General features: G+C 36.7%; 1 protein-coding gene across 3 annotated transcripts; it reads right to left on the reverse strand.

Moving 5' to 3' along the window:
- Window positions 1-4,694: 4,694 nt before the first annotated feature.
- HEATR5A (HEAT repeat containing 5A) lies at window positions 4,695-60,588 on the reverse strand. 3 transcript variants are annotated; one of them, XM_009886940.1, is made up of 37 exons: window positions 60,463-60,588; window positions 59,202-59,413; window positions 54,543-54,651; window positions 53,864-54,013; window positions 53,430-53,601; window positions 51,626-51,786; window positions 48,909-49,164; window positions 47,623-47,778; window positions 46,551-46,801; window positions 43,244-43,355; window positions 42,217-42,369; window positions 40,756-40,855; window positions 39,884-39,993; window positions 35,487-35,650; window positions 35,193-35,368; window positions 33,613-33,718; window positions 32,442-32,632; window positions 31,826-31,985; window positions 30,554-30,743; window positions 29,814-29,983; window positions 24,444-24,587; window position 23,572; window positions 23,132-23,311; window positions 21,415-21,654; window positions 20,505-20,686; window positions 18,692-18,760; window positions 18,091-18,270; window positions 15,836-16,070; window positions 15,164-15,412; window positions 12,756-12,883; window positions 11,705-11,852; window positions 10,726-10,998; window positions 8,250-8,462; window positions 7,907-7,921; window positions 7,189-7,340; window positions 5,552-5,765; window positions 4,695-5,274 (listed from the first exon to the last, which is right to left on the reverse strand). In XM_009886940.1, the coding sequence occupies exons 1-37, from the start codon at window positions 60,586-60,588 to the stop codon at window positions 4,973-4,975; spliced, it is 6,150 nt and encodes a 2,049-aa protein (XP_009885242.1). In that variant the 3' UTR covers window positions 4,695-4,972. The 3 variants fall into 3 exon arrangements, with proteins under 3 accessions (XP_009885242.1, XP_009885244.1, XP_009885243.1); XM_009886942.1 differs by lacking the exons at window positions 7,907-7,921; window position 23,572 and having other exon boundaries at window positions 7,189-7,343; window positions 8,238-8,462; window positions 24,449-24,587; XM_009886941.1 differs by lacking the exons at window positions 7,907-7,921; window position 23,572 and having other exon boundaries at window positions 7,189-7,343; window positions 8,238-8,462; window positions 23,132-23,314; window positions 24,449-24,587.
- Between the last annotated feature and the right edge of the window lie 11,260 nt (window positions 60,589-71,848).

The following is a 71,848-nucleotide window of genomic DNA, read 5'->3' on the forward strand; positions in this document are numbered from 1 at the left end:
TGCATCAGAAGCAGCATGGCCAGCAGGTCGAGGGAGGTGATTCTGCCCCTCTGATCTGCTCTGATGACACCTCACCTGGAGTACTGCGCCCAGCTCTGGGGCCTCCAACATAGGAAAGACATGGACCTGTTGGAGCGAGTCCAGAGGAGGGCCACAAAGATGATCCGAGGGCTGGAGCACCTCTCCTATGAGGAGAGACTGACAGAGCTGGGGTTTGTTCAGCCTGGAGAAGAGAAGACTCCGGGGAGATCTTATAGCGGCCTTCTAGTACTAAAGGGGGCCTACAGGAGAGCTGGGGAAGGACTTTTTACAAGGGCATGTAGTGGTAGGATGAGGGGGAATGGCTTCAAACTGGAAGAAGGGAGATTTAGATTAAATATTAGCAAGAAATTTTTCACTCTGAGGGTGGTGAGGCACTGGAACAGGTTTCCCGGAGAAGCTGTGGAGGCCCCATCCCTGGAGGTGTTCAAGGCCAGGCTGGATGGGGCCTTGGGCAACCTGGTCTAGTGGGAGGTGTCCCTGCCCATGGCAGGGGGGGTGGAACTAGATGATCTTCAAGGTCCCTTCCAACTTCAACTGTTCTATGATTCTGTGATTCTTTTAAAATATGTTAGAGGCAGGTAAAGCGTCTGGCCAAATATGCTTTTTCAGTTTTATATCTTTGACGCTGTGGCCCACTGTCGTTGGATAGGTGGATATGTAAAAATGACCTGCTTGCTACATAGGTCAGCCAACTGAAATGGAGACCTGTGTGAAATGTCACCTCCAGCAACAGCCCCAATGCCACTCAGATGAGAGCGCTACGTACAAGTCTGAGCACTTATTTTAACACTTGGCTCCACAAAAGTACAGTTTGACTTTATTTGGTATTTTCAGGGCTCAGAGGTTGTAACTCAACGACTATTTCAGTACATCTGTATTTTAAGAGCAACTTTACTTGTCAGTGTGTGATTAGGCCACATGGGTTTCTCGTCCAGAAGGCAACGTCTAGGAATGCCCACAGGATCAGGGTTGGCCAAGTAGCACTACTTTCAAGACACAAGGGAGTGACTCTTCCTGTGGTTTTTGACATCAGAGTGCAGAGAAGTAGAAGAATAATCTACCTTGCTCTATGTTCTTTTATTTAAAAACTGAACCAAGAGTGTTAATGTTCTAAGGATTTTCCCCCTTGCTTCCTTGCCTCTCTTGAAGTATCACTGGCCAAGTTTTTCACTGGAAGAAAACAGGAGCAGTTCATTAGTGGACCACTATTGGTTAAGAAACAATATGCTCTTCTAGGAAACAGCTTCTGACTTGCTGTCTACTGATGAAATAAGAGTTACATTTCAGGAAGCTGAAAGCAAAAAATGTATACGTAGCAGTAAGATTAGGCATGAAGCTTTAGAGGAGACTGTCACAGTCACCCCTCATGCCTAACTTCATGCAAATTAAAACTGTATTGAAATTCCATTGAATTTGCTGCCCTATCCCTACTAAGCAGTATTACTATTACTTCTGATAAACTAGCAAACTATGTTAGATCACTCCACCCCTCCTGCAATTGCAACAACTCACATTGCTACTGCTATGCCAGTCTTGGGCGGGAAAAACTGCCTTTGGAAATTCCAATTATTAACCCACTTATATTAATAAAAAACCTGCTATGCTTCCTATGCATTTGGTAATCCTATTTTATGGTGATATGTGCAGCAGTTGACTGATGGTTCTCTCAGCCTGAAGGTGACTCCTGCACCTTGGAGCACACCAGATCAGTCTCAGATTTATTCTAGGCTAAGCAATACTATTAGAAATGCTGCTTATTCAGCTGGAGTGCTACAGACTTGCATCCCCTTAAAAACAACCACATCCCAACTGTGTGATGCTTTTGCACAGTTTTGACTAATTATGGTTTGTTGCAGTCAACAAAGTTGTCTGCAAATAATTTTTGCATAGCACTTCAATATTACATTCCATGAAGTACCCATGTTTTTATATATACGCTTAAGGTTAGGGACAGGCAGGACCTTTTGTCACACAAAACTATTAAACTTTTAAAATAAACAGTGTAAATATACAAAGTAAACATGCATGCAGGCCACATGCTTCATTGCAAAGATGATTAACTGGAAGAAAATATACTGGTGCTTGTAGAGAAATGGCAAGAAAAACAATCAGCAAGGAGGCGTGGGACAAAGGGAGCAGGAGTGGGAAAAGTGAGACTTGGGTTTATGGCTAAACATATGTTTGGCTAAACATAACAGCTGGAATGCCAAGCAGTGCCTAAAAAAGAAGAGTGGAATGAAAACCAAAACTGCTCTGTGGTCTTCCTTATTTCGTCGGGAAAAAAGGTTTATGCAAGTTCCTTGTAAATAAGCAAGACTGCATCAAAGATACCTGATATCTAAAAGCCAAATTCTTTCTCTAACCGAAACAAGGTTATATCTGTAAGATTCATTTATACAATCTTAAATGAGTAGATTTATTAACACGATCCAACTCATTTTAAGTGCACATAATAAAGCACAACTCGGGGCACAGGTATTTTTACTATGGGGATAAATTAATTATCTGGATAAATTAAGCTCACACATAAGTCCTAAATTACAGTAGACATAAAAGAGAACCATTGCTAATTCTTAATTGAATTGGTTTTGTTTCTGCATTTAGAATACACAGATATGTCGAAAATAGTGCTTTCCCACATGTGGCTACAAGACTTGACCAAGAAACATCAAATCACATAATTACCGCCCTTTTCAGTGACTCAGTTGTGAGTCACTACAATGAGACCCTCTAAGAAATCTAGGACTAAGCTCTTCTAAACTTCAATTTTTGGCTTTTAACAGCTTTGCTTGGTGCTCTCGCAACTTGAGCATACTTCTTGAAAGTTCTTGAGCAAAGTAGGATTTCATCAGATTGTGTTACCAACATTAAAAAAAGTTAGTGAAAAAAAGGTTAATGCTGTTATTACACATTACAGAAAATGAAAAAACTAGCCCCATATACCTATGTAGCAACTAACTTTCTCGGGGATATTTTTGGGCATTTTAATAGTAAACATAACATAGATTTCCTTTAGAAGTTTCAAGTCCTGTAAAATCTCTATGATTTTCCAGATGTGGCCTTGAAAGAACAAAAAAAAAAAGAAAAAAAAAAGACAAAAAAAAGACAAAAAAAGAATGTACCCAGTGCACTCTGAAGGGAAAATAATGAGATAAAAAATTACTAATGAGATAAAGATGAGTAACTGACAAATTTAATGTAACTCCCTTTCAACACAGCCAACAACTACAGATTTGACTGCAATAAAGGAGGTGGAACAAAGAACTTCTGGTTCTCCAGGGAAAGATGGAAGGCATCTCAACCATCTTCCCATCGTTCCCGCATTTCAGCATTTGGCACAGAACAGGTATTTACACCCATAAAGTCTGTCTCCCTGATCCTACTTATTTCCCCACTGTGCTATACAGAACAGAGCAGTGTCAACTCACAGACCTCGGTGCATCCAGCCCAAACATTTCTGACTAGTTTCCTTGTGGCAGCATACAAACATTTTCTTTCTGTTACGGAAGACCTTAATGCTCCTCTGCTGTTGGGTAAAATGATAGGACAAATCTTAAGTGAAGAAAATTAGCTTTATTTATGTAAATTAGAAAAATGAATTGTTAGAACTTTGGTCAAATGGTTAATTCTGTACAATTTACAATTATATTTATATACAAAACTTATAATAAAATACAGTACATCACACTTTTCCTGAGTCACGGTCTGTTTCTCAGTTCTGTAAATCTTTTTTTTTCCTTCTTTCTTTTAAAGTAATTAGATTCCAGAAGGAAAGACTATCCTCAGTTTCATAGTGTTTGGTTTAGATAATACTGGTATTAAGAAAGAAGTCAATACCCTATATGTAGAAAATACTTTATAGCCGTTGCAATTTTGATAGTTATTTTTCTATATTAAAATATGTTCCTTGATAAAAATGTTAATTAAATACTCCGTATCATGAGTCTGCTGCACTTTATTTGACACAAGACAAGCTGACTTCAAATATGTCCATCTCTCATTGCAGAGATACTTAAATTTAGGTGAGTTACATGTATATATAACCGATCACTTAAAGATCAGGAAAGATACATCCAGATAGAGCAGATGTCTGAATCGAGGCACAGTATATTAAAATTGCTATCCCATCCTGGACAAGATACGTAAGCTTCAATTGCCTGGCGAACACAATACAAAATTAACACAAGCGTACGTCCTGAAAAGTGAGACTCTGCCAAGCAGCAGGGCGCCAAGCCTGCAAATTGACATATGCATAAGAGTCCCACTGCGTAAAGCGCTACGGAGCCCTCGGTGAAGAAGCATTGTAGAGCTGTATTTAACAGCGTTTGTTAAATCTCGGCCAGCTCAAGAAGTTATTAGGATTAAAGCTATCAATATTACCTTTATTGACTTGAATTTTTTGAGATCAACAATAATCTATTGTAAGGCTTACAAGGATATTTAAGCTGTTTACGTAATGATGCAGTGTGTTAAATAAGTAATTAGGATAGATTACAACCCGCAAGTAAATTTATGTCCCAGTTAAATCCAAAAACCCAATAAAGGTAACTTATTTTTGACAAACATTGATTTAAGACAAAATTAACTTTACTTAATGGCTAAGTGTGGGCTGCTCCTAAATATACGGTAAAGTTCGCTGTACTTTTTTAATCTAGGCATGTGCATTTTTGGTATTTTAGTCCAAAATAATCCAAAAATACAGATTAGCTGACCTCTGATAGATTTATTCACAGTGTTTAGAGATGTTTAAGAAGTCTCACACTAACAGAAAGTTATCTAGAGATTTGCTTTCTCTTAAAAACTTCCTGTAATACTTCAGTGCAAACTGAAATATATGAGATCAACTTGTAGTGACCCTACTCTGATTAGAAATTAAAAGGGACAGTTTTTGCTGTTGATATCAAAGTGCATAAACTGACAATATGAGACTTTAAAGAAAATTAGTCTTTAGCTGAATGCTTGAACTTTTCCCAGGATTCTTTGCGTGTTTAGCGGTCTTCACTTTGATGCTTTCTTGATTGCCTTTCACAGCTGACTCAAGCCTGGCTTTCATAGTTGGAGAGGAAGCCATTAGTTTTTTAAAAACTGATGAGTACTGTGGACCAATCTGCATCAGATTTTGCAAAGCAAACTCATGTAGATTTTTTGCCGAGTTTGTAGCAGAAACCAGGGCATTTTCATCCAAAAGAAAGGAAATAAGGATGGGAAGAAGGCAGGCCACCAAATGAGCACCTATAAACATTGAAAACAAAACTTAAACATACACTTTTTAAAAACAGCTTCAAATTCTAACTAGACATATTTCTCTAAGTTAACATTTAGCACAAACTATAAGGCTGCAAATGTTATTTGAACTGTACAGTAAAAAGAACCAACGTTCTTGTTCGCAATTTTTTTAGCAATTATTATTCCGGACTGGATTCCCAGTGGTCGTTTTGTTTTAATTTGCTATGTATGGCAACTTTCAGCATGTCTAATGCTTTGGATACCAGTAATGGAAGTAACTCACGGTGCTCTTCCTCAGCAGCGGCCGTAAGAGCTGTAACCACCTTTATTCCCTCCTGAATGACTTGAAGTTCAGCAGCATTTTCAGGTTTTGCTTTTTCTGTTTCCTGCAGTTTTCCCACAATGGACGGTGCTAAAGAATGAATATAAGGATATGACACAGTTTTGTTTGGATGCTGAAAGATGGAGTGCAGCAGCTGGTAGCACTTATACTGTACCTAAAGGAAAAATCAAATTTGCAGTTACAAAGTGTAATACTTAAAAATACCTGTCAGAGTGCTTTAAAACTCGCAGCTTGTCAGATAAAATTTTAGGGAGGGAGAAAAATGTGCCTCACAGATTGAAAATTCACCAGGTTGCAGGCTGCTAATGGATAATACTTTATAGAAGCATTATAACTTGCATTATTAACATAAACTAGAACATGCTTCCTGTTTCTTTCCACCGAGTCCTACATCTTCCTACACTTTTGAGTTAAGGAAAAAATACTATTTTTGTGTGAAGATTATGTCTTAGTACTGTTTTGAAAATATACTCTCTTTTGCAAAACCACAGCTGACTAAAGATAGGTGCTTAAAATGTAAGCATTACCTCTGTCAAACTGTAGGCGCAGTATTTAAAAGCATGAAATGGTGCGGCAGCTTGTATGTCATTGGGAGTCAATAGGACTGAAACTGTCAAGTTCCTACCTAACTTCTGAAAGGCTCAGATGCCTAAACGTTTGCATAAAACTAGCAAATGCATACTACCATTTTCTTGCAGTCATATTTGGCATTCCCAGTTTCCAGCTTATCGGTGGAAACCAATGTTTATAATACTAGAAATGTGTTAATATATAAAATACTTTCTTATGGCTATTTCTCAAGTAAAGGTAATTTTGTTTAATTTTTTGTTACTACATGAATATATACAGAGAAGACACAAGAAAACCAGTTTACAGTGAATTCTCACAGTCATACATGAAATCTAATGTATGTTATGTTCAGAGTTGGATTTTCAGAGTAAGGAAGTCCAAACTCCTCGAAAAGCCATTTGTATTTGCAACGATAATAAATACAATATTTTTTGCCTAATGCATTGTTTTTTTAGATGAGGAATGGTAATGGATGAACTGTGGAACTACAATCTAAAGCAGCTACGTAAAAATATTTATACTAGGCTGGAACAAAGCATTCATCTAGTTCAATATGCTGTCTCTAGCAGTGGCCAGGAGCTGATGCTTACGGGACTGTAAAAGTTATGTAGCAGTACTTGCTTTAGCTCCCAAAGACCCACAACTGAGGGATTTCCTATGCAAAAGATAATATCTGTGTGTTGAAGATAAAATAAACAAATAAAATGAAACAGGTGACTGAAAAACTACACCACTGTATCATGTACTTATCAATGTATAAAGCCCTGAATCTGACGCAATAAAAAACCCCCGTAGCAATACAGAACTGTATACAGAGTAAAAAATGATAAAATGCACTGCTGGACACGTTCTTGCTAACTTGTTCAAACTGTACTTTAACATACAACAGATATGAGGAAAGAATTAACTGGAATCAACACACAGGACAAGTGAAACAACTGAACAGAAAATAAGCTAAAATCAATTTAATATGATACTGATATTCTTAACACTTCACCAATACTTACAAGAGGATCTTTTGAGTCAAGTGATATTTTAAACTTCTCAATACAACGCTTTTGAAGGCACTCTACGGTAGTAACTTCTGGACTGGTAGACATAACAAATACTGTAATAGCAGTAAGCAGGCTAACTTCATCAAGTTCTTGGAGAAGGCCATCTACTATCAATAAAGTAAGCAGTCTGTTAGATTTGCATTAAAGAGTAATTCTATGAATTCAAGTGTTACAAAGAGGCGGAATAGAAACATCAATGTCTACATTTCTTTAGGAATCTCTTTTGTCAAATACGTGACTTACTCTGATGCACTGATGGATTTTTACTGTAATAAAAGCCAAGGCCAAAATGGGAATTCAGGGGTGGTTATATGCCTATTTAGTAAGAACAGCATACTCCTATTCCATTTTTCCTCTGTATAAAGTACAATAAGTATCTTTGAAGAACTGCTATGGCATATTAGGGTACAATGTATTTTGAAAATAATATAAAATTTGCATTAAGAACATATATTCTTTTGGTGTGACTTAAAAAAACTGCACTATAAACAAAAGTTCCAACAAAATTACAACTTAGAGATTATATGTAAGGAATGAGAAAAGTACTACAAACTTGGGAAGCTGAAGAAGCAGCACAAAGAAAACTAACTTTAAGACAAAAATATTTTTCCTGGAACTACTGTTTTAATACCCTTTGCTTCAAAACACACACTAATTCTTAGTGGAGAACCTGCGTGCAGTACAGCTGTCTCTCATGCTCAACTGTACGCTGAAGCCATAACTCCTGTTTATTCCATTGTACAATGTAACTACATAATACAGAGGTCAGCCTGCAATCCCACATTTATACCTTTACAGATGACTTCTCATATGAACTGTAAGGACAAGACTGCACTATAGCTTCAACGGTACTTGGCAGCCAACTAATTCCCCAGTGACTAAGATATTAGTCTTTTTTTAAGACGTGCGTGAATTTATTTTAAATAAAACCAACCGACCTTTCACTCAAGCATTTTTTGTTTTGTTTTTTTTAAACACACAAACCCAAAATTTGTGCTTACCTTGATCCCAACAGTCAAGCACTGTGACCAAAGCACTGCGCAGAAGATCAGTCCAAGCAGTCCGACTCTTCTCTGCTCGAGCCATCGGAGAAGACAAGAGTCCTTTAAGAGCTTGTAAAGATGCAGCAACCGTCAAAGGTAACTGACCGTCTTGCAATTTCACAGCAGTTTCTTTAAGTACTCCAATAATTAGGTACAAAATAGTAGGAAGAACTGAAACACTTCCTGTAAAACAAAGCAAAATAATTTCACAGAAGTTAAAAAAATTCTGGTATCTTTTACATTAAAAAAAAATAATCTTGTTTTTATTTGTAACTTATCTTTTTGAATCACCTATGTGAATGGAGGCTCTGGTAATTTGAAGAAATATTTGAAATGTGAAATGACTTGCTATAGCAGTCAGACTGCTTAAGTGAAGTTAAACCTTTTCCTGTTTTAAATTAGCGCTGTATATCTTTTCCTTGATGATTTTATTATATGAGTGGGGAATTATGTCACGGTCAGAGAAAAGCGAGAGAAGCTATGGAAGCATACAAAGTACCAAATAGTAGAAAACAAATTATGAGCATCTAAGCATATTTTGCAACGCAGACAATACAATGAAGGAAATTAACAGATGGTAATTTCAAAACCTGTAAAAGGAAACACTGATGTGTAGTTAGCCAAGGATGCCATTGCTCCAAGAAATCACTAAAGTCAAGAATTTAGTAAGATTAATAAAAAGAGGATCTCAGATTAAAAAAAAGTACGAAAATTTCCTAGAATTATAATAAAAACACTAACAAATATTTTGGAAAAGAGGAGACCTAAGGAGAGAAGCAGATTATCCCACAGCCTACCTAACAAATCTTCATCTCTCCCTGAGAATCTGAAGTTTACCAGTCAGAATAAAAGATTATTAAAAAAAAAAAAATCACAGGAATAAACATAGCAGTTTTGCATATTCTAATTGAATCTAATAGTAAAACAGAATTCTGCACATATTGCAGACAATCCAGAAACCTGCATACTTATGTGTTGCTCCTGTCTTAAGTTCTGATTTAGCAAAGCACAGAGTTAAGCACATGGGTCAATATGCTCATGTGCTTCCCTAATCAGCAAAATGCTATGTTTTTAAGATTTTAATATACTGATGTTCATAAGAGACCTGCTGAATTATGAGGGTCTCTGACATATGCATAAGTATTTTCTGAACCTGAGGACATCTACCTTTGATTTTTCAAGTCAAGTCTCTGAAAATTGACTGCTGGAATTCAGTAGGAAATGCAGTTCATAAGTATCATCTATTTGAAAAGTTTATTATGCATACATATCATGACAGGTGCCTGAAGTAAGAGACACAGTAGTCACAGGACTATAACTTCAGTTACCTATTAAAGGGGAAAAAAATGATGCAACTCCACATAGGAATTCTTTTCTCTGATTATACGAGTTGACTTTTGGAGATGCTTCCTTATTCAACTGACTGTATACGCAAGCTTAAGCGCCTCAGTTTAGTCACCTGACTTAAATGCTTCTCTAGCATTTAAGTTCTCTAATGTAAACATCTGGTCTGGTCTGATCCTATGAGATGTTTGTGGAATAACTTGAACAGCTAAAGACAGAAAGAACTACAGGGAGACAAGAAAAATCACAGATTATTTTTCATACAAGATAGTTGCCCCCAGATCTAAGTGATGCTATGTTTGTTTCCTTTTGCTTTGAACTGATAAATAATCAGTGGCAGACGGAAAAGAGAAATCGTATCCTCATCCTACAACGACAGCAAGAATGGCCTACTATTCCTTTTGGAGTATGCTGTCCCCCAATGGAGGATCTTGCAATGGAGAGCAAATTAAGAAACAAGAAGACGTTTCCAGGGCTGGTAAGTGCAAAAATTTGCATAAGGTGTAATGCAAATACCTAAGGTGGGAACAGAGGAGTAGGGCAGAAATGGTTTATAGGTGTGGCTGTAACAGTACTGAAAGATTGTACATACGAGTATGATACTGGGGAGGGGGGCGACAGGACCATCCTAAAGACCAGAGTGAATCCAAAATGAATCATGAGTAAAAGTCAACAATCTGAGAAATCAACCTTAACTCCTTACCGTGGTTTCCTGATGTTCAAGTGATGGCTTCTAGTGAAAGGTAACATGATACATTTCCCTTTTAAATTTAATTTATGCCTGCATTACAAATTCCAGACTAGACAATTCAAGTACAATAGAATCATGTAGCTACTGTACACTTCCCTGTACAAAATAAATCTATTCATTGCACTGCTACATGTGGGAGGAAAAGAAAAACTACTCCTTTAATTGCTTCAGTTTTGTAACTTGTTTTGCAATCTGACAGTCAAAAACATAATTAGAAAAGGAAACTGTCACAAGCGAATCAACAAAACTTGCTGCCAGATTTAACCAGCTGAGAAAATTGGGTAATAACAAGGGGGCTCCGAACAGCCCAATATTCTTTCATTAATCTTTCCTTGTGATGAAACAGCGTACCTTCAGGAGAGCAGATTGCAGGAACATCAGAGAGAATAACTAATGCTGCTGCTACCAGTCGACTTCCATCTTCTGACAATAACAGATGTTTTCCAGATTGAACTGAAGGGCTACAAGTTAATTTAGGGTTGAGCTGGGGAAGCTGTCTGACAAGAATACAAACACATAACTCCAGCGTTGCAAAGACTAATGATTTCCCAGGCACCAGTCCTCCTGTATCTTTGCCTTCTCCAAATTCTGGTAACGTTTCCTTTTCTGCAGCACCATCATCCACTAAAACAAAAAGAAGAAATATGGCAGAAATCTGCAGGCTGTACCTTGTTTCCAAGAAGTTTACTTCCTAAGACTGTTTCATCACCAAGTGATAATCTTGATATAAATATATGTGCATGCGTATGTATTCAAAGTTCTACTGGCAAACATCCATTCTTCTGAATAAGCAAACTACGCACTGATTGTCAAAAGGCAAAAGTGCGTGCAATAGATTTAGACATACAACTTGCTGAGGCACCGTGCCAATGTTGTCACCTGATATAAGTGTTTTGTTTCTTCTCCCAGTATTTTTCTTTTAAAAAGAACTTTAGGAAGTTACAATCATAGTAACTAGTGGAGTCTGTCTTGTAACAGCTGTGTGTGCTGAATCTTTCTGTTGCTCTACTGCAGCTGATCCCAGCTTTTCACTAAGGCTCCTCCCTCCCTGACTCCTCACAAGACTATCTATGCCAACTGCAGTTTCTCCAGTTTTCCTCCTCACTTCATGCCCTCTAGTCACCACCAAAACTACCTGCTTTCTATCATCCCACCCCAATTTCTTATGTTAGGCACCTGGACTGACTTAAGCAGGATTAGTCACCAACTGTGCAACACTTCAACTAAGATGCATCTTGGAATACCACCTTCAAGAAAACAGTTTTCCAAGAAAGCATTGCTTTAACCCTGACCTGATAATACGTGTTCAACATCTCATACATTACTGTACCTTCTGCACTTCTCCGCTTTTCCTTCACGTGTTCCTGAGCTGCAAAAAGAATCAGCCGAACCACTTCAAGGGCAGCAAGCTGAATATCAGGTGATTCTCTGGTCAGTATCAATCGATGCAAAACATTCAGCAGCTCTACCCCCAACTCCTACAGTAAGAAAAATGTTTAATATATCCTCATTTTAATGCAAGAATTTTTGAAAATTGTTAATACTTGTTAAAGCCTACAGTATTACTCTTACTAATCTCAGTAAGGAACACAGTACAATCACAGGAGTTGGCACTTTCTTCAACATCTAGCTCCTAGCTACCAGCAGCAGAAGTCCTGCTCAATTCTCCCAACAAAACAGTAATCACGGTAATTTAGAGATTAGGCACTTAAAACTATTAAAAGAATCAAGTAATTTTTATCTTATGGCTTTTAAAGTCTTGAAGGTGTAGATACTACATTGTACCCCTCCTACAGTATATGTATTTCCTTGGAGAGAGCACCAATAGTAAGCAGAAGGTAGGCATGTCCCCAGGCTTTATCACTTCTGTTGTTAGACAATTGCATGGCACACAGCAAAGAACAAAGCCTAATTTAAAGAAAAAAAGGAATTTTGAAGTCACTACTTCTTTTAGGATCACCGATGTGTTGCGTTTTTTCTGGTTTTGCCTTTTTTTTTTTTTAAATGCCACTGCTTTTCTCCAGTTTCGTTTCATCATCTTCAATATTTACAACAGAATTAATTGAACTTCCCTTTGACAGAGAGAGTAAGAGAACTTTTTTTTCCTGGAATTCTGCCTTTACATGGCTCTCATCCTACTCATCTAATTACTCCTTCCTGACGAAATGTTCTCAAATTCTCTGCCCCTCACCGTCTTCTCACAGGTTCCATGTTGTGCTCTTATCCTCTCCTCCCTCTACAGTTTTGGATTTTGGTAAAGCATGTAATTCACCTACTACTTATGTGTTGAAGATTCCTGGATATACAATAGAGAGTAGAGATACTGTTCAAACTAAAATTATGCCTTAATTGTGGGGGGCTTTTGACCATTGAGACATTACCTGATCACCACCTATTTTAGACCTTGGCCATGGAATATCGAAGAGTGCCTGTAGGGCACGTAAGCAGGCAATAATATTCTCCATTGCTGCATCTGATCGAGGAGAGCAGAGAAATTCCACACTAATTCCTGTAACCATCAGAAGAAAAAACCCATATTTGCTTGAAATTTCAAGAAGTAATTTTGTCAGTTACTAAGTAACCTAACAGTAGGTTGAGAAGACACAGAAATAGCATTTGCATTTTATATTAAGTGAATTAATCTCCTATTGCTAATATCTTGGGGCAAGAACTCTTATTTCCCTCAAAACAATGAAAGAAGTTCAGCTTCTGGACAATATAAGACACAATTATAACTCGCTATGAATATAAAAAAATAGAGCAATTTGTGTAAAACACTGAACTCTGGTCCAATGAATAGAAAGAAAATTCATAATAAGTATATAGCAGAATATTTGCCTAATCACACTGATCTATGTAACAGAAGGAAATGATGGAGAAAGTAACAATAGTTCAGAAACTCAAAGGTTGAGGCTTTATCTTCCCATTTTACAACAATGCTAAAGATTGCAGTTACCACAACTGGATCACCAGCAGTAAGTAAATTACATGAAGTTTAAGCTTGCAAATCCTAGACCAGATAAAAGCAATCACATTTTTCTGAGCTTTCAGGACTCTTCAGATGACATTTGGTTACAGCGGCAGTGGACAAGGGAAAAATCAACTGATGTCATCTACCTGGACTTGTGCAAAGCGTTTGACACTGTCCCACACAATATACTGGTCTCTAAATTGAAGAGACATGGATTCGACAAATGGACCACTCAGTGGATAAAGAACTGGCTGGACAATCGCACTCAAAGAATTGCGGTCAATGGCTCAATGTCAAAGTAGAGAGCAGTGATGAGTGGCGTTCCTCAGGGGTCGGTACTGGGACCTGTACTCTTCAACATCTTTGTTGGCGACATGGACAGTGGGGTCGAGTGCACCCTCAGCAAGTTTGCCGATGATACCAAGATGTTTGGCGAGGTAGACACGCTGGAGGGGAGGGATGCCATCCAGAGGGACCTGGACAGGCTGGAGAGGTGGGCCCAAGCCAACCTCACGCAGTTCAACAAGGCCAAGTGCAAGGTCCTACATCTGGGTCAGGGCAATCCCAAGCACAAATACAGGCTCAGTGGGGAATGGCTGGAGAGCAGCCCTGAGGAGAAGGACCTGGGTGTGCTGATTTACGAGAAGTTCAACATGATCCAGCAATGTGCAATTGCAGCCCAGAAGGCCAACCAGATCCTGGGCTGCACCAAAAGAAGTATGGCCAGCAGATCAAGGGAGGTGATCCTGCCCCTCTACTCCACTCTCGTGAGAGAGTTGTGGCTGTTCAGCCTGGAGAAGAGAAGGCTCCGGGGAGATTTTATTGTGGCCTTCCAGTACCTAAAGGGGTCCTACAGGAGAGCTGGGGAAGGACTTTTTACAAGGGCATGTAGTGGTAGGATGAGGGGGAATGGCTTCAAACTGGAAGAGGGCAGGTTTAGATTAAACATTAGGAAAAAAATTTTTACTTTGAGGGTGGTAAGGCACTGGAACATGTTGCCCAGAGAGGTTGTTGAGGCCCCATCCCTGGAGGTGTTCAAGACCAGGCTGGATGGGGCTTTCAGTAACATGGTGGTTGCCGAAAGATGGATTCAAAAGAAGCCATATGTATCTGGGTCATACAAACCCATTCCAAAAAGGGATTACAAAAGAGAGACCAAAAAAAAAAAGAACAACCAGAAATGCCTAATTATGTAAATTTAGAGAACTGGGACTGAATTCAAGTGCCCGATTAGCCTCTGCAGTAGCAGAGGCTTAAAGACAGCTTTATGTGAACTTAAGGAAACACTATTTTACTGTGAGGGTGATCACTGGCATAGGTTGCCCAGCGATGTTGTGGAGTCACCCTCCTTGGAGATATTCAAAAGCTGTCTGGACATGGTCCTGGGCAACTGGCTTTAGGTGGCCCTGCCTGAGCAAGTGATGTTGGAAAAGATGACCTCAACCAGTCTCTTCCAGCCTACACACTATTCTGTGATGTAAAACTGTACTTCAGTGATGCTAAACCATACACTCTGTAATTGTAGTGCTACAACCAAGATAAAATTCACCCTTGAACTTGCATGTTATGAGCAGAGCAGTAAGCTCTTGCTTAGGTCTTGTTCAGCTCACACAGAGTGTTTTTTCTACCAGATTTGGGAGAATGCTCTACAATTTTCTCACTAGGACTTAAAATTCTTCTGACTATATTTTTCTAAGAGATGCAATATTCAACGATGCTGTTAAATGTGAATAATTAAATATTTGTTTGCTATCAGTTTTATCTATTAAAAATTACATTTTGGGTTACAACATCTAGACAGATTATGCACTCACTAACCCAAGATAAGATGAAATCTGTCAGTATTCACATCCTCGGGAGATTTCACCAAAGGCCTGGTAGAAGAATCTTGACACATTGTCGTTGGGGTCACAGGTCTGGAGAGATTATTAATTCCTTCATCTGGATCAACAACGATGAAACCTGTGCTAGTAAGCCATAATGCTGTAGCATAAAGTATCAGTGCCCAGGAGTTGTAGTAATGAGGTCTGGCATTTTCAATTGTCTCTGCTGTATAAAATGTACCACCTACAAGAAGAGAAGTTACAGTTTTAAGGATGCCATTTATTTTCAACTACCTTGTTTTCTCATTCTTATAAAAAAGGATTCTTCTTTTTATTGAAATTATATTTACCGTATTTTATGTATGACTATTATTTTTAAATGCACAATATTAAAATTCAGGCTAATGAGAGCACTTCACTTAGATTTATTTGGATAGAATCCAATACAATTACATTTTTCTTCTTTCAACCATAAAATTACCCAACAAACAAGAATACCAAACAAACCTTTGTTCTCAAAAGCAGTGTTTATCTTCAGATAGGTACACAAGTATGCATATTCTCTATACAATTTAATCTTACTGTGATCTTAACACATGTCAGCTAGGACACTAATGATATGTACTTACAAGTGACCTATGAAAATACAATTGATTTGCCTTCTTACCTTCAGCAGGTAGTTGTGATGCATATTCTGAAGGCAAAGTTAAGAGAGCAAAATCCTGAAGCGCAGCAAGCCAGAGTTTGCTTAGTGTTCCAAGGTCTGCCTGTACTAAGTCCAGAAGTCCACTGGCTGAAGCTGTTACATCTCTGTAGCTTTCTTCTGCAGAGTTTTCAATTTTTAAACAGTGATTGTGTGCATCACTTTGATTTTTCTGCTTTTCAACTGCAACTATGTAAACCTGTTTATATATTTGGAGACAGATTTACAAATATTAACACTTGGAAAACTACTGCGTTCATTAGCATGACTGCCTGTTGAACGGGCACGAGGTTTCCTAGAATATATTCCTTCTTCAAGTCCAGTAGGCATGGGCGAACAAGCACTTATTTTCTAAACCTTCTGAATCCACTCCCCCAGCTACTCTTGATGCAAGAGTCCCAATAAAGGGAAACCTACTAAAATTCCTAAACATAGCTGCAGTTAACTTCCCTGCTCTTAAAAATCAATATACTACTTGTCCAGCTTCAGCTTCCAACCATCAAACCCTGTTATAGTTGTAGCTACAAGATTGAAGAATTTATTATCAAATAACATACCTATAATCATGATCTTGAAACCACAGTCAAATAATTCCTAAATCTACTTTTAACTGAAATGACATACTACATTTGCAACCAACTTCTCAAAACTATATATTACTCTGTGTTAGCAGTAAAGAACGAACAGTACAGTCCTGCATCCTTTGCAGACTTTGGGTGTAACCATCAATAGGTTAACTTCAATGCGAGAAGGTTCAATTTCCCTAGATGCCCCTCTAGTTATCGAAAAAGATAAGCCTGAGAATGTTTCAGGCCAGCAGCCCTCCCCAAAATGTCCCTGGAGAAAAGCTCTTAACTTTAAAGGAGGCATAGGAGACCTTTCAACCAATCTAAAGTTAGCTTTTGTGAGTATCCATCTCCTGCAATTATAATTTCTGTATCTTTTTCAAGATTGCTAGCTGTAGTGGGTTGACCCAGGCCAGCAGCTAAGTGCCCACCAAGCTCCTCTTTCACTCCTCCCTGCAATAGGATTGGGGAATTCTTTCAAATTCTGGAAACAAGAACTGGGTAAAATTCTAAGTGAGAAGGAACTGTCTAGGGCTTAAGTCAAATATTCATAAATTACAGGTCACCAAAGCTTATCCCCAGCTTACTGTCATAGTTTCAAGATCCAGTGGAAAGTTATACAGAGTTTGCTTTGAAGACTTCTAGTGATCTTAATTATAGACTGGAACAATCTACAGGTCTTCACTTTTTACAGCTGAGCCTCACATCTAGTCCGAATTTTGTCTCAGCTTCTGGTTATTGTTATATGCCATTAAAAACCTTTTGTCCATATAGTAATTCTAAATTGATCACAGCATCTTGTCTTTTCTTGAATAGATGAAATAGACTGATCTACTTAGGTATCTCGGTGTAAGCATGTTTTCAAGATTTTTATTCCCGCTTGCTAGCTTTACTCCAATGGCTTTCCTATTTTGCCAATATCCTTTCCCAAGTACGGACAACAGAGGTTGGTATATTTGTCTATAAATGTTCACATAAAAGCTACCTATTGCCTGCTTTCTGCTTCAAAATAGCTCCCTGCTTATAGACAGAAATATCATATTAACTACATAACATGCTCATATTTAGCTGGTTATCAACTGTCAGCATCTAAGGTCATTATCAGTGCTTTCTAAAAAACATCTTCTAGAGATGACGAACATTGTTCACATTTTTGATTTTTAAATATCTAACCTTGCATTTACATGTATTAAAACAGGCATTCACACGAGCTGACTTTAAGGCAGTTAGCCAATGTAGTACTGAATTGACATTGTTAACTTATAAGAACTACCTGTAAGAAATTAAATGCCAACAGGTGTCATTTTACTCATTGTCTATTTAAAATGGTACATTCAGTGGGCCATCACCATAGCCATTTATACCATGCCAATTTAAAATGAATATTGAAATATTAGAACATGTTAAGAAATTCATATTTCTTAAGTACTAGACATATTTCTTAATGTATAGTATAATACAGACCGTTTAACTAGTAGTGCTTTTGTCAAGTTTACGAAGTTCATGTACTGTTTAGAAGTACCAAAGCAAAGCAAAGGACTAGCAAATTGTGTTTAAAGCAGCACCAAAGAAATTTCTGAAGCCATTCTGTCCAAAGGGTTCCAACCCACCTACCAGATATCAAGACTACCATCACAGAGCTGTTACACTAACCTCTGCCCAAGCCTTAAGCACAGCCAGCATCTCCATAGTTGAGGTGCTTTCGTTATATTGTTGACTTTGTGCTTCTTTCCCAGCCTGCACTTTGACCAAAGAGGACACGAGCAACTGGTGAACCCTTCGAAGATCATTAAGATCACTTACTACACCACTTGCTATCCAGGCGCTGCACACCTAGTGTGGTAAAACAGAACGAGTGAGAAACAAGAGTCAAACACCACTGGATACTCTTTTTTCCATCTGTAAAATTACGAAAGCCAGATTTAATTTCTACTGAGACACAGTTACTCTCAGATAATAATCAATGTTAAATGTTGTTACAGTTCAGTATACAGAGGTAAGGAAAGCCCAAAACATTTGAAGGATGTCATAAATAACAGCCAAAATTATCAACTGCTACAAAGTTTCTCAAAAGATTTTCAAGTGTATAAAATCTTTGGGTTGTTACAATATAGAGGTAACATGGGCGACATTATTTTGTGTGCATTGAGGATTTGAGGCCAGAAGATTTATTTCCTTTTTCTTGTGTGGGGTATCAAGTAAAAAGAAAATTTCAGAGGTCTATTACCTAAAACTTCTGACTTTCAACACTTGCCTGACATGCTTTTGCTGTGACATCAGGAGGAGTTTCAGGAGCAAAGGCAGGCCTAAGTGCTGCTCCAACCTAAAAAGAAGTTAATACATTTAATACATAGTGAGCAATTAACTAAATAATTGCTTTTCACGAGCAGGCTTTGTTGCAGTTTTCCTTTATAAAACATAGTTTCTTTTTCATTTTTCCACAGACTGTTTCAGTGAGGTGAAAAAGCAGGGACAGAGTTGCAGTCATACTTCTGTTGTTTTGTTTTGCTTAAACTGAAGACATGGTTCTCTGAGAGGGGTCTTCACAGATGATTCTATTTTTTGCACAGTCTAAAACTGAAACAGAAACCTCTTCCTTCCTGAGCTCTTGACTTGATGAGTAGCCCTCAAAAGAAAAAACAATGTTCCAAATCATGAAAGACTTGCAAGACACCTAATGAGTGACATTTCCTCACTCAGAAATAATACAGATTTAAGGAAACCAAGAGCTGAAGCTGGTCAACTCTGCAAAGTGAAAGAAGGGGACAGCACAAACCCCATTTGCCTAATAAAGAACACACAAACAGATACTTACCAGGATGCAGAGATTTCACCTGTTCTCATTGTTGAAAGCTATTTCACTAAAGGTAATGAAAATTTCCCTTGCTGCTGTAGCTGATATCCAAAAACTCAGACTTAAGTCTAATGCTCTTTGGGGTGAAAGTACGAATTGTAGTACAAGTACTACAAATACAAGTTTGTGAAAAGTGAAAAGGAGTTGTTTTTAATGACAATTAATGACAGTTTCTTAAGTTGGAAGAAAGCTCAGACTTCACTTAAGGAACTTCTGAACAAAGTTTCAGGAAACCATTACTTAGGTCTGGAAAATCTCTATCCATTTATTTCTGGTTATTGTTCCAGAAAAAAAATGACAAGACTAGATATTTAACTGCTTCACATCTCTTCAACTTCTCTGAAACAGCTGATGAAAAGATCTATGCACAGTATTAGCAGAAACATTTCTAAAGTAGTGAAGGTTAAAAGGAGAGTTGTTAGCTCTACTTGTGACCTTCTTGATGGTTTTGGACAGCAAGGACAGATAGCATATTTTTTTCCCTTGGTAGTTCCAGACTAGATGAAGGCACTTCTACTTTCCCACAAAGAAGTGCCAGTAGAATAGAATTCTAACAGCAAAAGCAGGATCAAAGTGGTTCAGGATATTTTCAGTGTCAGGATCTCTCCATTTCTATAGGAGACAGTGATCCGACTTACTCAATACCTGCTAGAAATTGAGGAATGGGAGCCAGATGAGGCTTAACACAGCTGCCTGTCATATTTAATACAAGTGCAGTCTGGAATGCAAAATGATCAGGACATCCTTTCTGTAAGTCTCAAACAAGAGTTAACTGAAATAGTTCTTGTGAATATAATCCATGCTTTTACCTCCTCTAGATTATTTATTGATCAAGATCTTCTAGTGTGATCTCTGGTGTGCAAAGACTGCTTACTTATAAGCAGAGTTTTAAGTGATAGTTGTTCCTAATATTTCTTGCAAGACTTCCACACTTTCAAACCCATGGTTTCCAACAAACACCCCCAATGTTCTAGTTTCTTTTTGCTGTATTCAAATAGGGAAGAGGGAAAAATGCTGAAACTTGAAAAGCTTTGGGGCTAAAACATTATATGCCAACTGAAAAGATGCTTTCTAAGTCCGAAGAAATTAATAGTAGTTTCTGTAACAAACTAACTGAAACCTGACACTGGCACTATGCACTGCAAATAGCAAATTTCTTTTAGCAATTAACTGTATCTCTAAACCTTTCTAAGCCATTAGCAATGGTGCTTACATTGGCTTGATATTGCTCCAGAATTACATGACCTGGAAACTCCGGTTCTGGAACAGCTGCAAATTTCCGAACAACAATTAGCAATGTTTGAAGCCCAGAAAGACGAAGTTGATCACTGTGATCTGTGGCAGCCATAAAAGCCATGCGGATCAAGTCAGCTAAATGCAATACCAAAAAGTCATCTGAAGAGAAAACAGAAATTAACAAAGAAAATAGTTTTATTAAATTTAGATTTAGACACAATATATTTTATAAGACTGCTCCCAACATTTTCAAAGTGTGTATTTTACATATTACCTTACCACATATCAAGGATTCACTTAAGGCAGCTTACACATACAACAATCTTACTTGGACATCTTGTGTTAGCTGATCTAGGCTTCTTTCCATTTGAATGCAAAAAAAGAAAAGTACTTAGAATAAAGCATAAACATCTTTATGTAAGAGGCAGATTTTCTAAAAAAGAGTTTTGAGGAGAAGACCACCACATAAACATAGAGAAGTACTGAAAATTGGGACTGCATTTCTACTGGTAATTATGCAAATTATGGAAAGAAAAAAAGCAGAGTTTTTTAGTCATACTCCCAGATACCAAACTGTGATGTTGTAGGCTGGTGCCAGCTATCACTTCTGATTGCCAATGCTTATGCAGAAACAATGGCATCCTACGCACATGCCATGGTACTATAACCAGGAAAGTGAGTGTAAATATTGCAGTGATATGCCAATATTTTGGCAAATAAAAATTGCTCTACACCTTAATAAATATAACCTTCTAATTAGAGTAATTAAAGGTTTCAACGATTACAAACAACAAATTTATGATGAATTTCATTAAGATGCAAACAGCTAACATTTATTTTAAGCATACTTTGCATTCTGTGAAATTCTTTCAGTGCTTAACACATACCTCTTGAATCACGTTGTTTTCTTTCCTGAGCCAAAGTTATGTCAAAATGTGCACTGCCTGCATTCTCACACTGGCTTATAATTTTACAAACACATTCTGCAGCAAAAACTCTGGTAGGCCATCGTGGATTACTGAAAGGATGGAACCTCTCATCGCTGTCAGACGTTAATACAGATGCATCATCCACTTTGGCAGTTTCCTCTTCTTGAGTGGTATCTACTGAAGCTACTGTATTGAAATCTGAAAATATTGAAAAAAGAAGAAATCATAGAATCATAGGATTGTCTAGGTTGGAAGAGACCCTTGGGATCATCAAGTCCAACCGTCTACCCTACTCTACAAAGTTCTCCCCTACAGCATATCCCCCAACACCACATCTAAACGTAATATTCTTTCACAGTGTAACTGAAAACTACAGAAGGACTCATCAGAAAATCTCTTTAAAGTCTATCTCTAGCCTCCAACTCACTATCACTCCCTTCAACCCTGGTGTCTTAAAGAAAATGCTAGAATTAAAAATAAAATGTAACAAAACTGTCTGCATTTGGTTGATATTACTTGCCGGAGACAAGATCAATACCACAAAAGTAAATGAAGATCAGCAGTGAAAAAAGTGAACGAAAAACCACTCTTTTAAAATAACACGTTAGCAGCTAGTATTTTCCCAAATCAAAAAATCTAAATCCAAAAGTTTTCCTCTTGCACTGCAGATAATTTCCCTCCCCCAATAATCAGCACAGTAATTCATTTTATATGCTCAAGGGTTTAATTATGATATAGTAGGTCTGCATCATTCCTATTACTAAGAGAAGAGGTCTGAATATTTTTCTTGTGGGTACTTGCACAGGACCCACAAGGTCAAATGTATTCTGCATTTCCATTTCTGATATGGAAATAAGTTAACATTAAGTTAACGTGTGCTGGTTTTGGCTGGGGTAGAGTTAATTTTCTTCATGGTGGCTAGTATGGGGCTATGTTTTGGATTTGTGCTGAAAACAGAGTTGATAACACAGGAATGTTTTAGTTACTGCTGGGCAGCGCTTGCACAGAGTAGGGCCCTTTTCTGCTCCTCACGCCGCCCGCCAGCGAGTAGGCTGGGAGGGCACGAAAAGTTGTGAGGAGACACAGCTGGGACAGCTCACCCCAAATGACCAAAGGGATATTCCATACCATGGGACGTCATGCTCAGTACGTAAAGCTGGGGAAGAAGAAGGAATGGGAGGACATGTTTGGAGTGATGGTGTTTGCCTTCCCAAGTAACCATTATGCGTGATGGAGCCCTGCTTGTGTGTGTGGCTTTTGCTTTACTTATTAAACTGTCTTTGTCTCAACCCACGAGTTTTCTCACTTGTACTCTTCCTAGTCTCTCCCCTATCCCAAACAGGAGGTGGGGAGGAGTGAGCAAGTGGCTGTGTGGTGCTTGCCAGCTGGGGTTAAATCATGACAATTACCAATCAACAAGAATATGAACAGGCAAGAAATAATAAAATGTTTACAAAAAACTTGTTTAATAGGGAAAAGGCAATCAGAAGGGAGAAAGCCATATTCCTTCTGAAAGAACTAAGTTAAAGGGTCCAACCTTTCAGTATGTAGGACGATGATACATTTAATAAATGTCAAACATGCAACAAATAAGAGTACTTTCCCTCAGTGACACACTGTACTGCTGCAGGCCTTATTTTCATTGTGTTCTCAAATACAGTGTATTAGGACTTACCAGCTGAGGCTGCAAGAACATCTTTACAAAGCTTCAGCCAAAAAGAGAGCTTTTCAACTGCCATTGAAGTAAGCATATGAGTCAGAGTCTCTTTGATATCTTGGCACAATCTTTGATCCAATTCTTTGTCCAGCAAGCCCAGCAATGCCCCCTCCAGGCCTATTTCTCTGATGTTAACATCTGCTAAGAACAAAGTCTGTGAGCTGAATGCCGTACATCACAAAACTGCAGTAATGACCACAAAAACCCCACTGAAGGTTGCACTGACTGTCTTGCAAACAACAGGTATCTAGCCCTGAAATACTTTTGAAATAATAGTATTAATTGCTTTAATACCATGTCCAAATAATCTGAGTACAAAACAACTTTTGAACTTTCACAGAAACATACTAAAAACACGAAGAAAGTTATGCCAGGAGAAAAAAGAAAAGAATCCTAACTCTGAATTTCACAGCATTACCATCACCATAGCATCTGCACTCCTGAAAAAAATTATCTTTGGCCACCTGATTCTTCACACTGACTCATAAGATAATTCTAGAACAACATTTTAATTTGAAAGGGATGTTAAAATTTTTCTCCAAAGCAGCTAAAAAACAGACACAAGAAAATAATTTGTTAAATGAATATGACCAATTTTCATTTGCTCAATATTACCGATTTTAAAAAGCAGCATTATTGCAAAATGGCTATAGTCTATCTTTTCTGAAAATTTGCAAATGAACTTGAACTGAAATCCAAAGTGAAATCATTTATTACCACCGTCCCGTCACAGGAAAGCCCATAGAGGATGAACTAGTGATCATTCTCAGGCCTTTTGGCAAAAAAACCAAACCTTTTGGAAGTTAAAAATTCTAGGGGCCCCAGCTGATTGTTACTAAACTAGTTCTCCAAAGAGATCAACAGAAACTTTCAACTTTGTACAGCTTCCCTCAATGACGGATTTTTAATTTAAGAAGAGATTTATGTGGGAAAATAAAATTATGAATATGCATGTAACATGCAGGACTATGAAGCAGTAACTACAACAGCTACTGGCTAGATAGGCTTCGGTTTCTCTGGAACTCCGCTTGCATTTTCTCAATTTAGTGACCCTGGCTATCTACAGTATATGAAAAGCAATAGTATCTTAATTTTATCCCCAAGAAAGGGTTTGGATGCTTCCATAGTTTGGTTCTATATAGAGAACTGAAGCAGAAAACCTTTTTGAGTTAAAGATTTCAGAACATAGCAAAGTTTTCATACCCATAGTAGAGTGTGTTTAAAATTCATTATCGATGTGTCATGCCCTTTGATCTCAAAACTTCAATACATTACCTGGTGTAAAATCTTCTCTGCTCTCTTTAACTAATGCAACAGCATATTCTGATACCTCAGCAGCTTCTCTTTGCACAAGCTGACGTAAGCAAGCTACCACTGCACGTCTCAATAGTAAGTATGAGCTACAGAGATTCACCTGAAACATGCAAGAAGAAACAGTAAGATGGCTAACAAACCTTTATAGTAATACCTCAATAAGGTCATTATTTTCTGAACAACTGCAGTTATGACAAATCTGCAAAGTCAGTAAGCATGTAATTGATGCTATTTTTGCTCAGTTTGGGGTTTTTTTAACCCCCAAATGAAAGGTTTTGCAACTCCTGTAGTCAATTTTAACATATCAGTACTTTCAAAATTTTCTCTCCAAAAGGTAACTCATAAGACTGGTTTGGGGTCGGATCGAGGTCCCACCAATATTGGTAGAAAGACCCCCATTAACTTCAATGACAGCTGAATTGTGGTCTCAATGAACAATTAATACTATTCTTTGCCTACAGGGTATAAATAATGGGCTTGAAAGCTCAGTGCAAGAGACAATTACTCAAATCATCTTCAGATATAACTAGAGAAATGCCAGTGTAACCAAGGGTGAGACAGTCAACCAGGCTTTAGTTAATCTGAACTCCATGCGTGAAGGGAAGTTTATAAAAAAGAGCAAAGAGAACACTGCTGCAATTTGATCTTAAAAAATATTATATACTCAGATTACATTAAATTACTTTTTATAGAAGGTGAGAGGAAGGGTGAGAGTTACTGGTGAATGTATCACATTGAGACAAGTCAGCTCTCCTGAGCAGTTTCTAGCAAAAAAGTTTATAGCATCGCCATATTTTAACACCACCAAGCCAGTGTTTGGTTTTTATACTGAAAAATACACGATAACAGATTCGTTATTACAGGAACAAGGAAAAGCACTTTAAAAACCCAAGACATAGCCTCAAGGGTTTTTTTTGTTTGTTTGGGGTTTTTTTTTGTTAGAGTGGAGCTTTCTGATTTTTATTTGCTTGCTTTCAATTTAAAGAACATTCTGAAGAGAATCCTAAATATACAGTGAACCAGCTGTATGGCCAGGCAAGATGGCTACACCAATATTTATGCAGCTGCTTTTAAATTAAGTGTAGGCTATCATAAAAAAAAAAGATTGTGTACCCTTAGCTGTAACCATCCTTAAAATAGACAGAGCTGAACGTCTGCTGCAGGGAAACCTTGCAGTAAGGTCATGCTCCTCATTTGTCAGCAACAGGTCAATATATGTTAGTCAAAATGACTAATATATATTAGTTAACATACAGTTAAAAAGAATAACTTAAGGATAAAAAGAGTAAGTGATACACAATTTCAGCCTTGTCACATTAACGGAACTAAGCTTCGTCTTCTGCGTTTCTATGCATGCACATGAATCTACAATACTCAGAATTACATATTTAATACAAAGATACACTCTCTGCATAATTCTTCTAAAAGAAAAGAAACCTGACTCAGTAAGTATGTCTGCAAGATACTTTAACTGAAACTTTAAAAAGCAAGCAAGGCTTTTAATGCAACATTTATGCAAGCAGGCTACACACTCTACTGCAAGTTGGACATGCATAAATTGCGTGCTCGTTTTTAATAGGGAAAAAACAGGAGGATCCAATTGAGGCTACTGAATAACGCAAGATGCACATTTTTCATCTCTCTCATTCTCCCACATTCTAAGCAGGGCACAGGACAAAGCAGACACAAAATGCAAGCATCACATACAAACTTAAATGAATAAACAGTTCCCTTTCTGTGCTTAACATGTTAAAACCAAGATTATGCCTCACTAAGCACAAAATGAAATGTATGTCTGCCACCTGCAGAAAGTTAGGAAGGGTCTGGTTAGGAAGACATATGTCATTTGACATGCTAAAAGAAATTACATTAAAATGGTTAAACGCAAAAGATAAAAGATGAAATAAAAAACACCACTGCAAACTGCAAAAGTTTAGGATTAACAAGGCACAGGGACCTACCAACACAGAATTATCCAACAAGATTTCCTGCACAAAAACAAATGACAAACCAGTCATGACAAAACCAAAATATAGATATCACAGTGATACCAACCACACATGGAGACCATTACATGTAAATTCAGCATACGTTAAAATTCAGAATCTTATCTCAAACATACCAAAACCCTAATTTGCTTAGTTCATTTATATTGTATTTGATGTTGAACACACTTAAATTGCAAGCCAGCTGCCCCTAAAATTAGTACTTAAAGAGTACCAAGACAACAGCGTAGCATAGTTATTGACATTGTCTACTTATTGTGTTCCAAAATATCTTCAGTGTCTTGCAGCCGAAAACTGGTGTTCACTATATCATAAGCTCACACAGATAAGCTCGTTAGAAGTCTGTGCTCACATAAGTTAGCTTTAGAGCTAATGTTAGACGAGATTAAAAGCATATGATTTCTATTCTGCTGGAGCCAAGAATTTAACTGACAGGATAAGCATGACACTGTTAGATGCAAAACCCCGTGAAAAAAGATCCAATGGGCAAACAAGGAGTACTTTCAGAAGCTGAAGAAGGGAAGCTAGATAAGGACAGGCACATTTACAGAATTTAAAAACAAACAAACAAATGAAAAACACGCCAGTGAAGCTGTGCATCCATTGCCCAAGTCATGTTTTGTTAGTGCTAGCATAGTCACAAACTGAGCCGCCTAAGTACTTCAGGGCCCTGAACCATCTCATGCTCTAGGCGTTGGGAAGACAGGTGGAGGAGGCAGCTTGCAGCTGCTCACAGCAATTGTGGTGGTGTGCCTAATGCTACATCTATTTGAAAAAGAAGAAAGGGAAAAAAGGCGAAAGAGGAAAGGGAAAAAGGGCGAAAGAGGAAAGGGAAAAAGGGCGAAAGAGGAAAGGGAAAAAGGGCGAAAGAGGAAAGGGAAAAAAGCGAAAGAGGAAAGGGAAAAAAAGCGAAAGAGGAAAGGGAAAAAAAGCGAAAGAGGAAAGGGAAAAAAGCGAAAGAGGAAAGGGAAAAAAGAGAAAGGAAAAAAGAAGAGAGCGGAGGGGAGGAGAGGAAAGGGGAATAAAGAAAGTCTATTTCAGAATTTCAAAAAGGCAGTTTGAAGACAGAAATTTTCTGGAAACCTTGGGAAAAAAGGTGGAGAGGGGAGTTGGTTCAAACATTACTAAAAAAAAATTCTTTGCACATTTGTTTTCAAGATTTTATGAGTAAGAATTCATGTTTCTGTGGACAGAAGGGGAAAAGATCATTTAACTGACCACAGATTCTTTGCATCTCCTGTTTTTCTGCCTTATATTAAGAATGCAGTGGTGAATATCCACCGTATCTGGGGCCCAGCTTTTATACTACTTCCCTTTAAGACTTCAAAATGCATTACAATGGAGGACAGTCACACCTTGTTCTCCACTTGCAGAAATTTAAACTCATGCCGAATAACTTGCTAAGAGTCACTTTGCAAGCCAACAACAGAGTAAAGAGCAGATTTCTGGTCCAGTCCAATAGTTTATACTGGTTCCCTAGCGAGATAGTGATTCAGTGGGTGGCAACCACATGGATAGATGGTGAGTTTTACTAATGCAGGAGTCTGCTTGTGCAATGATCTTCTCACAGACCTGTGAAGCACACACTCAAACCTTCTTTGTTTATGACACTTGAGAGACATATTGACATTTACTGACTTGTTAGCATCAGCAACATTGGTAGTAGTTCTGTAACAAATTCATGAGAATGAGAGAAGGTCATCCATGTAAAGCCACTGACTTTGGTGAACTCCTCCCCTGTGAAGCTCACAATCATTTCTGGAGTAGAGGTGAACACGCACATGCGTACGGATGCACGCATACACACAAGCCATGAACCATGCTTGTTCTTAACCGAGTAATTTAATTATTATTATAAAGTTCATAAACTACTGTATGAAGTACTTTAAGACAGTTTGTAAAAATAATAAAAATCAGTAATAGCGTATGCACAAGACAACTTTATCATGACATCCTCTTTTTTAGTAGGTACTTGCTATTAGTTAGAAAGATAGTACTGTACACGTAAGCAGACTATACATGGAATTAACATATGATCCCAAATCCTAAAACATCCTCTGAGCAAGACTGTCTTAAACGATTTGTTGTGATTTTCTCAATGTAAGAAAAACTGCGTTTTACCCAGAGAAGAGAAAACCATTGCTGGTATACGTTAAACGAAATAACACTTCAGTTCCAGTTCTTTTGCAACTAGTATATCCATGCCTAACACAATGTGAGCTTCTCCTTTAATTTTTCCTGGCTCCCACAATCATGTTTCTAGTCCAACTGAATAAAGTTGTCCAACTGAATAAATGGAAGGAATCTAAACTTTATACAAAAATCAATATATGGTTACTACTGATATACAAGTGTGACCCGGGAAAGATGTGAATAAGAACTGTGTTTAGGTAAGAGAGATTAAAAAAGCCCCCAACATACTTTATTGTCTGGCAGTTGTTTGGTTTTTTTTTCCTATCTGATTTACAGGGAGACTAGAGGGTCTTATGTAAAAAAAAAAACCACAACAAAAACCCCAAACAAAACACAAAAAAACCAACCAAAAAACCCCACCCTAGCCAGCCCCTGAAAACCCACCAAGGCTAGTAACTACCAAAAAATTATTTTTGCTTTCTTCATAGAACTAAGTGCTTGGGAACAGCAGCTATTCAAAGACAGAGAGACTTTAGGGGAAAAAAACCCAACAAACAAAACCCCAGCAAACAACTCCCCACACCTCTTTGCCAAATACGCCTGGAGAAGAGTTTTGCTTATTTTTTCCAAAGACTTAGTTTGACTATTACTTATGTAAGTGTCAGAAATTTCTATACTGACTGTCAAAAAGTCAGTATGCTGAAGCATTAGTGCTACATAAATTACAAAATAGAAAATCTACATTTTTTTCACCATCATGAAAAAACAAAACAATTCTCAGTAATTGGTACACACAACTTTTTTTTAATCAATCCTTCACCTAAGACATAAAAGCAGCAGAGTTAAAATACTGGCTGACATAAAATAGCTGGTAACAGTCCCGCAGAAAGTTGTAATGGATGGTATATCCTGCCAGACAACTGGCCTTAATAAGAGCAGCAGAACGCACTTGCAAGCAGTTCAGAAGGCAAAGATTTCTATAGAATGTGCTCATCTTATAAAGAGGAAGCAGAAACTGAGGAAAAAAATTAAAAAAATAGAGAATACTTGCCCGTAAGAGGATATGAAACACTTCACCCCTACATAACGATCAGTTCCTCTGGTTAAAGACACATTTGTATTTTTTAAGTGTTTCTGAACTAAACGTTTTAAAATACAAGGAGGCAGACTAGTAAACGTATACTCACACATAAACAGCTTACAAGGCTGGATAAGTTGACATGTCGAGGAGCAAACATGTGAAGCTGCTGAAGGCAAGAGATGGCTTGAGCCTGAACAAGGCAGTCAGGATTATCCTGCATCACCGCACAGCCCAGGAGACAGGAAGTTCTTAAGGCTGAAACTGTCATACTGCTGCCTATATTCAGAAGAAAGAAGGTTTTTGTTTTTAAAACATCAACTTCTTTTTTTTTTTTTCCCCTCAAAATATAACCTGTCTTTTTCTGAAGCCACCCATAACTCTCATCCTCTGGAAGGATACGTTTTATATCTGTGTTATACTCCGATATCAATGAATAATGGTCACCTTGCTTTATGGAAATTTCAGGGTTTATGGTTCCTAAAAGTTTATTTAGATGCAAATTTTAAACATCTGCATCATAACTAAGACACAGACTGGCTCCTAACTCTTGAAATATGAATACCTTCTATTTGCATGCTAAATGTAAGAATTTTCAGCCCAAGGCAAAGCTTGGAGAACCAGTTCAAACAAAGGAAAAGTTGTCAAAAAGAGACACTAGTTTTGGAAAACTAGCAGTCATGACATCTTGATTGCATAAACTCGTGGCCTGTGAAATACTGTTTTACAACAAGGAAAAAATCTTAGCATGCATTTATTTGTTGATAAAATTTGAATTACACATTCAAACAATGCTTAGCAATTTTGTTGCTAAACCAGGTAAAGCTGACACTATTGTACATTGCCTACCTTGCAACTCAGGGCCCAGCGTGGTAATAAGTGCATTTAAACAGCGACCAAGGCTTTGGTGAACTTCAGCGTAAGCGGGAGGCACAGTCAACAACAACATGAGAACAAGAGATAAGGTAGGTTCCACATGCACGTGATACAAGGGGCCAGCTAAATCTACTATCAGTGACAGAGAGTGCAGTGCCCATGCCTGTAAAATAAAGAGAAGCTGTCATGTAATGTCTATACGATAGAATAAACATAAGAGCTGTTTAAAATTTGATAGTTCAAGTGAAATTCACCAACTAAGTGTAACGAAAGTTCAACTTAAAGGTTCAAAGGGACAAATGGAGAGGTTATAGAAAGAAACTTTAAGAACCTGATGCTTAATAAGCCAGTTTGAATATTTTACAAGGAACTGTATGTTCTGCAATGAAAGAACCATTTTAAATTTCCCATTGTTAATTAAAAAAATTAATCTTACAGTAAATTATTTTAATAGTAATTATTATTCCTCAAATACATTCTACTCTTTGTAACATTTCTCATACTTCCATGTACACAAACAAAAGAACTATGAAAAAAATACAACAGAGTTGTTGAAACCACACATTGCTTTAGTCTCAGTTACTTTGCACCAATAGCCACACCTGTTTCATGTCAATATACAGTCCTTGTCTGTGTAAAGATATTGTAGATAAAGCTTAAAAAAAATCTTTAACTGCGATTTAGACAACTACATGGAATATACTCAATGTCTCTTAAAGCTGTTCTGACAGATAAGAGTTTTAGCCACAGAGAAATAATTTTAATTAGTCTTCAAAATAGCTTGCCTTAGTCGAGGAAGCATACTGACCAAGTTCTACAGCATTCAAGGCTACAAATCCTTGTTATTTATTACATAACCCTTCAACAAAAAATGCTGTGAGGTAGCCATTGTAGCAGAGAAAAAACCTGACAGGCGAAAAAAAACCAAACTAGTCAAGGTCAAGATATAGGTGAACGTAAAATTAATCCATTCCTAAAACATCAGATACTGGTTTTGAAGCCAGCATATCTTAGCCTTATCTGCCTCATAGATCATTAAATAAGAACCTCTCATATCTTATAGTTCTTTCTTGGAAGGTGGATTTCGAGCGAGGGCTACGGTTTTCATTGCCTTTGTGCTCCAGCCATCACCTGTGAGGTACGCCTAAGAGGCTGTAAAGTGTTACTCTTACGTGAAAAAACTTATACTCCAGAACATAAACCTTTTAATGTGTAATAAAACATTTTTAGATAAGAGACAAATACCTGTACATCAGGAGAAGTACTGTCCTGAGATAGAGTATAAAGGATTCCAACACATGCATTCAGGTGCTGAGTAGAACCTATTCCTCCTAGGTACCTATACAGACATCCCAGAGCCAAAGAGTGACCTGTCCTTGATACCACGTCCCTAGCAGATTTTAGCCTATTAATGATAAGAAAAGAAAGCTATTAGTGTAATCACCAAGACCGATTCTTTGTAACAAGCACATCTACAAATGGAATTTCTAGTATATAATCAGCAAAATATTTTATTAGACATGATTATATTGCCAAAAATTCTAAGTTCATTTATCATCTCTTATCTGAAGGAAGCACCAAAAATATTTCAGATATAACTAAATGATGTCGCTAGAAGAGCAGCCGATTTAATTTATTTGAAAATCTACATGGTTAGACAATCTTCTTAAAGATCAACATAACTAAGGACTACATGCAGAAGTCAGGAAGTGCTTTTTTTGAAGTGACATCAAATTCATGCAGAAAACCAGCTTTTTAAAAGTCTCGTAACAGGGGCCAGGTAGATTTCTCAAACAGTTTTGATAAACTCAAACTTTTTTTTTTTTTTAACCAGAGTTTTGGTTTTTTTTTTTAAACTTACTTGTCAAAACTGACTTGTGCTAATCCAGCAGTGAAGGCACTGTCAGAAACCACTTGTGCCAATCTGGCCAAACACTCCGCAGCAGCACATCTTAGTAGTGGATTATTGCTTTCCAAGGCACCCATTACCAATGTCAGAGCAGACCTTCTAACTTCTTCTGGACCTAAACTTCCCTTGCAGTTTGCCAAGTGCTAAAAATAGATATCAAATATATTAAACAGCAAGACAGTATAGTAATCAGAATGTGTTTTTCTGTCAGTCATGCAAAAATTACAAGATCTGCAGAAAGAATTTAATTTTACTCCCCTTTTATCTGAGGAATTCCTCTATTTTTATTTGCTGGTTTGTGAGTTAGAAGCCTAACTCGAGATAAGTGTGCATCATAGCACAACATTATAATATCAACATTCTGATTTTAAGAAATACTGGATATACTGCAGTAGAATGCAATAAACCAACACACTCACATAAAATTCAGGAAATAATATGAAAAAGAAAGCCAGTGAAAACAGAATAATAACACAAAGAAAAATCCCAGTCCATAAAAAGAGTATGAGCAAAAGCTACAGCAGTTATCTGGATCACATATTTAATATGTCTCAAATACAAATATTGTACAATGAAAGGTCTTGCCTATGCTGAAAACATTTTGCCTTAGTTTGAAGAAAGCCTAAGAAGGGAAGAATGAAAACTGCACATGAACAGAGGAAATTACAAATAAAGCATCAGGGAAAAGCGACAAACAGCAGATAGTTATGAGATTACTTTATTTCACCAATTGTTACTTTTTAAATTTTACAGTAAGAAATATGAAAGAGATAGTGATAAAGGCAGAAATGATACAAACATATTTTTTCCATCTCTCTCCTATTTGAATGACACTGGTATGGATGGTACTATACTACAATGTACCAGAATGGGTTTCCTTAACCCTTAACATTAAAAAAAAGGAAAAATTAAAAACTGTGACTCTTCAGCACTTAAATGCGACATCACAAAAAATATCACAGAAAAGAGGACTGATCTTCACCTCGGCTGTTAATCAAAATAAGAACTTCTGTGTAGACTGTTAGAACCAACAGATGCCATGTTTTAGTAAGAGAGAGAGAAACAAAGGAGAGAAACAAAGGAGAGAAACAAAGGAGAGAAACAAAGGAGAGAGGAGATTTACCTTTAAGGAAGTAGAAAAGGCTGACACAACATTAAGTTGTACTATTTGTTGCCGTGATCCTTTTGTTTGCTTTATGGAATTCAACAACTGTTCTAACACCTGCAGCCTTAAACAAAAAAAGAAAAGAAACCACAGAATTAAGAATTAAGTATACAAGTTAAGCTTTTTTATTTTATTCTAAAACACATAACAAAGCCTATATATTGTAGAAACAGAGGTGAAACAAATCTATTACTCTAACTCTTGAGCATTTTCCTTCAACTGGCATCCCTGTCTACTACAAAAATTTTTTCTATTCCATATTAGAATAGGTAATTACTCTACAAACACGAACTTTTTGCCTTTGTTTCCTTATAACATATGTATTCACAGATAATCACTTATATCCAAGTAGCATTAGACAGATGTTATTAAAAGGAACTGTGTATGAGATTGATGCATTTTGGCTTGCAATTGAGAAAGGAGGAGGGAGAGGAAAAACAAAAGGGAAATGCAGTTATCTGCAGCAACTAATTCAGGTCTTGAGCAACAGGTGAAGAAAACCAACCAGCAACCTGGTGACAGTAGGGGCAAAAAGCCCAGACAAACATAAAACAAAAACCCAAACAAACAAAAGCAATCAGTGAAGACAGAACAAGGAAGGAACTGCAAGTCAGAAGAATATCTCAAAGCATGTGGCAATTTTATTGGCAGGGGACAGGAATGCTCACATAAAAAGAGCTCCCTCGGGATTACACTAAATCCTGAGCATTCTAAGCAGTGAAGGCATCAAGACTCGGGACTCACATGCTAAACGCTCATCCCTTACAGGAAATTACAAAACCATCACCACCTACAATGACCAGGAGCTGAGGTCTAACTACAGTTGGCTTTGAAAATATAAAACTGTTTAAATTAAAAATAATTGATTTGCTGTAATGCCACATTCAAAAAAATTACCAGCAGTGCACAGAATAAGCAACAGCATGCAAAAGTCTTGAAGAATTTTATGCTTCAGCAATCAATGTGCCTACGAATGTGGAACAAACCAAAATGACATGTGTGCGGGAGGAAGATACACACAGACCAAACCAAGAGAAGTCTGCGATCCCTTTCAAGTGTTCTTGTACCTTGACAGAACTGTGTTAAGACTCACACTCCTGTTTCTTCCCATCCACTTGTTATAAAGAATGAAGCAGGATAAGGGTTAAATTTTACTACAGCTCCCTACCCCTTTGGTCCCTCTTTGGTTCTAAGGCTTTTGGTGATTATGTGTTAAGCACTATAATAATTGTGTAGTATCTCTTAAAATAATGTATTTTTTGATCTGGCTATTGAAACAAAACATTATTTTCCTTGGTCAACAGAATTTATTATAATGACAGAAGCCTTTTACTGGATGTGCCTTCTCATTGTGAATAACTGTAAACAGAAAGTCTAATAATTTGTTAGTCTGAATTATATTATTCAGGTGGTTTACAGTATCCACTTTTATAATTCATTATTTTTCCAGAATTGTTTTCTTCTGTGTTCAATCTCAAACACTGTGACCATCTCTTAGCATCTCCCAAATCCCCCAACAGTTACAGTTACTACTTTACCTGTGAGATTCTGCTACATGGGAAAACATAACTCCAAAAAGACGAGTTGCTGCACTGATAACAGACAATACAGGAGGTAGTGGTTTGGGTACCGAATCACCTTTTGCAACTTTCTCATAAATTGAGTAAGGGTCATACTCCAGGCTGCCGCCAGCTATGCTGTTACCTAAAAGCAGCTGTAAGAAGGAAAAAAAGTGATAGCCATATTTTTGACCAAGTCAAAACCAGCACTGACCCAAATAACTAGAACTGTATAAAAATACAATACTACCATTATACTAGATCAAAAAGTACCTGCTCTTCGATAAATCGGTGGTCAGTCTCCTGCAGTAAGGGACCAAGTAAAAGCAGATCATTCTCATGACAAAGGGGTGGAAGCAAGAACGTAGAGGCATCAATCTGGCTATCCGGGATGGTCAAGTCAGTCACTAACTCTTTTAGAACAGCATAGAAGCTTCCTTTAAATTAAAGGAAAAAAATATTCAAAATTTCCAGTTAATTACTTGCCACAGGCAAGTACTGAAATATATACTGAATGTATATTGAAATAGGAACATCCGACTAACATTTTTCTTAAGTCTTCAAATAGTTAATTGTAGAACACTCTCACTACAGGAGAAACAACAGAGCACTACTTAAAATAAGCAAACTAAGCACATACAGCAATCTAGAAGCTGAAAACCAGAGACCTTTACCTTTACAGAAGGCATGATGCCACACAACTGCTAATCCAGTAAGTTAGTTACATTTACAATTGAAGTAGAGGAAAAAAGGCAGTTACAAGCACAGACATTTTCTTCTATTTCCTGAAAATTAATGCTGTGGAATGTATTACATAACCACGCAGGAATACTTGGACCTGGCAAGCAGATGTAATTTAAAACATCCATAAGTTTGATAAATAACCAAAAGCTGCAGAATGTACTCCCCTATTGCAGGAGCTTGCACTCAAAAAAGCAAAGCATGAGGAATTTACTGTAGTTTACATTATGATAATTTACACTGGCAGTTAAAACTTTCACATATTTTTGTACACAATATTTCAGACAAGATTGTACACTATACATAAACAACAACATTTCCAAGTCAGACCATTTTCGGTTATTAAAATAGCCCCTGCAATGAGAGAACATTTCCAGAGTTTGAACCACACGTGATGAGAAAGGTCTGGCTCATCTGATAAGTAAGTTGTCTTGAAAAACACTGCAGAACTGTTCCTAAAGAATGTACACAACCTTTATGCAAATATTACATAAGAGTTTACCTCCAGAGCATTAAGATTGCAAAGTCAAGTCCTCATGAATTGGGAAATATCAGCATTAAGGGGGACTTAACTCCACACATCCACTTCTTTACATTGAGTATTGTTGTTAGAGGATCACACAATTACCTGTTCACACTGAAGTTGCTTATAATTTTTTAACACACACAAGTTCCAAAAAGTGGGACAACGCAGCTATCGGCGCCTCACGAGCACGAGCAGAAGCATTTGGATAGTTTCAACTGGCAGCTGCAACCAGCCATTTCACCCTTCCTGAACCTTGAATCCATTCTGGGCAAAGCTGAGTTCCTCCCCCTACCCCCAAACTCCTGTCGCCTTCGGCCTCCCTCCCCTGCAGGCAACCCTCGCTTCGCCTGCCTCCCTGGCTAATGAACAAGTATGCCATTATTCCCAAAATGCTTAACTCAAATCTAAATGCAAAAGGTTAGCACTATCATATATATTCCAGTATGCACAGATACTGTGTGAAAGGGACAGATATTGAGCCTTTTTAAAAGCCACAATAATTAACAACAACTAGGAACTGCTCTTTCGCTAATTATTACAGATCTCAATACAAAAAAAAATTGGAAAATCCCCTTTCTATGAAAACAGCTTTTCAAATTAAATTTAATGGAGATACTCAGCAATTTTTTGCCAACGTAACACTTCTTTCAGTCCCAGACTTTTGGCCATCCTCAACATGTCAAATAATATTACCCCAACGTAAAGCGGTTCAAAATTTTGAGGCATAATGCTGTTCCAACATGCTAACTATTCATCTCATCCTATTAAGAAAGAGAAGTGAATGCTTGTATTCAATTTTATGGTTTAGACAGTGGAACGTAACAAGCACAAAAAGCTGAAGAATGAAAAGAACCCTAATGAGTTGTCTGACAAAACACATTAATTTCAGACCACAGAAAACATCAACAAATCTAATAATCAAAATTCAAACTACTGAAATGATTCGTGTGAAATTATCGTGTGAAATATTGAAATTTTTTATATTAACTCACGGGAAATAGATGTTTTAGCCTCAAAAACATGAGCACATCAGCATCCAAAACTAATGACACATGAAAGTGATGAAGAATATAAATCATCATCTTAGAAACAGAACTTGCTTTTCCCAGCTTAACAAGTTCATACTTTGTATCAGCTAAATTGCAAAGTCTTAACCATTCACACATGAAGGAAGACAGCAACTAGAACATTAAATGTTTTTCACTGATGATCAAGTTAATCTAATACATTCTTATCATATCTGTCTGCTGAAATAATGCAAAAAATCATCTACTACTCACGCTCACTCAGAGTAAGCCTTCATAATTCTGCTGTTTGAGCAGATACTGATTTTTATTGATGACAGAAAGCAGGAAGAGAAATACCAGAGAGGCAGAAAGAGAGTGGGAAAGGACCAAGCAGAGCTGAAACAAGTTCTAGTATCTCAGGCCTCAGAAATCTAAAGGTTTGAGTCGAGAAAGAGGCTTGGAGCTATGAATACAGAATCTGTTTGCAAATGTTTATTTTGCTGGGTATTTTGGTTTGTTCCTCTCCTGCTAAAGAAAAGAAAGCTTTGCACATTATTTGCAAATACTAAAAACTTGAGTTACAACGCCTAGTATACGTTCCCATCACCGATTTTCTCAAAAAGAAACGCCTTGCACATTTCTAGTCTCTGCCTAACTACCCAGACTGAAGCAAAAGATAAGAAAATAAATAAAACAATGAACTGGTGAAAGCTTCTCATTCAGTGTGTCACTGTGAGCCATGCAAAATGTGCCAGGCTGTGCAACAGAAGAGTACACCTACTAGTCTTCCTAGTGATAATGACTAAAATTAGATACCAAAAAAAAGCATCGTGGGTTCCACAATCATATTGTTTTCCCAAATAATTTATTTTAAAAAATCCTAGTACTTACAAAGACATACAGTTTCTGCATGAAGTTGTCATACTGGAAATAATATGGAAAGAAAGGTATTTGTTTCAAACCTTACCTTAAAACCTGTTTTTTGCTCTTCTAAACAGTGCATACTTGCATGTTAAAATATGTAACAGACCTTGAAAATAAGCTCTGGCAATATATGCGTTTCCATTCTTCCCCCACTCTCATACTGCTGTATTACAAACAGGAGAACAACTCTGAGACTACATCTGTCAAACAACTGTTTTGATTTTAAGGCTATTTATGAAGTTTTCAGCAGGGTGACCACTTACAAACCTTTTAGGCCTTTTCATTGCTTATTGTTTCTAGATTGCAGCATCCTCAGCTAGGATGCTCTCTCACAAGATTCAGACTTTACAGGTCACACTGTAAAATAGCATGTATTTTTCAATAAAGTTAGACCATATATAAAAATCCCAAACAAACCAAGAAATCACCCAAATCACCCACATCCAAATATTTGTATACTATAAAATATTGCCCCTGTAATAGAAGAACCAAAGAAATAACTTGCTGTAAGGGATGGAGGTGTCATTTTCAGTCTTTTAAGTCCAAGTCACAAATGAGTATTATACACTATGCTTCAAGTGTTATATACAGACCTCTAATGTGACAACAGCTTTAAGGCAAAGGTCAGGGATTTGTCCTTACGAAGATTCACTTAGCAGTTACCACTAGATGGAGCAGATTATTTGAGTAAGTACTCCCTCTGTAATACAGAGGACACAGTCAATTCAGTGGCTGGCTGGCCAGCATTCTCTCTGTCCTGATGAAATACCCTGTACTTCTCTTACAGCTGTGAAACGCTTTGGTTTATTGTTTCAGTCTATACAGTACACTATGGCAAACGATATTCACATGACAATTTCAAGACAGCAAAGATATTTAATGTTTTAGTTGAACTGTTAGACCTGTCTAACTACAGTGCATAGCTATTGGATTAGAGGATTAGATTTTAAATACTGCTAGTTATGTTCTGCTACAGAAAAGTGAGACTATCCCCAGATTTTTCTTTTTAAAATAATTTTATCCACAATCTGCACAGAATCAGATGAATATACCTGTAATATATAAGTCTACTTGAAGCAATTCAGTTAAATTCTTTTAATGGACTATATTAAATTGGTTTATGCTAAGATTGCGCCTTTTGGATTTAGGAGTCAGTGGAAAATAAAACAGGTGCCAAAGAAAGTAAATTCCTCAAGTAGTTCAAAATCGCAAGGTTGTCTACCTTGAAGTTTCAAAAAAAATAGGACAAAAGTCTTTATTTGTAATAGGAGGGGGGGGGAAGGTCATGAACACTAGCTTTTCGAAACCATAGTGACTTCACTACAATTTCGTCAAATCTAAACAGAGGGAATAAAATTTGTTTATTATAAAAGGTGGAACTAATCCTTGCTAGCTGCATATACGTTGAACAAAAACATAAAAATGAGGTCATGGTATTTTTAACAGATATCTCTTTGTAAGGAAATACGTACCTTCATAGGTCTTTGGAGGCAATACTGCTAGTAATTCATAAAGCTTATGTCTGTAAACTGTTGATGATGTTTTTAACGAATTTCCATATGATTTATATATTGAAGAAAGCCTTAAAATAGAAAAAGCATGCGAGAGATGTTAAAGACTTTACGCATTATGCAACACTCCGGTTTCATTTGTACCAGTCTACTGAATACCTTCACAATCTACACATATTGTAATTACAGTTTTGATTTGCATTACCAATAGTAGAAGCAAAACAATTTATTTCGCGTGTTCTGACAGAACCTCCCTATACTCCATTCCCAGGCATGACTTTCATTTAATACTAAAGAAATAAATAAGGCTTTCTATTGCCTTTGTTTGTACCTATATTAGTTACAAATAGCTTTTTTGTGGATATATTTTTGTAAATTTGAGTTTAGAGCCCTAACACATTAAATCACTACATATTCTCAAGGCAAAAATTTAAAAATTACAAAACCCTTTCCAGCTTAGCTCTGAATCTAAATATTAAAAATACCCATCTCTAAACATTTTTGTCCAAGCATATTCTTGAAACTTTTTCATTTTATAAAAAATGATCATGCTTAAACATGAATGTGTATATTTGCTTTAAAAAGCAGAATGAAAACACTAACTTAAAAATAGCATGCAATAATTTCTTCCCTAGCTTTTTTACATGAAACTGGAATCTGCATGACACATTATGCCAGCTGAAGTCTTCAGCTATACAGCTGAATTCTATACGCTAATTTTTGTACTTTGAAAAGAAATTTCTTTAGCAAGTGCAGTAAATCAAATACAAGAAGATTAGTCTGCAGCTTTTCAAAACCAGAATCTCATTGAACAGTTTGATACACACACTTACTGTGTCAATAAATCAACAGCACTCGGGAGAGGAGGAAGAAGTCTCTGCACAACTTCATCCGTAAGAAGACCAGCACAGTGGGAAACAAAGCTTTTGATAGCTAAAAAGGAATTGGATTTTAACTTACTAAGTGTGAGACATCTAGAAGAAAAAAAATTACATTAGTGAAGTAATCACACTGTTACCTCACTAATAATTTAAAAGTAGAAGAAAGCATGTAAAAAAATTCTGAAGTATTTTGACCAGTAATTTAAGAAACCGACAGAAATCTCAAATGAAAAAAAGTCATATTTACAGATGCATTGTTTTGGTGTATCAGCTTGGATGTTCATGAACTGACTTTTCATTGCATACATAAATGCAAACATTTTTCGCTTTTTGTTATGAATTGAGTTATAGGATTTAATTCAACTTCATGATAATTCCATGATAATAATGAAAAAAAGAAAAAAATGGGAGGATGATGATCAGATGACCTACTGCTTACTTTGCTAGTTTTCTATTTAAATTTAGCTTAATTACTGTACTTTAAGAAACAATTTCTATGTATACAAGTATTTTTCATTATTTACAGAAAACTGAACTTGAGTTAGTAGTTCAAAAAGCACCTAGAGCATATGCTATTTCCAAAAGCAGAAGAAAACACTTAAAGGTTTAAGTTACTTCTAAAATGAAACTACTACTGAATTCCACACTTTTTGATAGATTTTAATAGTGAGAGAGAGGGGTGATCACTATACCAGGGTTCCTATTTCTGCGATGAAAAGGATCCTTTAGTACTCTAGAACACATGACTGAAACACATTTATGTATTTGAAGATCACTGGAGTCATCTCTTGGAAACCCAAATTCACAATATTTCATGACGAAAAACTGCACCTACCATACAGCAGACAAATACGTAGTACTCTTTACTGGCTGAGAATTGTAACTTCCTTATTGTAATTTTTACTTGAGTCTTCCCACCCTCACAAATGTGTTTGACTGACTCACCAATTCTATTTTCCTGACATTAAGTCAGCTATTAGGAAACAGAACTGCTATTTTTCAAATATAATAGACTGTATAAACAACATAACATACGCTGATTTGGGTCCTCCTTCCTTACTGTGATACGTATGTTAAACAAGAGAAGAGACGCAACCCTCATGATATTGTTTACTATTTGGAATTCAGCTAATTAGAAGAACAAAAGGAAAAACCCTCTTGGGTTTTTTGTTTGCTTTTTACAAAAATGAAACACATGTATATAAATATATAGGTAAATATATAAATATAATAACATGTTTGTTGGGGAGCGAACACATACTTTACCATTCAGTGAAAAAAACCCCACCCAATATGAAGTATCGTTGTTCTTTCAGAAGGAAAAACAAACAAACTATAAATATGCAGAGAAAGACCTTAAAAACTTTTTTTGTGTTTCTAAATGATGCATACTTACATGTAAGTCCCACTTACCGCAGAGAGCACCAGCACGACCTTCCAGTGTTACTTGCCAGGTAAATGAATCTCCTCGTGTCTTCTCTGTTTCTAAGTCTTTAGGAGATGATGGAAAGATGCACTTCCACAGTAACAGCATTCGTGGCAGATGGTGTTGGACAACTGCAGGACCTGTAAGCGTTGACAGTTGTCACGCCAATGTAAGGATTAATAAAATTAAATTTTCTCTTTGGTTCTTTTACCCGTGTTCACCAAATCATTACAGCTATGAAAAAAAACTTTATGCTACTTTCCCAGCCGTCTCATATATCACTTCTCAAACCTTTACAGTCTTGGTACTCCATTTTCAGACATAACCCACTGGCAGGTCTTGGTACTCCATTTTCAGCCCACTATAATCTCTGTTTTACTAAGTACCAACCCTACAGATCACCAGCATAAAAGAGATGAAATAAGCAATAGTGATGTTCAGAAAAGCAAACATTTGTTATGGGTTAATACACAATCTAAGAAAAAACTGGGAGCTGCTGGGCAGAAGTAATAGCTGGAAACTTGAAAGGTGCCTTAAGAATATGAACAAAACAGCTAAAATACATTCTTTATGAGTAATTTGGGGATCACAATCAATAATCTGACCACTAATAAGTATCAGAAAGTTCTGTAAGATTTCAAATGCTTGACAAGAGGGAAATAAAATTATTAGCTCATTTTGTTCTGGGATAGATCTTAAAAAAATATCTGTTTAATTCTTCATGACCACAAAGACATTTGGTTATACTGACTTTGAAATTTATCTTCTACATTTAATTAATAGCTGTCCCAACCAGTCACTTTTTTTCAGACATTGCTCCCAATGAACTAATAGCAAATTTGGAAGAAATATAATTTTTATTTTAGAAAGTTTTTCTAAAGATTCCAATTGACATTGGTTTTTTAAGAATTATTTAGCAGTGCTAAATTAAATGAAACGTCAAAAGAACTACAGTCAGAGCAAGAATACAGAACAGCTTATTTTAGCTTAAGAAAAATTGTAGAAAGCTACTACCTAATGTCATGAGGGCTGCTATCAACAGCCATCCAGCCTGCGTTCGCTGCAGTGAAAGGCGACTGTTCTGAGAAGCAGAACACAACAAATCCTCTGCTACTGTCATGATTACCTTCAAAGTTAAAGAAAAAAAAAAACAGAGCATGAGCATCTCAGTAACTACCAAATGACTTTTCAATACTATTTGCTGTGATACTTAATCCTATTTCGGTGTCCCCAAATAGAACGCCATCCTCTCACACTATAGCAAGAAACTCAGGCTCATCAAGTTGCAACGACCAACTTCAATACTAGTCTGAGATGGCTTCAACAGTTCCTGTGGGGTACTATGTAAGTACTTCACCGCTTTGTCCCCTTCTTTTACCAACAGTAAAATTAGAGCCAATAATTCTCACAGGAATACTTGTGGCAAGGATAAGTGTCTTCTGATATTCTGTTTATGCGACTATGCAGAAAAAGGATAGCATAAGACCTATAAATGAGAGCTCAGAAGAAGTGGTGAGAGGGGTAAGGATCTTTTTATTCCAGTTTTAGAATACAGTCTGTCATTACTTCTGCCAGTTTTTAATCAACAAATGGCATGACTAAACAAACAAGTTAGAATGGTACGGTACGGTTAGAATTAATCCTATTTCTGCTGCTCCACAATAATTGCATGTGCCTACTACTATCTGCTAAACACAAGGTGACAATCTTTGCTTGTCAGCGAAGCCCAACCTACCTAGAGTTTACACGGAGGAACACACAGCGCATGGACAATTACCACAGTATGGCTGCAACCTCAAAAAGTATTCTGCAAATGGCTTGCTTCAATTATGTAAGTATTTCTTACATCTTGCAGTATGTTTGTTTGCCAAAACAAACTACTTGTAAATTCATATTACAAGAAAGAAGCGTCATTATCAATAATACCATTAAAAGCCTCAGTAAAGCCAATTTCCTTCTATAATTTTTTTTGCACGCTATAATTCATTTGGACAACATAGACAGCATCTTTCTATAATTTATTTGAAAAATTATAAAACCTCATGAAAGCTTGCACATGAAAGTTTGCTTCATGAAAGTTTGAAGTTTGTGCACTTCCAAAACTTAATGAAATATTAACAGTCTGAAAATATTAGTTTCCCCAATTCCATAATGCTATCAGATGGTTGCAAATGAAGACATTTATATTGACAGATTCTTGATAGATTTAAAATATTTGATTCTAAAATTAAAATTGCACCCTTGTTAAATTATACTATTAAAAATTACTAACAGCTTAGTATACTTAAATTACCTGACAAACAAGCATCCTAGAAAGGATTTCATTTAATGATTTCTGACAATTTTTCTCCCTTAAGTATTAAGAGAAATGTCTTATTTTTGAAGGATTTTCTGAACTGAAGCATATGCACCAGTACAGAACACCAAATATATACAAACCTACTAATAATTTTGTTCTCTTGAACAGGTTTCATCTGCAACTCTAACCACTCTCTCAAAGGAAAATGCATTATAAAACAGCTTCTGTCCAGGTCACTACTGCCTACGTTTGATATTTTCTTTTCAAAACTGCTCTGTTTAACACTGGTCTCTTTCAGCTCCTCAGAAGAGGAGCCAGTCTGGAATCTGGCAGTGTTCCTAGGAAAGAATGGAAAAGGGCTTTTGTCAACTCCTCTGTTCTCCCCCCTGCCAGCTTAGTACAGAATACAGTGTTTCTCCCACACTTTTCTGTGCCCTCCCATACCTCCTCCTCGCCCTATTTCATCCTATTCTATTCCTCTAAAAGAAATCTTTGTTAAGAATTATGTTTCTCTGTTAAATAAAAACTTTAGCTCAACTTAGGTGTATAGTATTTGAATGGCACTTCTTACATATGTAACTGGGCAAATGATACTCATTTTGTTCTCTCCCCATGGTCTTTCAGTAATCAAGAGGAAGAGTTTTTAAAAGCTAAGAAAATCAGGCTTTTTTTTTTTTTTATATTTGTAAATTGCTTCATCAGCAGTTGAGACTTTGAATGTTAAGAATTGTAGCTAGCAATGTCTGTTGAGGAGTGGCGTGGAACTGTTAGTACACAACAATGCTAAAAGGGTGGGCTGGAATCACTGCAAGGAACGTTTTTCCTCATGTATTAAAGCATTCCTTTCATCTTACAGTCGTGTAGTAGCAAGGAAAAAAACACCCCACAATCCTTGTGTCAAAGTGTGGCACTTCTTCTCTAATGTCCACTGACTCTGAGGCAGGTATTTTCAGAACTGCGAATGTGTTTCTACATTATGCAGAGAATTAGCATGTACTGCTGATATTTGTGTTGCATGGTTTTCCGACTGTAACTCCATGGATAAAGTTCTCATTGAGATGAAAACAGCTTCTTCTGTTTTTCTGTTTCTATGGTCTGTATTTCTACATCCGCATATTCCTAAAACTTCAGAGCACAATATATTGTATCTGCACTAGTGGAGAGATTGGTGCAAGCACGTTAGACTATTTTAATGCAAGAAATTGGTTTCTGTTAAATTCCGTAAAACAAAATTAAAGCATTTATCTGTTGGACTTGATCAAAGATTTTCAAGATAATACATAATTGCTGTTATTGGTATAAGCTGTAAACTGTACATTGGAGAGTCATTGATGGATCTGGGAAATATTAATTAGGCTTAATCTGTGGTTGAATGAGCTTCCTTCCAAGAAACTTATTTCTAAACACCACGGCATGCAATAGATCAGTATGTATACTTCTAATTATTTTTTTATAAAAGAAAGATTTTTTCCTCTGGCAAAGTCTGATACATTTCAGCGGTGTGTACTCCAGACTAGCCTTTTCTCACCATTAACACAACTGAAATGTCAGCTTTCTAATTTAAGACAATGTCAAATTGGGCCAGAAATGCAGAATGCTTGATCTTGCTGTAAAGAATTTAATTTGAACTTCTGAAAAACGTAATTCTACTAAAGAAGTGTTTTCTCTAGGTAAACCTTTTCTTAGGCTGTTCAATTTAAGTCCTTACAGCTCCACAGAATTGACATCTGTCCCAAAACAACAACTAAACTTCTCCCCTAACAAACTCCTCCATTAAAAAAGGTAGCAGTGTGAGTAGTTAATAAAGTTGTTGGTGACATTTCCTGAGAAATTCACAAACCTGACACATGTGAGAAAAACACTTTTTTATTCGAGTTATGGTATGCTTCAAGATCCCTTTCTTGAGCAAAGAAAATATCTCATCATATACTGAGTTATGGTGACCATGTCATAAAGAATACATGCAAATACTACTCCAAAAACATCAAAGAAATGCCTATAAGTAGGGTATTCAGACCATACCTTCCCTTTTCCATGTGGGATTCCCAAAGGACAGTGTTTTACTGCACCCAGCAAAGCAGCAACAGCAAAACTGTAGCCAGTTATGGCTTCTGGGGAGGATTTCAATGTACTAAGACGTTCAATGCAACGATCCAACAGTAGGGACACATAGGAGGGCAATGCTACTGCAATACAGCGTAAACACCACGCTGCTGTTAGTCTAACTGAAATGCTGGGATGAAGAATGACAGAAATTACTGCTTCCAGAACTCCTGAAAAATAAAATGCATAAACACACTTAAGAAATAGGCAAGCAGATTGTCAAACAAGCAAAAATGTATACAGAGGGCTGACGAACTTACCACTGTCCAGTTTCTCTACTTCTCCTTAAAAAGTACTATTCATTTTTATTGTGAACTATTTCTTATCAAATTTCAATACTTTTCAAAAAAAGTCACACTGAATGAAAAGTAACCGTATGGAGAAAACCTAACATATTGTGCAGTTATTCACCAACACGCACAGAAAATCTCTGTAAGTATTCTCAAGGAAACAGAAATCCATGCAGGGGAAACAGATGTCCAACACATCCAGAAAAAAAAAAATTCTCACTGCAGCTAAATGAAAACAATAAAGGTACACGAAGATACCCAACTCAATCAAACTAATTTACTATAAACATTACAAAGTGTTGGATTTTAAATACAACCCTTAATGGAGTCAAATTTGATACTGTGTTTTTATTTTTTTTTTTTTAAATTAACATACTAGTACAGGCTGGAGAAGATACAGAACTCTTTGGGCAATGAATGAAGATTTCCTACAGCATGTAAGGTAGCCAACTTCATCTATTCCTTTTTTTTTTTTTTTTTCTTCAGTTTCATGGAAGAGAACAGAAAAGGGCAGAAGAACTAAGGAGGTCCAGGTGAGGAGACCGCACTCCAGAAGAAAGGTTGCTATAGTCAATGCCAGACAAAGGATCCCAACAGATTTAAACGAATTGACAGTCTAGCCATAAGAAATTAGAGAAGATCACATTGAACAAAGGAATATATTTTGTACTCTGATTTACAAAATAATTCAAGACTTGTACCTGTACTGGAGTCTTGCAGTAAAGGTGCTGCTGTAGTTCCTAAGCCATGGATGAGACTTCCGAGTTCCTGAAGTGCACACACAAGCACGTGCTGACTTGCTGTTACATCTGTTGTACTAATTCTTGTTTCCAAGTTACTGTCACTCATTGCAGCATCTGATAACGCAACATAGGAAGACCCCCATTAAATCATTACCAAAATGAAACAAACCGATCAGAAAAAGGATTTTGCTATGCTAAGTTGTTTATATTACCAAATGAGCTTCTATCATTACCATTTTTATTATTGACCAAACTGTTTTCATAAAGGCTTACCTTCACTGAGGCAAGTACATTTCTATTACTCAAATGGATACTGTAGTAATGTCTGTGAAGGCAGGAGGGTAGATAAAATGGAAACTACCAAATTGCTTATCTTTAAGCAATGGGGAACAGTGGCTAGTAAGAAGCATGCTATTCTCAGTCTCACCAAAAGTGACTTAAGGTCATGCTTTGATATAACTTGCCAGATTTTATCACATAGTATGAAAAAAGAAAGGTGAATTAGTGCAAGAACAAGGGAGTGAGAAGGTGGGGCAGGGAATAAAGAAGGAGGGAAAAATCTGGAGTTTTTTGAATGCTCATCTTTTGAGACGCAAATGATTATGTCAGTTTAGACATTTAACATTTAGATATTTAACAAGGATACAATATGCAGCAGTACACCAGGGGACAACTGGGCTGGTGAAGCCCAGCATTCTCTTTCTTTTCCCCTTCAAGGACCGTGGTGTGAGATCAGCAGCTTCTTTTCAAAGTTGTGTATAAGACCTTATCAGGCAAGAGATCTGTTTTCTCCACCAGAAATGCTCATTTTGTCAATTAGGAACAAATGCATCTTTTTTGAACCATCAGTAGTGTCAGCTGCTCTGAACAGGAATGCAGCATCTGGCTAGACATATATTAACTGCCAATTTCACTTACTTTACAATACTGTCTATACTTTATTACTGCATATATTTATTATTTTATTATATTTGTAATTGGTTAGAATTATATTCACCAGGGAAGAAGTGTTAAAAATGATGTTTACACTTGTGTGGGTACACACATGCAGAAACAGAGACACACACAAACAAACAGCCAACTCAAGTTAAAAACAAAGCAGTCCATCAAAAGCCCTCTACATTATTATGGTAATAAATCAGCACTATATATTCCATTTCTGCAGTCTCTGGATTAGGAAGTTGGACAATCACTTAAAAAAGGAAGAACAGAGGCCCAAATGGATAATCTTGTTAGACCCATACCCACAACTTTCTTCAGTTTCCAGATGGCCTGACAAATCTCCTTGGCAGCTGCAATTTGAGCTTTTTCCCCAAGAAGGCCTCCTACTGTAGCTCGAAGGATAAACGAAACACAGCGGCGACAGCCGATAGCATCCATCTGACTCTGAATAGCCTTAGGGTGAGACTGAGACACGAGATCTAGAATATGGGAAAGGAAGGCAGAGAAGTTCCTTTCAAGCCATTGTGCTCCTAATGTAGAGACAAATACCACATATGCCTGGAAGAGATTTGAAAAGAAGCCATATTTTAGAGCAAAATCATCTGGAAAACCACTTCCAGCTATTCCACATACATTTTTTTTTTTATTTTAATTTCTGCACATTGCCACAACTAGAACACCACTAAACTGAGATTACTTATACATTATGCACCCATAAATCACGTATGTTCTCATTTTCAGGTAGTTGCAGGTTTTTTAAAATCTATTTAAATAATTTAACTTATTATCAAAACTGCACCAGCAATATTGCAGCTTGCTTTGTCTGTAAGTTAATTCAAGCTGCTTGCCCATGTTATTTCACTTCAGAGTGTGAGAAATGGCAGTTTACCCTGCTCAGGCACTTGTTATGTAAAACATTGTGTTTGGTCTCACTGAACAACAGCTTCCAGCTATTTAACATTCTGCACACGGAACCCAAATTTAATGTATGATTGCATTCTAAGAACTACTATGTTACAAAACTATAACCCATAACCCTGAGAGAATTTTGTTATTATGGGCTTTGAATTAGGGAATATTTGCAGCCCCCAAGCACTGTTCTTCATCTCAATGAATTTTAATTGTTTGTCTTGCAATGGAGGTACCATAAGAAGACTATATTTGTCACAACAAAGAATGCAGAGTCACTTTACAAATCTAATCACCACAAGACCATTTATTTTGCCGCACAATACGCTCCCTTACAAATGCTGACCATGGGCATGTGTTGGATTTTTTTTAATGAATGCTACCATCAAGACAAGGAAATGAAAAATAAATAAATAATAATATACACATGAACACACATCAGTCCATATAAGAAAGTTCACAACTACTACCCATATTAACGAACTTCTATATTTGCCTTATATATACTTTGTCTCCTGTCTAATATTAACAACAGAATTATTCATGGAAAAGAAAGTGAAGTACTGTAGACAGAGAAATTGTACTGTTAGATCCTGTTGGCATCTAGTGGCTCTTGAAAAATACTACTTAGGCTTCATAATGTACCAGTACATTACCCCTGTTGTTTTACAGATTTAAAACCTGAGAATTTAACAGGATAAACAAACTCGTGCCACGGCTATATTTTGAACTACATCTTGAACCTGGCTGTGTCTTGAACAAATATATATTATTCTTCCATATGTAAGAAGTCATCTTCAGTGTTGTTCTTATTTTTTATTTATAATAAGCTGCAATTTGCATAATAATGGATACATTTTATAACTGCAACTGTTTTCTGCTCACAGGCACTGATGTACACACAGTTTCTCAAGTTTTTCATCTAGAAACATTGCTGCATTTAAACTGTTCTGGTACAGTTAGTGTACCATCTAGCACAGGTATTATTGTGTTAACATAGGAATGCATGAAAAAGGAGACAGCCTCCAAAAAACAGTACAAATAGTCAAAACACTGAACTGAAATATCTATTCCTGGAAAACTAATAAAACCACCATAGGAGTTTGGCATGCATTTTCTAGGCAAATAGCTGTCAAGGTATTATTGTTTCCCAGTTTTTCTGTCTCTCTGCCAGAAGTTAATGCTTCCACCCAGCATGATCTGAGCATAGAAGACAATTTGTGAGCACCTTCTAGCTGTTTCTGTGCAACGTCTGGCAGCTTCTATCATAATTCAAGCTAATTTACAAATTTTTTGCACTGCAGAAGTTGAAATGCACTGAAGAACTCCCTTACTAGCAAAGGGGAAATATCAAATAGCTGCGGGGACTGTAACATACTAAAATAATCACAGCTGTTTGATATGTAAATGTTCATCATGACCTTTAGTCTTGATTCACAGACTTAACATTTGAATATCTAGGTATTAGCATGTAAATACTGTTCAAGATAATATTTACAGGAAGAAGCCAATCTGATATTATCTGAAAAATTTATACTGTTTTTACCAGCGTGCATTATATGGTCTGACTTCAATCCTGCTCAGTTAACAAGATTCTATTCTCTAACTGAGCATCCTGGAATACGGCAAAACAGGTATTCGGTTTTTTTTCCATTAAGTTCTGTTTTCCTTATTTTTCATGCACTTACTCAAAGCAGAACCATTCTTTCAGAACAGGACTGGGAATGTCCCTATATAGAATGAAACTATTCCAAGTTCAAAGAATTCTTGTAACTTCTTTCATTTTCGGACATAAGGTATTAAGTTTTGAATTAGAAATTTAAGGAAAGTACTTATTTAGGTCACTCACTTCAAACTCATATCATGTGAAACTTTTAAAAGTAATACATATTTAATTTTGGAAATTTTAAACTATCAGGTAAAAAATAAGCAACATCAGAAATCTTTTTTCTTTTCTTTCTAGCATAACTCAAGATGTAAATCCTTATTTTAAATTACATACATTTGATCAGATACAAAAAAGGATGATATAAGAGACATATGGAGCACAAAATAGTTATTATAGGACTGTTTAGCAATCTCAGAAAATCATAAATAAAAAAATTCATACCTGGGTGACTCCAACTCTAACGTCTCTGCTGACTGAACTTGTCCCTTTCAACATATCACCACTGGCTCGTAGAAATCCACAACTTCCACGCAGAAATCCAGTCCCCAATAGCTCCAACACTTCTTCCAAAGAGATTCTGCGGAAGTTATGCCTGGTGGATGCTAAGAATAGATGTAAATCTTTAGAGAAATAGCTCCGTAAAACTTGTTACACTATAGAAGAAAAGTTTCAACTCTAATTGTGTTAGAAAAAAACATCTGCACAAAATCAGTAGCACAATCAAATCCAAATGCTCTTTGAGCATAATTTCACAACAGAAACTCAGACATTTTATAAGTCAGCTCTCCAAAAGAATGACAATAATAGAATATGTTTGCCATCTTCTATGAAAATTATTTATCCCTGATTCCTATTCTGTAGTTTTATTTCTTGGTAGAAAGTTCATATAAAATACATGCTGGGATGTGTGTGCAAACTTTGCATGATGACTGCACACTGTGCAAGCTAAGCGACCTAAAAATTTTCACTGAATTTTTCATTCTCTTCCAAGTATTGAAATGGGAAGAGGAAGGAAAGGACTCGAGACAGTCATGTCCAAAAAAACCCCCCAAACCCCAACCCAATATCAGCAGGTTATCAGATACAATGCAGAAACTTCAGGACACTGCACTTCATGTACTGCTCCCTCCACCTCTCCCCCAGCCCCTTCTAGCTCCCAACTGGCTTCTGTCTCACTTCTCTAACTTCTAGCTCTAACTTCTTATAAGTAAAAATAACTAAAATAATCAACCAGTTTATGAGCTTCTTACATAACCTTATCTCAGCACTTTAGAAATACAACCACACTGCTTACAAAGATTATAGAAAACTACTGAGTCTATAAAGAGGTCAGAGTATTTTTTTTTTTTTTTACTTTATTGGGAAGAGTGCTGATTGTTTTCTGTAACGCAATAATTCTCTCCAAAAGATTCTTAGAAAAGTATTTTATAAATCAAGACTTCAGAGTCTCCAATGCAAATACACAGCCTCAAGAATTCTGAAGGGCCATAAGCTGGGCTTAAAGGCATGCAATTTTGTCATTTGCTGCTTATTGCACCAAAGGTCTTCTCTATGTCATTAAAAGCAGAGCAAACAGTCTGAATCAGACTCTGCACCCTGTTATATTTTGCTTAGATTACAGTCAGATTTTTAGCTTTGGACTCCTAAGATTGTACTGAAAACATCCAGTCTGAATGACAGCAAAGTTTGGAGATGTTACCTTCGTGCCAGGATGCTTCAGTTAGATCAAGTACTGTCTGTCAGCAAAAACTGTTACATGGTCTGTAGAGCGAACAAAACTGCATGCTCATTTCTGCTTCTGACCACATTTGTACTGCTAGACAATCCAGATGTGGTATTGATGATTGTGGAAAAACAGCTTGAAAAGATATCCCTAACTCTTTTGACAAAGAAACACTCCCGCAAATCTTAGTTCTTTCTACACTGCTGAAATTGATCTTGCCTTTAAATTCTTGAGACTACTAATTTCTCTCCATACAATAACAATCCTGTAACAGAGAAAAACAGTTTTACCAAATATTTTTATTTTTTTATCATTCGAGATATATATATATATATATTTATATAGGTTAACACAACATAATCCACAGCACTTCACAAGAAAAATGTTACAAAAAAGACCAAACCAGAGATGTGAACAGCCACACTGTGATTTTACTTTGGGCTTCAATAGAGCTTGAGAGTTCCTGATCATCTGACAGATTTTTTACAGATGAGGAATCTGCAAACAAAGTATATACTTTACCTGTTTTCGGTTTAGATGTTAGAGCTCTAGCCAATACTGTGCCTAAAAGTTTTGAAACCGCTAATCGCACATCGTAATTGGAACCTTCAAAGGATTTAAAACACAAAGTCACAACACTATCCAGGTCTGTACTCCACATAAATACTGCTTCATTCTGAAGTTCGAGAAGACACTAGACAAAAAAGGAAATAAAAATGTTTTGATGTGAAAAAGCACTCAGTACAAACTTTAGTTTGCTACGTAATAAACAGAGTTCCCCCTAACAAAATAGGCATGTTGCTTCATAATAAAATTACTTGAATTTTTGCTGTTGAAGCAATATCAAAGAAATAAAGATAAGCAAACAATGTATTTACCGCTGTGTTCATCATCCGCCAAAACAAAATTTTATTTAGGGAGCTTACTTTATAAAAACAGCTATTATAGTACTTTACCTTTGCAGCAGCACAGCGGACTGCCATGGATCGATCTGTCAAACATGATCGGGCAGCTTTGTAAATATCTCTATGACAGGGGATAGCAGCAGCTCCTAAACCATTTAATATATTTTGCAAACTAAGCATGATTTCATAACGACCTTGAGACTGAAAAATTAAAAAGAAAAATGTTAAAGCTTTGTAACCCTGGGCTCCTTGGAAATACAAAATGCCAACTACTGAAATTGGTAAACAATGGTTTTGGTCTTTTAAACTTTTAGAGATCTTTTTATGTGGAAGTGAGTCAAAGCTAATAACTTGCTCTGTAACACCACAAGCAAGTGAAAATAGTAATTCTTTGTTCTGCTGGAAAATACTCGCTAGCAGTTTAAAACTCAAAACATGAAGTACAGGCTGGAGCAAAAACATTCTCATTAATAAGGCAATTAGATTTTCTAGTTTATCAAGTTCTTCCACGAAATCAGTTTGAGAATAGCTATGATCCACCCTTTTATAGTCATAATCTATTATCCCTTTGGTAATTCTTTGGAATTTAGACATTGATTTTTATCCTATGATTTTCCACAGTTTTTTCATATTTTGGTATCATGCACTTTCTCCTATTCATTGGTCCGTCTACCAACAGTAAACATCCTATTATTTTTCCAATCATTTTTTAAACATGCTGTTCCAATACCTCTGCATTCTTCATTGCTTTAAGCACATTCCCAACGGTGTCAGTAAAACTGTTTCCCAAAATTCTTCCCAATTTTTTGTATAAATAGCCCAAGCATACCACCGCAGCACTAAAACAAAAGCAAATCCAAAGACGCGTGAAAATGGATGCAGTAATAGATGAACGGGATTAAGACGACTAACGTAATCAATGGGCAAACAACAAAATAACTAAATACAACATCCCAAAAATGTAAGTGGATTATCAAAAGGAAAAAAACAAAATTAAAAAAATGGTCTGTGTGTGGCACATACTCACGCTCTAGGAGAAATGCAGATAGAAGGGTTGGCAAAAATAAATTGGATGATCCAAGAATTCAGGTAATACAATCTTCCAATAAATTTTACAATAGAAATACAATTTTCATATCCACCATTAAACCTTAACATTAATTTCTAACTAAGCATGCCCTGCATCACGCGGTTTATGGCACTGTGCTACAGCAGATGCTGCTAGTAGTAGTCAGGGAGAGGTTTATTTATAACTCGATGGTCAACAGTAGACTGCAAATGGTCTAATAATTAAAATTCTGGCATTTATATATAACAATACATATTAAGGAAACACCTTGAAGGAAATAAAAGCATATAATGTTGAGGAAAAAAAAAATAAAGACAGCGTTACTTAATTAAAAGAGTGTTTTCCTTTGAATAACTGATTAAGGAAAACACTTTGCTTTTGTATTGACAGATCTGTAACTAAACCAATTTATTTGATGAACACAAGGAAAAAAAAAATTCTATCTTTAATCAGCTTTCAGCTCTTTGGCCAGACCTACTTAAATATGTAGTGACACTGCTCAGCATCCACTTCAAGAACACAACATTTTACTTATTCCCCAACTGAGTTCAAGTTTCACAGAAAGAATTTTAAAAATCTCGTACTGAACACATTCTTAATTAGAAAAATGCATTTAATATTAACAGTAATTCCCTAAATGGCAAAGCGCAGTAAAAAAAACAAGACTGATATTCTTTATCCCTTATCATACCAAAATCCTGGTTTTGTTAAAGCAACATTTTTCATTATTGCTTTTATCCAACTGAGTACACACCAACAGTTTGGATTTTAATTTTGTTCATGGTGTGGCTGGGCATAAAATTACAATTGCACCACATTACTACTAAATTGATCCTCTTACAGTCACAGATACTGTCTTTAGTTAGCTTCAAGACAAAATAATATATATTTTACGTCATAATCCCAAAGAAGGAATATTTAACAAACATAGACAAAAAGAACTTAGACTAGAACTTAAACCAGAACCAGTTCTTAAACCAGAACTCCCTTATTACGTCATGGTATAACCTGCAAACACTCTTACATGGTTGGCTGTTCTGTCATGTGCTTAAGCATTGTATGAAAGAGTCAATCTGTGTTGAACAGTGATTTCAAGCAGCAAAGTGGCAATATTTGTTGATGAGTAACATCTACTCAACTGAAGACGAGAATCCAGCTACTTCTGCACGTTAATATTTAAGTTTCTAGAAAAGTTCAAAGCATAGTACTTAGGAAGCTCTTCTGACTGCCTTCTAGGAATGTATCGTAACTCTAGCTGTCTTTTTCTTTTTCTTCACAAATGGTTCTTCACTAAGTCCAAACTGTATTGAGTCGCTTTACCTGTCAAATCACAAGCAACAGCCAGAAGTTTCCAAGGGAGCCTGTAAATTTATATAAGTTTTGCAGGGAAAAGCCTCTCTGCCTGTATTTTTCCCTCCCTGGCAGCACGCCTCCATTTTGATATATGACTCTCTATATATTTAAGTTGTCTTCTCTCAAGTTTTGCCTTAACAGTTGTACTTGGAGAGGTACCAACAAAAATGCAGAACTAAGATACTTAAACATGTGCTAAAATAGCACTGAGTTCAGCTATAAAAGCTTGTTGACCAGCCAAATGCTTTCAAAATGCTTATGGTTTTAAAGCAGCCCTAGTGGATATTTTGAAAACTTTGTAATTTTAAGTAAAGTAATAAGCCATATTCGTACTACACGACCTGTTTATCTGATCTGATAGAGCATTCACATCATACTCAATTTTAGTAGGAGATGAGCACCTAACTAAGGTTCTTTTTAAAATGATTGCCTAAAAAATTTCCATCTTCCACCTATATGAAAGAAGAAAAATGATAATTTATGAGACAAGAAAACAATGCACTGGAAACTTTATTTAAAGGAGTTTCCAGGTGAATCAAAATATTGTGAACAATGATGGTGAAGCGTTGCTACCAGACAACGTGGGCATGTATGCTAAATAAGGACAGACGGCAAACAAACACAACACTTTAATCAAGATTTAAAAAAAAAAAACACTACAAGAAAAAAAAGCAGTTTTTCTTCACTGAACACCAAGTATTCCATATACTTGCAGCCCAAGATGAAAGATTTTACTCAAGTTCTGTAGTTCCAATTATTTTTCTGTAGCCTGTTGTCTTAGTGTCAGTACTATAAGAAATCCCTTTTCCAAACCTTTTTTCAAAGTAAACTGTATTTTACCGCTACCTTTTTCTCCACTACTACTCTTATTTCCTCTCCTCGCTACTGCTTATATACACAGCAGGATTCTGAACACGGCCACCTCTCTTTCTCCCCCAGCTGCTCCTCTGCCTTCTGAGTCTGGATTTCTGCCATTTCTGCCTGTCTTTGCCATTTCTGCCTTACTGCCAAAGGACTCCATAATCCCCCCTTGCTATGCCAACATCATCCTGCTCCCTCCAGCGTGGCATCTTACAGCCTGAGCAAGGGAGACCCGCAGAGCTCTGTCCCATACTACAACTCACCTATAATGTTCATGCGTCTCACTGGTGAGGAGCCAGTGTTATAGCAGTAATTTAATTTGCAGGACTAAGAACCTTTATAGCAACCTTATTCTTAACTCAGAAGACTGCACAAGAGGTCAATTGGAACAAGAGGGAAACAAAAAATGTTATTATATTGGAAAATACAACTGACTCGTTGCAAAAAACTGTTTTCAGGAAACTCGCTTGGGTTGTCAGAAACAGGATTAGCCTGTGAAACAAAGGAGGAAGACAGATTCTGTTCTGCTTTGTATACTGTATCATTAATGCGCAATGATGTTTTATTATCTCTACCTTTATATTTCATTTTCTTCACTAAAAAAAGCATTGTTTCAGGAACAAAGGTTATTCATAATATTTCCACACCTTAAGATTTGGTTTGGTATCCTGCAATAAAAGTTCACACTTCTCTGTTCTGTTGGCTAGGCTTTAGGCATTTAGTTACAAACATTTCAAATGTTTCTGACTAATTATATCCAGTTTCCCAGTTGGATTAAGAAATTTACTCGATAACTGTGTTTTGCACCTGGAGTTATACTTCTCTGTTTTACTGCTCTGCTCAGCAGTTTATTACCTTCTCCTTGTTTTTCAGACACCTGCCCCACACAGCTCTTACCCATTGCTGGTATTCTCTTTCAATTGTCTGGCTGGAGATCACCAACTCCCCTCTACCCTTTTGGTTCCTGATGCACACATACAGTAACTAATACTACCACGTTCTTTGTTTTATTATATGTCCTGTGGTAGTGAGCTCAGATGCATGATGTCAGGTAAATATTTTTTTTTTTCTTTTACTAATGTTAAATAAGTTACTTTTGAAAATCTTTCTTCACCTTTTTTGCAACAAGCAGTGTTTGTTTGACTTGGTGTAAAGCATGGTTTCTTCAATACGGCGGTATTTATATTGCAAGCTGGTTTTGACCCCTCACTGAACAAAAACACAAAGCATAAACCAGCCTCAGTTTACCCTATTACCTTAAAGCATACTACGGTCATTATCATTCTGAATTAGAGCAACAAGTTTAGCACTCCTACGCTCCTATATGAATTAATTCAGCTTAGCTTTCAAATCACTCAAGGCATTTCTTTCCAGTGGATTCAGTCAATACTAGCTAGCTAGATAGTTCAAATTTTGTTGTAACACATGCAACCTACACTGAGTCCCATCAGCCACCAGACTGCCTCTGCATTAAATGTTTCAAAAGTAATGTGATTTTAAAGTGTTTTAATGTGATTCATTTTATGTTACGTTTATAGGAATCGTAAAAAGAAACTTCTAGATAAGGAAGAAAAATATATTTTAAGTTCATTAAACTTTCAAGGGCAATTTATGTTGTAAAGTACTGACTTGACGCTTTTCCCCCCACAACGTGCAGCTGAACTTCTTACCCAAAACTTTCAAGTGAATACACAGAAAGGAATACATAAAATGCTACACAAGTACTTAAATACTCGTAATTCTGCCCTGAAGGCAGCATATATTAAATGATTAATATAAAATTGTTATAATACCTAGAAGGAAGCGAGGAATTTGAATTGGCTTTCAGGTTTCGGATGAATTCAGTTTCTCTTTGTAATACTCAAGTCTAAAAATTTTAGAGAAGTGATACCAATGAAAAAATTACTTTTGACAGCTGGATACACCCACAATAATGATACTAATCAGGGAGGCTCCCAAATTCTGTGTGTCATATGGTACAAAGCTTCTACTGGGCAACGGGCAGAAATGAGGGAGCGTACCCTCTCCTACATTAACTTCTCACCAAGTAAATCTGTCTCTCCTGTTATTACTAGATTTGAAATTTCGGGTTAAAAAAATACTTACAGTTTTGTAGGCAGATAACTTGGTGAATCATCTTTACTCCGAATGAGTTCATTGCATTTGTCAATTGTTTGGTAAACAGAAAAAGTGTCTCCAGTGCTATAAAGTACAGCTAAATTCTTGGCAACAAGCCTTCTGGTAGGAGGTCCTGGTGAATTGTTTAATAAAGAAGTCAATTGTTCAACCAGTTTCTTCTGGTTTTCCCTTACATCAGCCTGGAAATAAAAACAGTAATCAGTTAAATTTCAAAGTTAGTTAAAGATAATTAATGCTAATACTCTTTACTTTCCATTATTACCATTCTGACACTCTGACATACTTAATTAAAAATGAACACTTTATTGCACCTTCCTACTTAAAGAAAAAAAATCTCAAATAAGGAATATTTTATTCTTACTGAAAAAAAAAATCATATTTTACAGAGCATAAATCTTTCTAGTAGCATTTCAGGAGTATTTTCCCTATGGCACTTGAATAGTTCCATCTTGCTAAAACAAAATTGTCATTTCTTGCTTCTTTTATGCCTGTTGTAAAATAAAACAATTCATAGAAATATAGTAATTTCAGTAAAGAACAACTTTAGCAGAGTTTCAGGAAGTCGAGCATTAGAAAGGAAAGAACTTACCTTAAAATAATCATCTATTTTAGTCTTATTTAACTTTTTTAAAAATGTTCTTAATTTTATTTTTTTAAGAACCTGGCACTGTATTTCATTTACATATCTTAACACAAATAAAATATCTCTTAAACATCATTATCTAGGTTGGTTTACTGTTAAATATCCGCATATGCTACTTAACATACACTAAACAGTGAACCAAACAATTGGACAGTTGGCTGCAAACAGATATTTTATCATTTGATTAGGAAAATAAAAAACAAAGAGAAAGATGTTACATTCTTGCTTGCTAGAGAACTACCAAATAATTGTGCCATGCTAGGTGGAAGCATGACTGCCATTCTTCATCATGGGGTTGCAAAATCTCACAGTAATCATCTGAGTTAAAAAAATAAATCACTTAATGCTTATTTCTCAAATTCCTTTCATTGGACAAGTGGCTCTGTCACTTGAAAAGCTGTGACCAAAAACTTGTAACATTTAGAAAGTTACTGCTAACACTGAACATACTTTCTTTGCGTGTACATAAAAGACATGAAGCAAACAAAATTGAATACTGCTCTTTGTTTTGAAACAAAACAACAAAGAATATAGAGAGAAATAGCTCTATAATGTGCTTTTCTTCTCAAGTCTTATTATACTTACTCTGCTAGTCACTGGTAAAAGTTTTTCCAAAAACCGTAACCATTCAAAAATGAACTCTGCTTTTTGAAATTCACCAAGCTGGTTATATACTTCTTCATTAAGTAGTAAACTGTGAGCTAACTCCATTCCTTGAAATTTTCCTCAAATCCCTCTTCAAACACCGTGGAATAAAAAACCAAACCAAACAAACCACCAGAACTGTGTTAATCAATCAGGTTTTCTTCCCCATTAACATGTGGCGACTGAATCAGAAGTTTAAATACCTAAACAGAAAAAGAAAAAAAATTTACTAGAGAGTCAGCAATCATATTATATTTATACTTGACTTATTAAAACTAAACTTTCAAATGAAAACTTAAAATTAAAAAAAAAATTACACTAGTTTTAGTTAGGTGGCTTTAGTAATACTTAATGGTTTTGGAAATGAGACAACGGTATTGATGTAATATACAAATTAAAGTTAAATATACTTCAGAAAAATCGGAGTGGTTCTCACTGAACTACTATTTTTTCTTCATCCTGTTTTGCATGAAGTGAGGTTTACTAGTACTCTATCACGTATATACCTGAAAATAATGATCAACTGGCCCCAAATACGACTTTTGTGATCTAGAATTAAGTGCAGCAATAGCAGTAACCTACACCTAACAGACTCATGTTAATTATATTCACAAATAGAAATGCTAACATCTTATTCAAACACTTTATGCATTCTCAATGCCAAGCAAGGCATAAAGAAAAAACAGAACTTCGTTGCTGAACAAACCTCTAATGCTGTCTTTTTCCAAAAAAAAAAAACCAAACAACCACCTGAAAAAAGGATGTTTCAAAAACTCAAAGTTCAAAAGAAGTTATATTTTACTTATGTGTCTCAGACTATTTTGGGAATTTCCACATTGTCAATAGGCATAACTAGAAGCAAACCAAGACAAAAACCACTTCCAATGATAACTTTTTTCCCCCACCACTTAAACACCATATAGCCTCAAACTACAAAATATAATATTCTGTAGGCTTTGCAAACAAAAATAGTCAAGGAGATTCTGGTAAAATGTCAACCGTATTTTAAACTCTCAAACAAATTATCCTTTCCAGAGGTCACCGAGACTGCTGAACACACATTTTTTTCCTATGCAGTAACAATATTATAGTGTAAAATGATCCATCAAACAGCAAACGGGCAATACAAAGCAGTGGTAAATAATTCAGTACTTGGGTTGCCGTGAAATGCACAGCAGAAGGTTATCTTTACTACTTTCTACACATTTTTCCTGTAAAATTTACTCACAAAGGAAATTAGTCACATCTAATTTACTATAATGAGCTGTCGCTTCAAATTTTCCTGAAATACCAGGCAGCTTGACAAGGCACCACACTATAAAATGACAATCAAGAGATAAATATACATATTGAGTATACCTATATATATTTTATCTGCCTAAGTACATAGATGCTCACAATTTACCAGTTACCTCAGTCCTAGAACACTCACAGAATTTAACTCTATCCTCACATTTTTTGAAACATACAGAAAAGTATGATTACATATTTCATTGAATATTTGAGTAGAGTTGCATCACAGCTCAGCACGGACCTTACACGTACAGGCCACAAACCTTTCTTTTTAGCTCACCCAAGGCCTGGCTCAATGTTTAGCGTAGCTAAATCACCTACCGCCACAGCAACTGATTCAACTTACGTACAGAGCTGAGGATTACAACTCACAGCTGTTTTCCCCAACTGAAAAGATAACAGATCATTGAGACACGTTGGCACGTAACTTACCTAGCAGATAATTTCTCCTCATTGTAAAAAACTGTCTCTCTGCTGCTCCAGGTTCTTGGATAAAGGATGTCAAGAGCTCAATTTTCTAGAAAAAGAGTTAACACAAAAATCAACTTTTAAAAAGCACATGAAATACAAGTGTCTGTTCTACAAAAAAAAAAACACACCAAGAATTCCAAAATCTTGCATACTGACAATTTTTACTAGCTAATAGCTCAGCAAAAGGCACTGAACTGGAACTCCATAAATATTAGCTGGTGTCCTGGTTCCGGCAGGGATGGGCTAATTTCCCCAGGGATGCGGCAGGTATTCCATCCCACGTGACCCATGCCCGGGCTATAAGAGGCGGTAGCCGGGGAGGGGGAGGGGGGGCAGTCGCCGCTCAGGGGTGGGCTGCGGTGGTCTGGGTCTGGTCGGTGTGCGGCGATACTGTACTCGCATCTGTATATCCCTTTATCAGTGTTATTGTTATTATTTTCTTTTCCCTTTGCTGTTATGTTAAACTGTCCCATCTCAACCCACAAATTTTGCCTTTTTCTTCCGATTCATCCCCACGGCTGTGGGGGTTGAGCGAGCGGCCGCCTGGCTCTTTGCTGCCGGCTGAGGCCAAACCACCACACCTGGTTATATGTTGCATTTGAATTCGGCAGACCCATCATATTCACCATACAATTTCATTCATTTAACTACTGAAACCAGTTTTCTTATTTGTTTTGTAAACTTAGATTAACTCTAAAACAAAGTAAGCTCAAACAGCATACTACCATAATTATTTTCCAGAGAGATGATTTCAGTGCCTTCATCAAACCTAGATTAATTCAATAGATCTCAAAAAGCGTAGGTGGAAAATATTTATTGTCTTAATCTGGAATGCTATCATGAATGGCCATGTCCTTAACATTGACATAAACAATACAACAGCATTCATGTCTAAATCAACAACCAGCAGAGCTGGCAAAGGTGACTCAACTGTTCTGAAATACAAAAAAGACATGAGGATTATCAATCCATTCTCATAGCTCCCAGGTATAATTTTAATATCAGAATCAATGGGCAAAAACATTTCTTTTTAAACCTCATTCAACTTGAACTTAGTCTGGCAGGACACGAAATACAGGTTGTGTGCTATTTTAAAAGTAATCAGTTTTCAATCAGTCTTTAAAAGAGTGAAGTTGAGAACAAATCAAAAGTACACGTAGACTTCAAAGTAATCTAAACTTCTTTCAGCCTGGAGGAGAGAAAGCTCAGGGGGACCTAACAGCAGCCTTCACAAAGCAAGATTACCAAGAAGACAAAGACAGGTTCTTTACTGAAGTGCATGGGAGGGAATAACACCAGAAGTATCATAAATTGAAATGGGGAATGTTCCAATTGGATAGAAGAATAAAAGATTTTCACTATAAGGATTATCAACCACTGGGACAGATGCTGAGAGGCTGGAGAACACCCTCAGGGGTTTCTAAGAACAGACTGGACAAAACCCTAAGCAACCTGGTCTGGACTCAGAGTTAATCCTTCTTTGAGCAAAAGGTTAGACAAAAAGACCTCACAGAGCCCCTTCCAAACTGGATAAGTCTACATTTTGTAAACGATCCTGCCCACAACTCACACTGCTGACATACGTTCTTCTGTTAATGTTAGTCCAAGATAAAAGTTCAGGTCATTCCACTGAAGTTATTATTGTAACATGTTTCTATGAGAGACACTTCTACTGTATAAGCACATATTTGTAAAAATCAACTGGAAATATTTTATTATTTTTAGGATTTGCATAGTCTAAATTAAAAAAAAAGTTATGGTGTAGTTGCTGATCTTTATAATGAACACCTGCTAACATGGCTAGAAACGCTAGCATTTCTCAGAGGAAAGACTCTGTCGGTTCTGAATTACAGAGGCTGATTGTTCATTATGCAAGATTTAGTTTTGTGGAAACTGAGAACTAACCACCCAGGAAAAGAAAAATAAAAATCACAGACCTGGTCTTTCCAGTGCTGGCCAACAAGCAAACCTTGGTTCCACAAAGCTATGTAGAAAACAGTATACTCTCCCTCCTATCAAAAAAACTTATCCCAAATACCTCCTGAGACTTCCTTTAATGAGTTGTAAGTCTGCACATCAGAGATACTTAGGAAGCTTAAAAAATAATAATATAAAAAGGGCACAGGCATACAACCTTTTGAGAATGTAGGGAATCAAGTTTCTACTGCAGCATATTGGTTTTGCAGTCAGATTGGAGAACACCACAAAAGGCACGGTGCCTACAAGTCTATGCAAAACAGAAGAGATGTGGGGACGATCTGGGTTTGATTAATATTAAATACGTCCTTATTATGCATACAGATGTTACTAGGCAATTTCTAATGCAGAAGGAAACATCAAACCTAAACACATACACTCCAGACACGGGTGCAAATCTGCTCTAATCAGAGGCAGGGCATAGCCATGTGGTGGGCTAGGCAAGCGTGATGAAAGACCGAATGTTACGCCAGCCGTTGCGGGTATTACAGTTTCTTGAGCATCCTCACACACTAGTAAATCGATGCAAGTACAAGCTAAACATGTAAAGATGCATCCATGAAACTCATGTTTAAAAACGTTGAATTATTTGAAAGTTGCTTTCCCCTGGTGTTGAGATTTTGATCCTTCTCAATCTGGAAAAATAAATGTGAAATTTCATTGAATGAAACACATACTATGCCATCAACAAAAATGAAAAGGCACACATAGCTGATAAAAAAAAAAAATATCTGAATTTTCTAGCTAGCATGACACACCATCCTTTTGGTTTTGTCTTTAGATAACTAAAGCAATTACAAGATTTACTTTCCCATCAGTGCTACAGGAGCAGATCAATCAAAAATCTCGCTTTTTTCCTGTGAGGTAAGTTTACTTTACATCTACACTATGCTACAAAACTGTCACAAAGATCTATTAGGTAAGGCAGAAGTTGTTCCTACGTATTACTGATGAAAAATTTTTCATTTGCCGACTGCCAATTTGGCAAGCAGGATTGTTCAAGACTGATCAGAAAAGCGCTCAGAAAAGCTCTTAGAACAAGCACAAGATGGAATACTGCCCTGTAAATTGAAAAGAATATAGGGTGAATCAAGCATTAAAAGGCAACAGCAATTGAGTTTCTAAAGTTCCTGACAAACCACAAAGAGAAAAATGGGACTAATAGTCTTCTTTAAAAAATAAAAAAAAAGTGACTTAACCAGGGCAAGAGCTGCCGATCTGAATAGCTGCCTTTAGTAACTGGCTTTAAAATATGAGAACCAACAGATCACCCATGACAAAGTTACATCAGAGGCAAAAACCCAAATAGATCTATTTTGTCTATTATGTTTGTTCTGAGATTGCTAATCTCCTCAGGCTTTAAAAGCTGAGGGCAGTAGTCCACAGACTGTTGTATTTCTTTCGCATGGAAGTCTAAAACAAATATTAATATACAACACATTAAAAGTTATGAGTGATAGTGGCAACTTAATGAATTTTACTTTTCCCCTTCCTTCCACCCCATGGCATATTTTGTCTCTGCATAAAAAAGGAAAAAAAAAAAGGAAAAAAAGTAATCTGCAATAAAGTAGACTCCTAAGTGAGTCTACTTTAAGCCTTTAAATTATGACTCATCGTTTCAAGGAAGATCAACACAAGTAATGGAAACTATCACACAGATCAAGTATGTACTCACAAATTTATTTTCTTTTACGATTTCTCACATTTGATCTCTCATTGTTCCAGCAGTTTGTCTCTCTTTGCCAGGAGCAAGTGCTGCTCAAACAGAAATCAGATCAACCTGAGCTCTGAGCATGACTCTCAGATCAGGATCTAGTGTACAGTCTAGGTGAGGATCTAGGTCCTTTACATCTACTATGTGGCAAAGAAAGTAAAGTGCCATTTAACTTATCTTAATAATTATTACTTCTATTTTTCTAATTTCACAAGTATTAAAATAATTCTGCATTTAATCTTATATAAAGCATAAAGATAATAAACCTGTGGATTCAAATTTGTACCAAAGACTAGTCTAGCAGAGAAGTAAAAAGGACATTGCTCTTCTAAGAAATGATCACTGTTACTCATTGCCAGTAACAAGTAATACTAAAAAATGAGTAATGAGTAATAGTAATGAGTAAGACAAAAAAAATGACCAGTAATAATTACCAGTGTTTTCATAACAGCTGCCATTGGGCTGACTACACAATCAATGTCATAATCGTCACACTACTGAAAACCAGAGCTGAGGCTCATCCATTAGCTTCAAGTTGTCCTTCACTGCATCGCAGTGGAATTTTAACTGACTTCAAATTCATGTTTTTTCCTCAGAAAGCAAGCTTTATGATCATCTATCTACCAAGTGAACCAATACATTTAAGGGAAAGCCTTCCAGCCTGACACGTTTAGTCCTAGTCATTAACAGTTCAGATCAATGTTACTCCTGCAGCACTGTTTTAAAAGTTTAATGGGATGATCGTTACCCATGCATCTGAGCTGACAGCATGGCAACAGTATCGACGCTTGAGCCCATGTTAAGCCCTCACACATGCCTGTTTAGAGCATCTCCCAAACAGAAACAAAACTCCTGCCCAGCTCCCTCGGGCTTACTTCTGACAAGAGAAACCGAGTATGGTGCTCTTTTTGCCAGCTGGGCTGAAAAACCACCTCGAAGCACCAGCCGAATTCAGCTATTAATGAATGAAATGTAGGCCAAAGTCTGATGGTTACAGTGTATCGTTGACTCTAGTAGGCAAACCTAAGGTGGCAAGGAGGTCTGGAGAAGGCAAGAAGTGCAGGGTCAAACTCCCAGCAACTTCAAACAGGAGATCCGATTGCCCAGGGAACCAAGGATTGAGTTATCGTCAGCTGTAACTTCGCTAGAATTTATAGCACACATAGAAATCATCCAATTTAAATAAACTACAATGATGGAATCTTGAAAATTGTATAAGAAATAAATTCTGATTATTTCAGTGCCAAGAACTAAAATCCCAGCTCAGATGAGCTTGGAGTTTAGACACTGGAAATACTATTGGAGGGGGAAGACGATTCAATATCTAGATAAAGGTATTTTTTATTACTCCAAAGACAGGGCAGCCTTTGTTCGCTTATTGACTTCTACAAACCACTACCAACTAACACAGAGAAGCAAAGTCTGCCTCAAAATTGTCAGTACGAGAAGGCAAAGCTAAATAAAAGTGTCAGCATAAGTACGTCAGTACGCCAATATCCTTTGTGTGACAGGATCCTCACCATTCAGCCAACTTGTGCCTTTTCTCTGTACACAGAAGCCTTAAATTTTTCACTCCGCAGAGAGCCACGTGAAGCCATGGCAGGGAACTACTGGTCCCAACGCAACATTGACCCCCCTGTTCACATTTTATGTTCAGCAGTGCTAATGACTCTTGGCTCCTCATTCAGCTGAAAAAAAACCCTGAGAATTTCATGCACCCTTTCACCGCTTTGTTGCATGTACTTTCAAAGAAAAGATGCAAGTGAATTTTGGGCATTTCAGCACCAAGACATCAGGAGAAGGAGGAGAAAAAGAAAAAAAGAGAGAGAATGAGGAAGTTAACTCCCCTGAAGACCAACTGTTTCTTTAGCAGAAGTACTGGTATGTTGAATTGATTAAAACTTTGATGAGGAGGACTATGAAGAGGTTATGAAACCAGAGCCCAGTCTTTCAATGCATACACACACACATACTTCAATTTATCAGTGATCAGTCTCATCAGTTTGGACCAAATTACTCCTCGGTATCAAATAGACTTGATTGCTTCTCATCCAAAATTAATACACTGCTATAAGAATGTCAGGTATTTTGCAGTGTTATATTATATTAGTCAGCAGTGGCGAAATTTGAAGCCAAGCATGGAGAAGATGGGACCAACAGTGATGCTCGACAGCGCTTTGCAAGAACGGGCCACAAGAGAAAGTCATTACAAGACCACAGCCCAGAGCACAGAGAAAAAGAATACCAGGCCATAGAGGAGAAGGTCCAAGATTTTAAGACCTTTAAATCAAGCAGAACTGTAAGTCTGAATATCAAATGTTAGGTGCCCTAGCCTGTGAAAAAGGCACCAGACAATAAATCTCGCAGTTGAGTTCTCGTATGTTTTATTGCATATTCTGTGTTACGCAGGGGTTCAATTCTACTCACAAGTCAAGCTATCTTCCTTTTTAAATAAAAATATGTACACACTTGCATCACATGCTTATCCAAATAGCAAAAAGCAATAAAGAATCTGTTTGACTATGAGCAACAAAAAATAACAGATTATTACACAACCATCCGCTTCCTCTAATTACTGCTGAAGATTTCAGACTAGGACAACTTCCATTTACGTTGTATTTTTGTATGCAATTATCCAGCTTAGAAGCATGATTCTGAAATCAGAGATGTTGAAACAAGACCCCTTTCTTTCAGGCTCTCCACTTAACAGTCCTCTGGATGAAGCAATTTGCCCCAGGAAAACTACGCATCTATTCTGTCATTGAAAATTTGGTAGCATTTACTCAAATACTTGTTAAAGACATAATCCAAGTGCACCTTCATATATTGCACCGTCCATGTAGGTCTTGCTGTGTTCACATGGCATTTCACCCTGCACTAAAGAACAAATATCATGCAGCCCAAACAGAATTCTTGTTAGTTCTCAGTGACTTTCATCTGTCTGTGTTGCAAAACAAAAGGGCTGTATTTTGATGTTTTGTGAACAATGATGCTCATACAAAGTACTTGTGCACTCCCACAGGAACAGTTCCAAACGACTGGTTTTCCTAGCAAAATGCTTATCAAATGCTATTGATTTCCAAGTTTCAGAAGAATCATCCCGTATCTGAGAAAGCCGTGAATCTTAAAGGCAACAAAGATCTAAGTGAAATCCATCAGAATCCTTGTTCTGGGTTTGCTGATTTTAAAAATATTCACACAAAGAATGTGACCACCCACAACCCTCGTACATAATGGTGACATTGATACGAACTACAACACAATATACATTTGCTGAAGTGTGAAAGAAATGACAAGACAATGTCTTCTAGGAATGCTGAATGATTTCTGTGAAGTTTTGAGGACAAAGCTTAACATAACTAGAGAAAAAATACCCTGAAAGATGTGCCTGGAAACGCAATGACTGTTTTAGCAATGCAAAGCATTCAAGACATTTTTACAAACTCAGAATTTGGAAGACATTCATTCATTGTGTTAAAAAGTACATATACTTTGCTTTCATGTTTCTTATCATCACTTTAATCTTTATCACCACACCAGAAGAACTATTCCAGGAAACCAAGAAACAGCTACATGCACTTATTGAGAGAGAGAAACCAGCCATTTCCTGAGCTCCACAGCAGGCACGACTGGCACACTCTGTCCCCTCTAGCACCCACAACTCTGGAATATTAGTTAGATTCATTTCTGCAAGTTTAAGTCAAAAGATAAACTTGGCTCCATTAGAGGGACCTCAGAATATTATTTTATTTACAGGCAACCTGGCAAACTGCATCAAAATAATTAACCAACGCTTCTAATAGAAAAACAGTATCATATCTGGAAGTGTGATTCTGACAAAGTGAGTTTAAAAGGCTTTTTTTCCCCCCCAAATTTGACTAACTGAACTCCAAAAAGCAATAACTAGCTTCTGTCTAAACAAAAGTGCACAGAATGCCTTGATTTTATTTCTTTGCAGGTTTGAAAGCCGGTGTGATAGTGATGCAAGTGCATAAAAATCACAGAAGTATAAACATTCACCTAAATGCTAACAACAATTTCAATATATAGCTGAACGTAGCTTTATTCCTGACGATGCTGTAGACAATATTGTTTATCTAATATAGACAAAATATATCAAACTGAGTATACTGACAGGGCTTTCTTTTGTAACAATGACAGGACTTCCATGAAATTAAATTCTTTGTTAAAACGTAAAATTGACTTACAGCAGGTGATATGCATGCATATGGATAATCCAAAGTGCAGATTGATTTTAGCTACCAATTTTCCGCTAAGGTAAACGCTGAATCCAGTCTAGCTTAGCATTAAATTAAACCACGGGAAATTTTTGCCGAACATATCCTGAAATCCTGGAAAAGTATACTTACTTTTCCTGAAAATCATTATAGCTACCATAGTACCAGCTTAACTAGTACTATGACTAGACTTCAACTGCACTGAACCTCGCCAACAGAGAAATTCAGCAGCAGCAGAAGCCCTCACAGGTGTAGACTCCACAGGAGACTTGTTTGGCAGATCAGAGACCACTATCCGGGCATAAATCACTGATATACCTTGCTGCAATGGTTGATTCTCTATATATTTTAAATAGCTATTCCCCCCAAAAACTCCAAAACAGCTCAAAAAAATGTAACTGCATAGAGATTTCATGCTTTTTTGGCTTGCGATGAAGATGTAGACATACTTCATGTCTTTTTTAAGGTTCTGCTTCCTTATAAACAGTAAAAACTGCAATGGTAAAAACTGAATAGAACAGACATCCCACAATCTGAAAACGTTTTTGTGAGGAGGTGTTTCTAACCTCCTGCCTCATTAGGATTTTATGAATTTTAAAACAGAAGATCATCCCGCTTTGATTAACAAAGTTTTTGACATATTGGGATACAACGCCATGAAGTAGTCAGTAACTCAGTTATTTTACTGACAATAAAACCAACCCTCTGTTCAAGAATCAAGCACAAGTCTTCAATATATGGCTAGACTTAGTGTAACGTTAAACTGGTTTCCTCCCTCCCCCACTTCCTTTTCATTGTGTGAAACCATCAGGAAAAGGAAAAGAAACCCAAACTTCATTCAGCCCATAACCAGAAGTAATCAATCTTCTGGGTCTCAATTGCTGTTTCATACATGAGTTAAGAATATTATGTATCATGTAGCAAAACACCAAAACATACAATATAGCTTAACTATTTCTGAACACAGGGAAAATATTTCTGGCATGTGAGAGTAAAATATAAGATTAGTACAATTCATGGTCACAACTATAAATATTTAATTCTACTAAATCAAACACCAAACTTAAAGAAAGATTACAAATAATGAATACAAACTTCCAAAAATATAAAATTTCCTATATAGAAGCACAGAGCTGAACTCACCTTATCTGCCTTCCTCTTCTCTTATCACCCTTCCACCCATATCTCAATAAACTTTACTCTCATTTTAACTGAACTTACGACATCTACTACTCTTCCCCTCATTCCAAAATGTCAACGCCAGCGCAACTTTACAGGTTTTACATCCCTGTGCAAAGTTTTTACCAGTTAGCCGGCGCAGGCTTGCTCATTGCCCGACCTGGACAGCCACACAATTCAAACCCCAAAAGCCTGCAATAACGTTTCTGCATACCCGAATGCCCGATACTGCTACTCTTCCCTCCAAAATATCATTAAAAAAAAAAAAAAAAATCTTTTTCTATTATCTGTTCTTCCTCCTACATCAGCCTGGTTACCACTGCTCTAAGTTCATGAAGATGTCATTCACACTACATTTAGAAGATGCTTTTGTCAGTTATGTTTTCACTTCTATTTGTGGGTGAAGAGGGTGATTTTCCCACCCTAATGATAGAAATCAGATTTAAAAACAAGA

The sequence above is a fragment of the Charadrius vociferus genome, unplaced genomic scaffold (assembly GCF_000708025.1).
Source record: "Charadrius vociferus isolate BGI_N301 unplaced genomic scaffold, ASM70802v2 scaffold14, whole genome shotgun sequence".
Taxonomy (NCBI): domain Eukaryota; kingdom Metazoa; phylum Chordata; class Aves; order Charadriiformes; family Charadriidae; genus Charadrius; species Charadrius vociferus.

Coding starts and splice junctions, on each gene's coding strand:
- HEATR5A (XM_009886940.1), bottom strand. CDS start 60,588: ATGGAGTTAGCTCACAGTTTACTACTTAATGAAGAAGTATATAACCAG. Junction 29,984..30,553: donor GCTGGGCCCTGAGTTGCAAG/GTAGGCAATGTA, acceptor TTCTGAATATAG/GCAGCAGTATGACAGTTTCA. Junction 18,271..18,691: donor TCACAGCAAAAGCATGTCAG/GCAAGTGTTGAA, acceptor TTACCACACTAG/GTGTGCAGCGCCTGGATAGC.